The sequence below is a fragment of the Euleptes europaea genome, chromosome 3 (assembly GCF_029931775.1).
Source record: "Euleptes europaea isolate rEulEur1 chromosome 3, rEulEur1.hap1, whole genome shotgun sequence".
Classification (NCBI taxonomy): Eukaryota; Metazoa; Chordata; class Lepidosauria; order Squamata; family Sphaerodactylidae; genus Euleptes; species Euleptes europaea.
The window spans coordinates 28,121,254-28,193,139 of record NC_079314.1 but is presented as its reverse complement, the minus strand read 5'-3'; the positions used below and the strand labels follow the sequence as shown (position 1 = coordinate 28,193,139).

The window sequence follows — 71,886 nt, the reverse complement described above, 5'->3', positions numbered from 1 at the left end:
CCTCCAGGTACTAGCTGGAGATCTCCTGCTATTACAACTGATCTCCAACCGATAAAGATCAGTTCCCCTGGAGGAAATGGCCGCTTTGGCAGTTGGACTCTATGGCATTGAAGTCCCTCCCCTCCCCAAACCCCACCCTCCTCAGGCACCGCCCCAAAAACCTCCCGCCGGTGGCAAAGAGGGACCTGGCAACCTTACCTCCAGTACCTGGTGACACACCTCATGTACTTGGTTGGGAGCTAGGGTTGCCAGATCCAGCTTGGGAAATTCTATGGCACTGAAGTCCCTCCCCTCCCCAATCCTGCCCTCCTCAGGCTCTGCCCCAAAAACCTTTCACCGGTAGTGAAGAGGGACCTGGCAACCCTAACCCAAATGGAACACCATCTTGGCCACTCAATTTTAGAACATAAGAAAGGCCCTGCTGGATCAGACCAAGGCCCATCAAGTCCAGCAGTCTGTTCACACAGTGGCCAACCAGGTGCCTCTAGGAAGCCCACAAAACAAGACCACTGCAGCAGCAGCATTCTACCTGTGTTCCACAGCACCTAATGTAATAAGCATACTCCTCTGATACTAGAGAGAATAGGTATGAAGCATGACTAGTATCCATTTTAACTAATAGCCATTAATAGCCCTCTCCTCCATGAACATGTCCACTCCCCTCTTAAAGCCTTCCAAATTGGCAGCCATCACCACATCCTGGGGCAGGGAGTTCCACAATTTAACTATGCGTTGTGTGAAAAAATACTTCCTTTTATCTGTTTTGAATCTCTCACCCTCCAGCTTCAACAGATGACCTCACGTTCTAGTATTGTGGGAGAGGGAGAACAACTTCTCCCTGTCCACTCTCTCCAAACCATGCATAATTTTATAGACCTCTATCATGTCTCCCCTTAGCCGCCTTTGGTGTGAGTCATTTCATCAATGATGTGCATCCAACAGGTAACAAGCCAGATGATTTTGCTTAAGTTGACCCACTTGAAAGAGTTCATGCTGCAGCCTCAGGTATGCCTAGGGGAAGAATGGAAGGAGCAGGATCGGACCGACCCTTTCACTTACTGGGAAATTTCCCGTTGGGCCAGGAATATATGAAGGCAAGCAGTCCCAGGGCGATTGTGATAAGAGCCAACTTGTCCCGAGGCTATGACAGCTTCCAAAACCGGCCCAAGGAAGGAAAGAAGGCCTTTAGAAGGGATAGAGTGTCTTTCTGATCAAGGACAAGAATTCGGGAGCGTAACAGCAAAGGAAGCTAGGGATTTGATAAACATATCAAAGGTTCCTAGACAGAATATGGCTGACAGATGACGCATAAACAAGGTAGGCAAATAAAAGACTCAGGGAAAAGACAGAAGCAGCAGCCAGAAAAAGACCGGAGAAAGAGCTCTCTCTACTCTGCCAAATCAAAATTAATTTGAAGCAGGACGAAGGGTCACTGCTTCCAGAGTTGGGATTCCTGTGAACTTGTCATTCGGCACAGAAAAAAATAAAACCGTATTGGGGATCACTAATAAGTAGGGTTGCCAACCTCCAGGTACTAATCAAGAACGGCTACAAGTGCTAATTGGAAGTTTTAGCAATTCAAAACAAAAGCACCAGTTAATATTGTGCAATAAAGATGACAACAATGTTATTGCTATTAGAAAATATATATTCAAAAGTAGTTCTAATAAGCACAACTTTGTTTGCAATGATTTTAATGGCAACGAATGGGCATCATTCAGTCATGCATTTTTCTTCACAGCAATGAAGGACTTATGAAGCTTGAGAAAGTATTGCATGAAATGGAATTATACCGGATTTCCATCGCACTACATCCAGTCTTTGCTGCCTAAATTATTGCATTTGCACTTTATGGTCTCCTAAAAACTGAGCAACTGTGCCTGATATTTACTCATTTGTAACGCCTTTGCGTCTTCACATTGGGTCTTCTTCAGACCATTTGTAAATGATTATTGTGGTGTTCTGCTCAACTTGGGTTGTGCTTATTAGAACTACTTTTGAATATATATTTTCTAATAGCAATAACATTGTTGTCATCTTTATTGCACAATATTAACTGGTGCTTTTGTTTTGAATTGCTAAAACCTCCAGGTACTAGCTGGAGATCTCCTGCTATTACAACTGATCTCCAGCCGACAGAAATCAGTTCCCCTGGAGAAAACGGCCGCTTTGGCAATTGGACTCTATGGCATTGAAGTCCCTCCCCTCCCCAAAGCCCGCCCTCTTCAGGCTCTGCCCCCGAAACCTCCCATTGGTGGCGAAGAGGGCCCTGGCAACCCTACTAATAAGCAATTTTCAATACCCTCTCCAGGAAAGTTCCTAGGTTTTTTTAGGGAAAGCTAAGCCTGGTTTCAAGCTGTTTTAAACTGGTTTCGACCCTGTTTTCAACCTGTTTAAATGTGTAGCTCATTGATTTAATTAATTTGCTTAAGAAATGTGTTCCAAATAAACTGCTCAAGGCAGGAAGAGCAATGCAAGTTCCCATAATAACAATTCCAAAGGCCCTTGCAATACAATGCCAGCCCGAACCACTAAAAACATTAATCAGAAACTGTAAGAAAAAGCAGTACAGCCTGCGGGGGAAAGCCTAACATCTGTCAGGGAAATTACAAGAAAATAAAATCACTTTTTACTTGGCATTTAGCCCAAAAAGAGCAGGCGCCTGGCACACCTCCTTGGGACGAGGGGTCCAGGTTGGAGAAATGATATAGGCTCCCTGAACAAAGATGGCAGGTCACTCAGGACTGTCCAGTCATCATCTGTAACATGGAGCTTTTGACTCCAACCTCTAAAATGGAAAGGATGGCCATCGTCTTGACATAGAGCAGCTCCAGACATAAACCCCATTTCATCACTCCCACCCTTTACCCCTGGCTTCCCCCAAAGAGCCAAACTGCCAATCCAAGAGGCTTCAGTATTTTATTAAGTTACCCTTATCCAGGCTTATGGGTTGCATCCTGGCTGACAGGGAGGTGTTAAGAGTGGTGGTTTGGAGCGGTGGACTCTGATCTGGAGAACCGGGAGGGGTGGTGGCTCAGTGGTACAGCATCTGCTTGGCATGCAGAAGGTCCCAGGTTCAATCCTCGGCACCTCCAGTTAAAGGGCAAGCAGGTGATGTGAAAGACCCCTGCCTGAGACCCTGGAGAGCCGCTGCCGGTCTGAGTAGACAATATGGACTTTGATGGAGCAAGGGTCTGGTTCAGTATGAGGCAGCTTCATGTGTTCCCCACTCCTCCATGTGAGCAGCGGAGGCTAATCTGGTGAACTGGTTTGGTTTCCCATGCCTCCACATGAAGCCAGCTGGGTGACCTTGGGCTAGTCACAGTTCTCTCCGAGCTCTCTCAGCCTCACCTACCTCACCGGGTGTCTGTTGTGGGGAGGGGAAGGAGAGGTGATTGTAAGCCGGTTTGATTCTTAAGTGGTAGAGCAAGCCGGCATATAAAAATCAACTCTTCTTCTTCTACTCTCTTTCTTTAAAGGAGTCCTGCAAGAACCTCTCAGGTTGTCTGATTCTCCCTCCCTATTGGGGGGGATGTCTCTCTCTTTCTCTTCCCCTCCAAGTCAGAGGTTAATCCTTGGAATTGCACAGGCTCCCTAGCAGTTGGCAGGGCAATGCACCTGTGCGTGTATGTAAAAGCCGGGCCGACCAAAAGAAACAGGCGGGGTCACAGAGAGGAACCAGCCCCATGTTCCCCAACGCCCGTCATGACACCTGGCGCACGACAAGCAGTGAGTGGGAGTAAAACAAGAGAAATAGCTGCAGATGCCTCAGATACCCAAGCCAGCATCGATTGCAGAAGGCAAACATTTGCGTTGTGAACTCACAAGGGCCGGAACTAGGGCTTTCTTTACATAAGCACATAGGAAGAGCCCTGCTGGATCAGACCTGTGGTCCATCTACCCTGGCATCCTGTCTCACACAGTGGCCAACTGGTTGCCCTGGAGGGCCAACGAAAGGGCAGAGGCCGGGACCTTCCCCTAATGTTGCCTTCTGGCACAGGTATTACTGCCTCTGAACATGGAAGTTCCCTTTAGTCACCATGGCTAGCAACCACTGATAGACCTGTACACCATAGATCAGTCTTCCTTTCCCTCTTTCCTTTCCTCCCTTCTCTCCTTCATTTTCCTTTTCATGCCTTTCTTTTCTGAGAGCCAGCGTGGTGTAGTGGTTAAGAGCGGTGGTTAATTCCCTACTCCTCCGCATCAGCGGCGGAGGCTAATCTGGTGAACTGCATTTGTTTCCCCACTCCTACGCAGGAAGCCAGCTAGGTGACCTTGAGCTAGTGACAGCTCTCTCAGCCCCACCTACCTCACTAGGTGTCTGTTGTGGGGAGGGGGAGGGGAGGTGATTGTAAGCCAGTTTGAATTTTTCTTAAGTGGTGGAGAAAGTCAGCATATAAAACCCAATTCTTCTTCTTTTTTCTTCCTTTTTTCTCTTTCATTCCTTTTTTTTATTTTCCTTCCCATTTTCCTGCCTTCCCTTTTTTTCTTCTTTCCTTTCCCCCCCCCTCCCCAGTACTTTGCAAATTGTCATGTACATTGATGGTGCTATATAAACACATTTCCCCAAAGAATAATGGCTGGAAACCTGTGAACAAGTTCCATGTAAGCTAGACAGTCTCTGCTGCAGAGTACGCTTCCGCTAGCTCTGGCGCTTCCATTGATGCAAGAGCAAGTGTTTTCTATGAGCCCTTGTGCCAATGAAGTACTGTAGTAGGGTTGCCGGATCCCTCTTCGCTACCGGCAGGAGGTGTTTGGGGTGGAGCCTGAGGACAGCAGGGTTTGGGGAGGGGAGGGACTTCAATACCATAGAGCCCAATTGCCAAAGTGGCCATTTTCTCCAGGGGAACTGATCTCTATCGGCTGGAGATCAGTTGTAATAGCAGGAGACCTCCAGCTAGTACCTGGAGGTTGGCAACAAAAAAAGCAAAGCAACTCAGGCAATTGCAACACTAACTAGACTTTCATAAAGAGAAAGGATCCGTATGCATCACGATTAGGAAGCGTGGTTTTCCATGACAGTGCCATGAAGGAACAATGCTCAGTTAAACAAGTTTAGTTTGGTACAGCGTCCACGGGAATCTTCTGATGAAGACGAATTCTTGAAACAGGATAAATTCTACCGGAGACCTGTTAAGGAGCATAAAGAATATATTAGACATGGACATGTACTTATAAGGTGTTAAATAACTGGATGCTTACCTTTTATCAGATTGAACAGGTTCTTTTCTGTGTGAACATGCCCTAAGTGGTTGCATATGGAGATATTTGTACTTGTGTGTCACATGTGACCGTTGGTATATTTATGTTTGTGGAAACACTGTAGGAGCTTGATGAATTTCTCTTTATGAAAGTCTAGTTACTGTTGCAATTGCCTGAGTTGCTTTGCTTTTTTGTTGATAGCATATATTAAGCCGCTGGAGTTCCACCCCTTTTAGGTTAGTACCTGGAGGTTGGCAACCCTAAGTACTAGTGCAAGAGGAATTGTGCTCCACAGCAGAGACTGCCCATACCTAGTACATGGGGATCCAAGCCAAAAATCCCAACCGCAGAGCAGCTATCCACCCAGAAATCTAATGCAATTATTGCATGAACGAATGCACTGATTCAGGGCTCTCAGATGTTTCCTTTCCACTTTAAGAAACGTGTGCGAGGCAGTTTACACATCCCTAAAGTACAAGTCCAGCCACAACGGTACCATTCCAAAAGCATTTAAAGCACTAAGAATCATTTAACAGAGTTTAAAAACCAGAAGCAGAACTCAATTTGAAAACGCATTCCAGTATAAAGATAGCCTTTAGCTGATGTTGGAGGACCAGCTGCAAAGGGGGGGAAAGTGAGTCCAGTGGGGGCAGGGAGTTCCCAAGATTAGGAATTCGGGTAGGTGAAGCTTGTCAGGCAGGGGAGAGAAAAGCTGGGCCTTCAAAAACTCACTCTTCTGCCCAACTTTCAAGGGTAAGAGAATCTTACATAAACACACACACACACCGTCTTTCACCTTTGCACTGAGTTAATCTGGTGTTAATCTGAAGAGCCAGAGTGGTTAAGAGCGGTGGTTTGGAGCAGTGGACTCTGATCTGGAGAACTGGGTTTGATTCCCCACTCCTCCACGTGAGCGGCAGATGCTAATCTGGTGAATGGGGTTGGTTTCCCCACTCCTACACATTAAGCCTGCTGGGTGACCCTGGACTAGTCACAGCTCTCTTACAGCTCTCTCAGCCCCACCTACCTCATAGGGTGTCTATTGTGGGGAGGGGAAGGGAAGGTGATTGTAAGCCGGTTTGATTCTTCCTTAAGTGGTAGAGAAAGTTGACATATAAAAACCAACTCTTCTTCTTCTTAATTAAGCCACAAGCTGAAAAGATCATTTACGTGAGAGGTAGAAAGGGCTTATAGACATGACATTTGGGAATGTGGGGAGACAGCATGTGTGGTTTCAGACCAAAGCAGTTGATACCTCAGGAGGTGCAATGCTTCTTCCACTTTATCATCACAACAACCCTGTGAAGTAGACTGTGCTGAGAGGTACTGGCCCAAGATCAAGCTTCCATGGCAGAATGGGAATGTGAACCTTAGATTCCCAGATCCTGATCCAACGCTCGAACCACTGCACCACAATGGCAGCTCCATCCTCAGCCCTAGCTTGAAAAGGTTTAGGGTGACCATCTGCTGAAGCTCAAGGGTGGGTAATTCAAAACAGATAAAAGGAAGTATTTCTTCACACAACGGATAAATTGTGGAACTTCCTGCCCAGGATGTAGTAATGGCTGCCAACTTGGAAGGCTTTAAGAGGGCAGCGGACATGTTCATGGAGGAGAGGGCTATCCATGGCTACTAGTCAAAAATGGATACTAGTCATAATGCATACTTACTCTCTCCAGAATCAGACAAACATGCCTATTCTATGAGGTGCTTTGGAAAACAGGCAGGATAATGCTGCTGCAGTTGTCTTGTTTGTAGGCTTTCTAGAGGCACCTGATTGGCCATTGTGTGGACAGACTGCTGGACTTGATGGGTCTTGGTTTGATCGATCATGGCTTTCCTTATGTTCTTATGACCACTAAGCCCTATGCTGGCACATCTGTGAGTTATGCTGGTGGCAGGTTTTGCTGGCTCCATCAAAGTCTTGGGATGCATCTGTGTCTTTCACCCACATGCTCCCTTAGATGTTACATTTAGAACCTCCCTCCCCCAACACACAGACACATGAACAAGACACAGCACATCAATAGATAGGCATGGCACAGTCACATATTGTACATACCTACGACACAAAAGCACGCTCATTTTGTTTTATTTGGGTTGTTTTTTTACTATTGACTGTCTTACAGCACCCGGTCGTTATTTTGAGGGACACAAAAGTAACCATAACTGATGCTCTTAAACTACACCTGTCCGTTGCTGATCTTCTCCACCACCCACACACACAAAAGTTTTTTTTTAAATTAAGCCCCTAAGGAAGGTATTTCTATCTTCCATTCTCTGCCACCTCCACCCCCAATTGCTTTCCTATTAGCAGAACTTTGTATCACAAAATAGCCAGAGCTAAGCAGAAAGACGTGGGGAGAGGATATGAATCAGCATGGTGGGGGGGGGTGCGAGGACATCTGCTAACAAAGGCATGCTGCCCACCCACGGAACCCTGTAAGGTTTAAAGCTGGAGAACAGTGATGTGGGTATCAAACAAAGGCAGTTCCTTTTAGCCCCCCCCCCAAATCCCAGTAAGAAAGATTAATTTAGCATTCTCTGGTCCCAGAAAACCTTAGTGCAGAAATCTGTTTCCCCTACCCACACACACCACATTAGCTGCTTCCAATATTTGAGAAGGATCGCTCAAATCTGTTGAGTAGGTGCCGTGTCTCATTAGGAGAGCTTTATGCCAGGTTTAAAACATTAGGCAGTATGTGATGATTAGGGGAAAAATACATATGTATTTGCTTCATTTATACCCTTTCTCCCCAATGGGGACCCAAAGCCGCCTACATCATTTGTCTCTCCTCCATTTTATCCGCATAACAGCCCTGTGAGGTATTCATGGCTACTAGTAAAAATGGATACTAGTCATGATGCATACCTATTCTCTCCAGGAACAGAGGAGCATGCCTAATATATTAAGTGCTGTGGAACACAGGCAGGATGATGCTGCTGCCGTCGTCTTGTTTGTGGGCTTCCTAGAGGCACCTGGTTGGCCACTGTGTGAACAACAGACTGCTGGACTTGATGGACCTTGGTCTCATCCGGCATGGTCTTTCTTATGTTCTTATGTGAGGTAGGTTAGGCTGAGCTTGTGACTGGCCAAAAGTCACCTGTGGCAGAGTGGGGATTCGAACCAGGGATTCCCAGATCATAGCCTGATTCTCTAACCACTACGCCACATTGGCTCTCATTTATGACTTTCAGGTGATCACCCCTTCCTCCACAGAAAAGTTGTTTGAAGGTTCTTTCCTTCATTTGATCCTTGAATTTCATCTTTATGTCTATGAGAAGGTTGTGTTGCAGTGGTTCAAGTGTTGGATGAGGATCTGGGATACCCAGGTTTGAATTCCAACTCTGCCATTGAAGTTCACTGGGTGACAATTGGACCAATCACATTCTCAGCCTCACCTACATCTCAGGATTGCTGTGACGATAAAATGGAAGTGGGGGAGTGATACATGCAATCTTGAGTTCCTCAATGGAGGGCGGAATAAAAATGTACTAAACAAAACAGTAATGTATAACAATGTCTCAAAACAAAGGAATGAATTTCTTCACCTCTATGCAATGATGCAGGATAGCAACATAAACCTTTACCTACCAAATCTCCAATTACCTGAGATAATCCTATGTATCTGCTGTTCTTTGTAGTAAGTTGTTGAGTGCTAAATTGGCAACTACCTTTTCTATTAAAGGTAAAGGTCCCCTGTACAAGCACTGGGTCATTCCTGACCCATGGGGTGACGTCACATCCTGACTTTTACTAGGCAGACTTTGTTTGCAGGGTGGTTTGCCAGTGCCTTCCCTAGTCATCTCCCCTTTACCTCCAGCAAGCTGGGTACTCATTTGACCGACCTCAGAAGGATGGAAGGCTGAGTCAACCTTGAGCCGGCTACCTGAAACCGACTTCCGTCGGGATCGAACTCAGATCGTGAGCAGAGCTTGGACTGCAGTACTGCAGCCTACCACTCTGCGCCACGGGGCTCCTAGACCTTTTCCATTAGCACCCTAATATTGAAACAATTGGCAGATACATGCCAAAGAGCAAGCCGTTAACTCTGAGGGCACCTATTCTAGAAAGATCTATAATTGGAAAAGTGGTCGGATCAATGGATTGGAGAGACCTGTGTTCAAATCCCCAATCAGCTGTGCAACTCAGACTGACTTTCATCTAAGCACCCGTTCTCCCTCAGCCTAACCTCCCTCACAGGTTGTTGTGAACATGAAACAGAGCCATCACCACGCCCTGGGACATTCGGGATGAACCAGCACAGAGTCTCCATTAACACCAGCCGCCACCAGGCAGAAGCGCTGGCATGGCGCCTCTCTGGACAGTTGCAACTATCTCCAAATTAAGACGCTTTCAAGCCACCGCAGCATTTTGACTAGGTACTAGTTGGTACCCGCCTTGGGCCATGAAGGATCCGGAGAAAGGCGGGTTTACAAATATTTTGCAGAAATAAATTCCTATGAACTTCAACTAGTTTCAGAAAATTCAGTGGAAAATTGGGGGGAAATGCCCAAAAAAGTATCTATTTATCGAGTGCCATTTATTAACTTAATTTATACCCCCACTTTTCTCACCCATGGCGTCCCAAAGCAGCGTACATTCTCCTCTCCTCTATTTTATCCTCACAACTCTGAAAGGTAGGTTAGGCTGAGAGTGTACAATGGGCCCATGGTCAGCCAACAAACACCCATGACAAGAGTGGGGATTTGAACCTGGGTCTAAATCCTAGCCCGAAACTCTAATCACTACATCACACTAGCTTTCATGAAGAGGATGCTGCAGAAAAGGTACATAATACACCTGTAACTTTATTATAATCACAAGGCTACCTCAGAAGGCATCCGTAAATAGAGCCAGCGTGGAATAGTGGTTAAGAGCAGTGGTTTGGAGCAGTGGAGTCGGATCTGGAGAACCGGGTTTGATTTCCCCACTCCTCCATGTGAGCGGCGGAGGCTAATCTGGTGAACCGGGTTGGTTTCCCCACTCCGACCCATGAAGCCAGCTGGGTGACCTCGGGCTAGTCACACTCTCTCAGCCCCACCTCCCTCACAACGTGTCTGTTGTGGGGAGGGGAAGGGAAGGTGATTGCAAGCCGGTTTGATTCTTCCTTAATTGGTAGAGGAAGTCGGCATATAAAAACCAGCTCCTCCTCCTCTTCTTCAGCTGAACCAGCTGCTACCAAGAGCCCAAACGGGACTGTAAAGTGCCAAGAGGCTGAACTCCAGGGTTTCCTAGCGCAGCAAGGCTTAAGGGCCAATGCAGCCTTCCTGAGGCTGGGAGCCATTTGGGAATTTGGAGAACGGGAAGTGGGCACCACCATAAAAATGGCTGCCATGGGGGGACAGGGCCAATCATAAAAATGGCTGCCAGGGAGCACTGGGGCTAATCACCGAACGAGGGGAGGTTGTTTGCCAAGCATCTTCCCCTGGTGGAAGCAGCTGTTTGAGAGATTATGCTCTCCTCAGGCACAAAAGCGACACCTCCTCGGCTCTTCTGAAGCGTTTCCTGATCTGCTGGGTTGGAAGAAAGCCCAGGCTGGATAAAAAGGAGATTCTGGGTGCCAGGAAGCCCATTAGTTGGTGCCCCAATGGGGATTCCTGGTGTACACTGCACGTGTCTATCCCCTTTTTTATCCTGCCCACCCGCCAAGGATCTCGAGGCAGCACACGTGGCTTATTTAGTTATTATTTCAACTTGCTACCCCGCTCTCCCCGGCCAAGACCGGCCTTGCCAGTGCAGGAATCCTACCTGGTGCGGAAAGCACCGAGTCAACTCAGGGATCGGTAGGGTTGCCAATCTCCAGGTGGCGGCTGGAGATTGACTATTACAGGTGATCTCCAGCCGATACAGATCAGTTCACCTGGAGAAAATGGATGCTTTGGCCATTGGACTCTATGGCATTGAAGTCCCTCCGCTCCTCAAACCTCACCCTTCTCAGGACCCACCCTAAAAACTTCCCACTGGTGGCAAAGAGGGACCTGGCAACCCTAGGGATCGGGGGGGGGGCGCTAAGAGAAAACTTTGCAGTTTGACCCTTTGTCTTCCTGTTCTTCCCAACACACCCATCAAAGGAATCCGAGAGGACCTTAATTTTTCAAGGGCAGTGGCTGTGAAAAGAAGGGAACAAGGAGACAAAAGAGAAAGATCAAAGATTAGAGTCCTGGGAATCTCAAAGAGAAGTTAAAACTCCACCGGATCAAAAGGAACTGGCAAGGCTGAATGATACTTGTGATTATAAAAAGCTCCGTCTTTGGCGAGCCCCAGTTTGCAACATGTGACAGAGATTCAGGAGCGAGTTAAGAACAAACACATTCAGACTCCATGCCAGGCAATCTGTAAAAAGCTCTTCTGCAAATCGTCAACCTCGGAATCAGGTTTGGCAGTTTGGCTGCCATTATCCTCGGGCCAACCATTTTAAAAAAAGTCTCCACAAAACAAATCCATGTTATTCAGCCAGGATGAGATGCTCATGCATCAGAAGCATGCTAATTTTTGTACTACCCTATTTCCAAGACTCAGGCTTTCAAATCAACTACAGTTTGAGACCAACAACTGGGAGAATGGATAGTAGGAAAAGTATGTCAGGTTCTGTTCGTACCTCACCTGAAGTATCCCTGCTGAAATTGGGATGGGGAGTCGCTAACACTCCCCTCTTCCGGCCCTCAAAGTAATGCCTGAAGCATGCACAGTACATTTGTGAGCTTCCACCCTACACCTCTGGGGCAAGGATCTTGTGAGACAAAAGCTCCTCTTCCTCTCTACTACACCAGCCAACCGATCAGCCAGAGCGGATCACTGCAATATCAGGGCAATGGTTGTTGGCCTAGGGCCCAGATCCATAGGGGGATTCAGATTTGAGGATCAGGTTCAGAAGCTTCACCGCACATACAAAATGGAGGAAAGCTACCCACGAGGATTTCACCCTGTCCCAAATTAATGTGTCCGCAGGCCCTTGGTGAAGTTGGTCTTAGATGTAGAGACTAGCCACTTGTTTTGGTTTAGGAAAGAATTCTTGGCATTATGCAACACAAAAGCATTTTCAAACCTCAGTGACCTTTACAACAACCCTGTACGTTGGTGGCTTGGCTAAAGCCAGCTAGTGACCCTAAAGCCTGAGAGCAGCGTGGCGTAGCGGTCATAGTGTTAGACTGAACTCTGGGAGACTCAGGGTTGAATCCCCCACTCTGCCATGGAAGCTTGCTGGGTGACCACACTCTCAGCCTAACCTTTGTTGTTGTGAGGATAAAATAGAGAGGAGAAGGATGTCAGTTGCTTTGGGTCTCTGTGTTGGAGAATGAAGGGGTATAAATGAAGTAAATAAATAAAAGCAGAGGGAAGGACTGCATTGGCAACTGCCTGGTTTGAGACATTGAGCTACATTGGGGCAACTGTGGGATTCTTGACAAGGAAACTGCCTCTGGGGAAATACAGAACAGGCAGAGGGTCAGTTCTGTGACCCATGAAATAAGCCGTGAACGTGGGACTAGCACAAGAAACTGGGAGCTCCTTTCATGAGGGAAGAATCAAGTTAGTTGGTCAGAAAAGGAAACCATTACCAAAGGCAAGGTTCCTTACTGACACAGGAAGAAAATCTCCTCGGTTGAAGGGCGAGGCAAGGGGAACGTGAGGTGCGACCCACAAAGGTGCCTCTGCCCAGGACAATCCTTCTCACCCAACTGTCAGATGAACAGAGGGGGGGGGCTTGTCTTGGATGGACCAAACCCCACCTGTTGCAGACGTTCAGAGAAAAGCCTTTTCTCTCAGGTGGTGGGCCACCTGGAGGGGGAGTGTGATGCTCGAGACAGAAAATGTGCCCATCAATGTAGGCCTCCCAGGGCATCCAGTTTCTGTGGGAAATAGGATGCTGGAGTAGATGGACCACTAGCCTAATCCAGAAGAGCTCTTGGATATTCTTCTCCAAAAGGCACAACACACACAGTTAACCCTCAGGGAAGTTCTCCCACTAGGATTGTCAGCTAGCCAGTTCTCCCCTGGTGGCAGAAGTGCCACTGTTTAATCCATTATTTTTTCTCTTCAGCAAAACAATTGCTGTACAGTTCCCAGCCAATTCACACAAGCTACTAGCTTTCTGATGAGCATGCCTTGCCCCACTGACATCTTCACTCTTCACCAGCCCGATGTCAAATTACCATTGAAAGACCCCAAAATTCCTCGTTTTCCATCCAGGAGAAAATACAGATAATAGACTGCAGTCAATTCTTCTTTCCTCTCAGCAAGAAGTTGGGTGCAGCAGCTGTTTTCCAGTCAGAGGAGAGATCCAAATGGAACGCAGAGCTCTGCGTTACTCACAATTCTGTGGAAGTACTCCATGTGGCACCGGGTGCGTAATTCAGCTGCCTGGGACTCTCCATTTCCACTTGTTTGCAAAAAAAAAAAAGTTTCTAACCACTGTGGCTGTGAAGATATGCATGTAACATATAGACATTAAATTAGCATTGATTTATATAAGTCAAAGAATTCCATCGGTCTTAGAAGAATTTTGTTTATTTTGTGCAAAGTACACATAGTTCAGGGCTTAATCCTCACAAATATGACAAAGTACTCCAGCAAATTTAATCCAAAGGGGTTTTAGCCATATGTAAGGACCCATTTCTTCACAGATTATGGTGTGGCTGCATTTCCTTTCTTTTCTGTGGATCACAAATCATGACTATGCTAGTGGTTAGACATTCATTTGTCCCAGCAAGAATGTAAAGGACCCCTAATTACCCACAGGCTGCTTTTCTCACTTCTACATTGCTTCCTCCTCAAATGAACCTCTTCAAAGCATACAAGCCTCGGAAGCTACAGTTAGGGAGTCACCACAAAGAATTTTAACTGTAAAGCTAAGTAAAATAAGATTCCTAGTGGTGGGGCAAAGGCATCTGGGTAGAAAACTGTGGCCACTTTGCATTTTTTTGTAAGGCTGAATAGACTGGAAGGTTGTGTGTCCACATAATTAGGTACATATTTCCTAGAATACACTATTAGCCAAATGCCAAAAATTCTAGTATTTTGAGAGGTAGATTTGTATAACATATTGGAAAAACACTCACTCTATCTACTTCACTGACATTAAACTACTTTGATAATAGCTGAATTGTTATAACTTCCTTCAAGGGGAGAGGCTGTGGTTGAATGGCAGAGGGCCTGTTTTATAAGTAGAAGATCCCAGGTTCAGTCCCTGGCAGCTCCACTTAAAACAGAGATCGTACATCTGGAAAAGAATCACGCCTGGAGAGCCACTGCAACTCAATGCAGAAAGTACTAAACTACACAGACCTCAGTAAGACTTAAACGCAGATCTGCCTCAGAAGAAGATAGGGTTGCCACGCCATGCCCGGACACTGGTAGGATGGTTTGGAGGTGGGAACATAGGGGGGGGGGGGTTTGACATCAGCTGCATTGCTACATCACTTCCAGGGAAAACCCAGAAGTGACATGGGGTTGCTCTAGGAATTGCCAGAAACTCTATGGTAAAACTGCAGTTTCTTGCAATTCCTAGAGCAACTCCATGTCAGTTTCGGGTTTCTGCCATAAGCAACATTGACGAAACCTTCATCAGCTGGGTTGATTCTGCCATGGCCTTGTAGAGCAATGGCCAGTCGGAGCTCTCATCTAGACAAGAGCCAACAGTCTATAGGATAGCTTCACCTGTAAAACTGTGAAGCTAAGGAACGTTCTCTACTGCACTGGACTTGTGGTGCAATCATCCTGCCTATGCTCCCCTGCAACTGATTTAAAGAGGAATACTGCCTCTGGTACTGGAGGGAACAGATATCCATCATGATGAGTAGCCACTGATAGCCCGGTCCTCCAAAAATTTGTCCACTCCCTTTTTAAAGCCTTCCAAGTTGTCGACCATGACCACACCGTGGCAGCGTGTTCCATAAATTAACTACACACTGTGTGAATAAATACTTCCTTTTGTCTGTCCTGAATCTCCTTCAGCTTCAGTGGATCACCCTGGGTTCCAGCATCATGAGAGAGAGAGAAGGGTTTATCCATGTCCATTCTCTCCAAGCCATGAACAATTTTAAAGACCTATATCATGTCACCCTGAATTCATCTTTTTTCTAGGCTAAACAGCCCTAAGCGTTTTAACCAATATTCATAGGGCACCTACTCCGGCCCCTCCACAGCAATGCTCCACAGAATAATCTGCTAGCTAACACTGTCAAACCTTTGAGAGTAGCAGATACAACACACTGGAATAAAAGATTATGCACATTTGTAATAAATGGCATACATAAAATTACTTTGAACCACCAAAACTTCCTACAAGGAATTTTGGGGATTGTAGGCAAGCCTGTTCTTCTGGAGTCATTCCGGTTACACTAGGGATGGCCAGCAGCCTGAACTTGGAGACGGGAACAGTGAAGCCCTTTGCCAACCAAGCCAGACAATCCCTGGGCATGTCCTCATTGCTAGCCTTTGCACACAACAAAGGATGATGCACGGGAAGAGATGCCTCCTTGTCTTTCTCTTCCATTCGGCTTCAGCAAGGGCAGAAGTATTACACAGTCCCAGAGTTAGAAGGGGGCATCTGGGCTAAACCTCCTGCCCCACGCAGGAAATTTCAAGTGTGTGTGTTAAGTGCCGTCAAGTCGCTTCCGACTCATGGCGACCCTATGAATCAATGTCCTCCAAAACATCCTATCTTTGACAGCCTTGCTCAGGTCTTGCAAACTGAGGGCTGTGGCTTCCTTTATGGAGTCAATCCATCTCTTGTTGGGTCTTCCTCTTTTCCTGCTGCCTTCACCTTTTCCTAGCATGACTGTCTTTTCCAATTTCAAGAGCCTCCTTTTTTATCCTTGTACTCAAAGCTCCGCTTTTATGCACATCTGGAGTACAGAAGAGAAGTTATGGGATCTTTGCCTTCCCTTGGAAGGTTTCAAGGACTAGAGAAAATTCGCAGGACATCAGTTGGCTTATACCAGCACAGTGACCTCCAAACATGGCACTCGCCTATGCTTTTCCTGGCGCCCACCCAGATGTATCATGAAAATAAAATCCAGGTAGAACAGGTAAAAAAAGGGTCACTCCCTAGCAATCCCAAACTACACATGAGCTTAAGCCCCCACTGACCCTGCTAGTTTGCTGGCTCACTTCAGTTTCTCTTTGTGTACACAAACCAGAGTCTGAAATGAATTTGGAAGGGATTAACCTGGGAGAAATGATTGTGTAAAACCCAAGCCCTTAAAGAACTGTAGTCCTCTGACAAATTAGTTTTTGTTGAGTAAGGCTACAACTGTTTTAAGAGCAATTCACATTTGCCCTATTAGACACAGCCTCCAAATGTTTTATGTATATATTTCCCTTTCAGCTGAGAAACTATGAAATGATAGGTTTCCAGAATTCTTGAGCACAATGCAGCAAACCCTCACAGAAATGGCTTGTTTTAGGCTTCAGAAAGGCACAACCGTCTTCCACAGAATTAAAAAAAGGATTTTCATCAGACAAATGTTGCAAGATTTGATTATTTTCCCTTTCCTCTCCTCTAAACGGCGAAATCCATCAGACTGGATCAGCGTGGTCCATGATGCCTCCCATGGGAATAGGAAGGGAACTACCAGAGAGAACTGGGAAAGGCCTTACCACCGGAAATCTCAAATTCACAAAGTCCTTCCAGATAATTCATCGTTGGGGTGCAACTTATCTCATTAGCATGTTTAAGCGAATTAGGCCACAGCAGGGAAAACAGGACGACAGAAACACAATTATGCCACCAAAGACCCCTGGCAGAATTGTTCGCAATCCCTCCATCCCTTTCCTCCTGGCCGACTTCCCCTCACTCAAACTTGGACTTGGCACTTTTCCCCCTTCCCCGGATGTTCAGGAGAAGCAGGAGGCCCAGGCAAAGAGTGGCAGGGGCGCACATGGCGATGGGTTCTTTCAAAACCAAGAGGGTGTAGATGGCACCTGCAAAGAGAAGAAGAGTCCGTTTTTATATGCAGATTTTCTCTATCTTTTAAGGAGAATCAAACAGGCTTACGATTGCCTTCCCTTCCCCTCCCCACAACAGACAACTTGTGAGGTAGGTGGGGCTGAGAGAGTTCAGATAGACTGAACTAGCCCAAGGGCACCCAGCTGGCTTCATGTGTAGGAGCGGGGAAACCAACCTGGTTCATCAGATTAGAGTCCGCCACTCACGTGGAGGAGTGGGGAATGAAAGCTAGTTCTCCGGATTAGAGTCCGCCGCTCTTAACCACTACACCACGCTGAAGACATTTGTATCCAAAAGGCCAGATCTCCTCCCCTCTTATTCATCACCCTAGAAATCTCATCCACATTCTCCCTGCAGCGTCAGCAACATTAGCACACCAGCCGCCCAGGCTATGGATCTCTGGCATGTTAGGTCGCAATGCCCCCTGCTGGAAATCACAATCTTGTTCCCCGCCACCCATTTCCTTAGGAAGTGGGAAGTTTCAGGGGCAGCCTTTTACCCAAACCATTTCCCTCAGAGGAGAGCATATGGTACCTTTCGTAAAAAAAAGAACTGTTTCGTAACAAGGGCACAGGTTGAGCAGATGGGAACCAAGTGCACACACACAGTCATGAAGAAGAGTTGGTTTTTTATATGCAGACTTTCTCTACCACTTAAGGAAGAATCAAACCGGCTTACAATCACCTTCCCCTCCCCACAACAGACACCCTGTGAAGTAGGTGGGGCTGAGAGAGTGAGTAGCTCAAGGTCACCCAGCCGGCTTCGTGCATAGGAGTGGGGAAACAAATCCAGTTCACCAGATTAGCCTCTGCCGCTCATGTGGAGGAGTGGGGAATCAAACCAGGTTCTCCAGATCAGAGTCCACAGCTCCAAACCACTATGCCACGCTGGCTCCCAAGCAACCACAAAGAGTTCCCAAGCAACATCGGCCCAGTTCCATTACCTCTTAAGAAAACCTCTTTGCTGCTTTCTGCATCCAGCCCCAAAGCTCAATCAGTTGCAACTTGATTGCAGAGGAGATAAGAAAGTTCCCGCTATGCTTGTGCGGGATAAAGAGAGGCACCCCGAAGCCAGCCTTGAGCGCCAGGCCTGTGTTTTCATAAATTAACTGCCAGACAACCCTTACCTATCATGATGATAGTGAGGACGAAATTGCTAAGCTCTTGCAGCAGCTGCGGCCCGAAGGCTAAGAGTAAGCCAGCCACTACTTCTGTCCAGCCCACCACTTCAAGGTACCGACCCGGCTCTGGCTTGTAGCCAAACTCTTTCAAGGGGAAAACATCAGCAAACTGCACAAACTGGGATTTCTGGAAAAGAAGGAGGCATTTGGATAGGTGAGTCAATCTGAAGAGCAGCCTTTGATGCCAGCAGAAAGTTCCAGGAAATTCATTAGCCAAATAATCAAAAAGGTATTTGTATTTCAAAAGATGTGCTTGATTGAAAAAAAAAAAGGAATATAATTTCAGCATTATTTTAGCCACACATACTGCCCGTGCCACAAAAACGGGCATACCAATCATCCACTTTCAGGAAAAAGGGTTCTAGCCCTTATGGAAGCTGGAAAATGAGGGGCCGTGGCTCAGAGGTAGAGCATCTACTTGGCATGCAGAAGGTCCCCGGTTCAATCCCCAGCGTGTCCAGTTGAAAGGACAGTAGGTGATGTGAAAGACCTCAGCCTGAGACCCTGGAAAGCCGTTGCCGGTCAGAGTAGACAATACTGAACTTGATGTACCAAGGGTCTGATTCAGTATACGGCAGCTTCATGAGTTCAAAATTCTAGAATTTGGCTGCACTATGAAAGATCCAATTGCTTCCAGCATTATTCAGCTACTACATATAAATCATCCAGACCAACTTGGATTTTTTTTTAAAAACCAAACTGTACTGTGGTGTTTTGCCCCCATCAATACTGTGTCTGTTTTATTTCTACGTTTTAATGTGGAGTTTTAAACGTATCTTGCTGTGACCTAAAATGTAGGCCAGTGGATTTCTGTGTGGAGGTTATTAGCCCAAGTGGCAAGTGAAGAAAATAAGTCTGTATGGAAGTTATTAGCCTGGGTGACAAGTGAAGCTTTGTGGAAGTTATTGGTCTAAGTGGCCAAGTGAGAAAATAAGCCTGTGTGCTTAAGGTCTATTGAAGGGACCATTTCACCTATGTACCATTTCACCTATCTGAATCCATTACGCTTACAGAAACCACTACACCATTTTACTCATAAATAAACTCTATTCATGTTTAAGATACAGCTGTTTGTTTTAGAGTAAAGGATCCTCTTCTACCATATACAACTAAGCCATCCTGGTCTTTGGGTCCAACTAAGAATCCCAAGGCAAGAGCCTTTGGTGGCAGTGAACTTAAGAAAGGCAAGGAGGCAGCATAACACAAGTCACCTCAGAACACTTAAGAGAGGTGCCCTTATACAGAAATTCACGTACAGGGGTCGCATAGACTGGCAGTGCATTCACACATGCCAAATAATGCACTTTCAATCCACTTCCAAAGCACTTTGCAGCTGGATTTTACTGCGTGGAATGACAAAATCCACTTGCAAACAATCACTAAAGTAGATTGAAAGTGCATTATTTAGCATGTGTGAACACATGAAGCTGCCTTATACTGAATCAGACCCTCGGTCCATCAAAGTCAGTATTGTCTACTCAGGCCGGCAGCGGCTCTCCAGGGTCTCAGGCAGAGGTCTTTCACATCACCTCCTTGCCTAGTCCCTTTAACTGGAGGTGCCAGAGACTGAACCTGGGACCTTCTGCATGCCAAGCACATGCTCCACCACTGAGCCACGGCCCCTCCCTTAAAAAGTGTCCTGGAATGGAAAACATTAGATGCACCATTGGAGAAAACTAAACACCCTGTTACAATAGCCTTAGGTAAAGTTCTAAAACCTGTAACTTTTTGTATACATGTTATTTTTTTGTTAAAAAAAGAAGTAATTTCTCCTTATAACAAAGCAAAGGAACAGCAAGATCTTCACTGGAGCACACAAGTTAGTTCACATAAACAAAAACACTTGCCAATTTAACTGAAACATGTTTACAAACAATAGACCCGTGATATTATCCATCAGAGCTAACTAATGCCACAGACTATTTTGGGATCAACATAATTAAAAAAATAATTTGTGTTTGCTGAATTAGTTCAATGCATACTCAGATTTTACGTATTAAATAAAATATTCATGCCATCTGTCCTGTATTCAAGGCAGCTAATGGTAAACAAGCAATACATGAATCAGAAAGACCTGTTTAAACCTGCTGTTTGAAAAATCCTCTGTAGATAACCACTTAATCATTTTTGGTATCTGTTCAGAACAGAGGTTTCGACAGTGCAATATTAAGATTTCACTGGTATGCAACTGTATTTTTGATTTCACAGCCTGAATCAATCAGGTAAAGGGGAAAGAGACTAAAAAGAAATTTAAAAAACAACAACCTTGAATCAGCTGTTGGCTTGCATTTTAAGAACAGCCTTTGGTTCAAGTAGTTTTCATTTTGTTTTCCCATTTCCATCCCCAAGCATTTCTAATGCAATCATGAATAAGAAAGGGAAGGGTTTCATAGGAAACTAAAGGCCACTGCACTTCAGAATTGCCCATATTTACAGGGCTCCGCTATAATTCCAGGACAGCCCCCTGTCCTTCTCTAGGTGCAGGAGGGAAGCTTCAATACTTCCGATATTTTGGAGGTTCTGTACAACTTCGAGAAGACCCAACCCAATCGGGAGCAGCACACATTTTGAATGGCTATCAAAACCACCCACTGCTGTTTCTCCAACTGCACAGGAACCTCCAAATGTTTACCCAGGAATTCCCGACATGGGAGGCATGGGACCCCTCCAATGTGTTTCCATGTGTCCTCATCCCTGGCTTCTCTTCACCACATTGCAGCACCGGGTGCCGCCTTCGCATCTGTAGCCTTTCAGCCTCCACTGTAGAAGCACTCTTGGCCTAGAACAGGGGCGGGGAACCTTTTTTCTGCCAAGGGCCATTCGGATATTTATAACATCATTCGCGGGCCATACAAAATTATCAACTTAAAAATTAGCCTGCTATATTCGGTCAAACATTTAGCCAAGAGGCACGACTGGAGACAGCTCCGAGTGTCTGCCACACAGAGCTACTCGCTTTTGAGCTCTGCTGTCCCCAGCTGGGCCCAAGAGATTCAGGCAGGGCAGCATCCTTCTGAGCCAGAGATCTGCCAGGAAGGGCCAGACCAAATGATTTTGCGGGCCTTATACGGCCCCCGGGCCTGACGTTCCCCACCCCTGGCCTAGAACCTCCCAACATCTTATGACTGGCCAAAGTGTTCTGTGGCAACCATTTTGTGGCGATGCCCACTTCCCAGTCCAAAAATTCCACCAGCACTCACAACAAATTTGGGGGCCCTTTGCATATGACATGGGTGTAACATGGCAGAGAGGTCCATGGTTCAAATCTCATCTCATCAGGCTAGAATTTGAATGTTAGAAAGCTTGTCAGGCTAGAACTGTGGATCAGTCTGATGGGGCACCCCTTGAGACTCAAGAAAGGTTGGGAAAGAAGGCTGCCCACCCCCACCCACCCCCAAAGCTTCAGGGTGAAAGACCTCCATGTAGACACCCAACTAAGAGAAGAAGAGTTGGTTTTTATATGTCAACTTTCTCTACCACTTAAGGGAGAATCCAACTGGCTTACAATCGCTTTACAATGGCTTCCCTTCCCCTCCCCACAACAGACACCCTGTGATGTAGGTGGGGCTGAGAGAGCTCTAGGAGAGCTGTGACTAACCCAAGGTCACCCAGTTGGCTTAATGCGTAGGAGTGAGGAAACAAATCCAGTTCACCAGATTAGCCTCCACCGCTCATGTGGAAGAGTGGGGAATCAAACCCGGTTCTCCAGGTTAGAGTCCTCCGCTCCAAACTACTGCTGTTAACCACTACACCACACTGGCTCTCGAGTCATGCTGTAGGGCCAACATTTCCCACTAGGCCCCAGAAATTTTAAAATGACTCAGAGACCTAAAGGGAATATCTCTCTTCCATATTCTGGGCTGGACTGCTTGAGGTTTGAAAGGCAAACAATGCACAGATTTATATCAGTGCACTAAGGGTGCTCTTGTACATATTTACGATGTTGTGCAAGCTCATGTGTGCAGCTCACTAATAAAGGACTTGCAACAACCCATGTGTGAGCTTCAGAAACTGTTTTAATTATTAATCTACGTGTCAGTTACCAGTAGCCTTAAGCTATGTATTTTCAGTTCTACCATTGGGCTTTCTTATAGTGGCTCTCTGCTGATCTCTTGTCCCAACTTTTGACAGCAGTTGGCTCTTTAATTATAAAAAATTGCCAACCGCTACCAGAAAACAATGGCAAAATCTCCAGGAATTTTCAGATACCGCCTCTGCATGTCATTGTTTTTTCCCCCGACTTAAAACTTCAAGAGATTGAGCCCTTTCCCACGTGTCAATGAAAAATTTGTGTTTGGGAAAAGCAGTTTAGGAAGGCTTGTGAGTGGGGGAAAGCAAGTACCTTCCAGCTTCCAGGGCTGCAGAGGCCCGCCCTTCCTTCCTTCCAACAACCACCCAAAGAAATATGTCGATGCAAGAGAGGAAGCTTTTTCTGCCTTTATGTTTGCAGCAAGTGCTAACTTGGGGACACTTCAGGTTGTCTGCTTGATGGCTGCACAGGAAATTCTCAGCAGCGGGGCAAATGCCAATCGTCTTTACGCACGGGAGGTTTTGCCTTGGATTTGCTGCTCTCTAGATGTACAGTTTCCCCAGCTGAATTCCCAGAACTCAAAAATAAGCCCCCCTGCAAGGTTTTGACAATCCGGATGGGGAAAATGTGCGTCTGGAAAGCGGCAAATCCAAGGCGAAACCTCTCGTGCGTCAAATGAGAGAGAGAAAGTTTATTACAGGGTTGTCATACTTGCAAGACAGCCCGTTCTCGGGATACTTTCTATATCAGCTTTACCCAACTATGGCCATTTATGCATGGGAGGTTTTTGCCTTGGATTTGCCATTCTCTAGATGCACGCTTTCCCCATCCGAATTCTCCAAACTCTGCATGGGGGCTTATGGTTGAGTTCTGAGAATTTGGATGGGGAAAACGTGCATCTAAAGAGCAGCAAATCCAAGGCAAAACCTCCTGTGCATTAACGGCCAAAGACATTCAACCCTGCATAAAGCTTCTGAATTGTGCGTGCCTTTTTGTCGCAGACAGATAACTACAGAATGTCCGAGACAGAGAAGAACTACCAACTCTTCCAATTAAAACACTGTGTCATGCAAGTGTTGTGACCCAATTATCCGTAGAGTCCAATGAAAGACAATTGGGAGGAGGTTGGATAAAACTAACAGGCTCTTTTATTTGGCCAAAGAACAGAAGCTGGATGCACAGGCTCGAGTTTTACAACTGCCATGCTGCAGAGAGCGATCCACAGTCCCAACCAGCAAAGCCTCTCCAATTCCAATCGGATTCGCGCCAAAACAGTTTGGAAGGCGGAGGTCAGGGCGCCAGGTCCAGGCAGACAGCCAGATCCACACAACCGAGGGCTCTTCGCTGAAGATGAGATCTGTGGCTCACGAAAGCTCACACCCTGCCAGAAATTTAGTGACCCCCTTAAGGTGCTGCTGGGCTCTTGCCCTTTTACACAACTGACAGTGCCAGAGAGCCACAGGACGCTGGCCTCTGCGGTGGGCGGCAAGCAACTTTTTAAATATATATAAAATAATAAATTTATCTTTTAAAAATAATATATATATTATTTTCTTGATTTAAAATGTCACCATATAATACACTTACCCAATGTTAAAAAATACTAATAATACTAAAAAGTCAAATAATATTGCTAAATCAATCACGAATGGACTTCCCCCTCTCCCTCTTCCATCTAAAAATAAATTGTATAAACTTTTGCTAACGGGACCAATCCCACTACAATTCTAATTAATATATTCTTATCCTAGCTAACATTATTAAATCACCACCTAATATAAAATTGAAAAAAAAGTGTAGATAGGGGATTAGATCAAAGAGGATCCTTTAAATGGTCCCATTAAGAATTAATTTTTTCCCCCAAAAATATTAAATACATAGTTTAACAATCAACAAAAACAATATATATATATATTTTTTTTTTAAAGGAACTTCTCCCGCAACTGTTGCCCGCCCTGTTGAACTCGCACCCCGCCGCGCACACGGGGCGGAAGGTTCGCACGAGCGTGGCGCGCTCGGGAGAGGCCTGCAGAAACCAGAAGCGGGGAAACCGCTCCGAAAGGCCCGGCGCTGCCTTCCGCAGCCCGAAGGACGCCCGCGGTCCTGACCTTGCACCACGGGCGCTTGCTTCCGAGGAAGCCTCCCTCTAACGATCCGGCTGCGGGGGGGGGGGGGACTCGGAAACAAGCCCCGTGTCGGTCCGTAGGCTTGCTCATTTGCAAAAAAAAAAACCAAAACCCACAACTAAACCAAGAAACAACGATGCACTGATAGAACACAATGCGTTTTGAGAATTTTGGCTGGGGGGGGGGAAATGTGCATTTGGAGTGGCAGATCCAAGGCAAAGCCTTGGATCTGCCGCTTTCCAAATGCACATTCCCCCCCCCCAGCCAAAATTCTCAAAACGCAAAAATAACCCCCCCTTGCAGAGTTTTGAGGATTCAGACGGGGGGGGGGGAAACGTGCATTTCGAGAGCGGCCGATCCCAGGCCAAACCTCCCCATGATCTTTCCCCCCGGGGGCAGCACGGTCTGCCTCGGTGCACGCCCGCTCGGGAGCGCGCGCCGAGCCAAACCCGGCTGCCCTTTGTCTTCTGGACGTGCATCATTTTTTAATTCTTATTATTATCATTTTTTTTTTTTTTTTGCAAATGAGCAACCCTCCTCCTCCTCCAGGTCTTGCTTGTTTTCATATCTGTTTTTGCGCGCTTCCTCCAACTGCCCGCTGCAAAACGAGCCCGGCCGGATCCCTTTGCGCGCTTCCTCCCCCTCGCCCCCCGCCGCCGCCGCCGCCGCTCACCATCTGCCGGTAAACTTCGCCGGAGATCTGCTCGGTCAGCTTGACGGCCCCGCTGACCACGAAGAAGAGGCCCAAGACCACGCGGAGGGCGGCGAAGAGCAGCGCCATGGCTCTCCGGCTCGCTTTCTTGCTCGGAGGAGGGGGGAAAAGGGAACTGGGGGGGAAAGGGGGAGGAGAGAGAAAACACCGCCGGCCAAAAGGGGAGTTTCTCCCTGCAGGCCGGGGGCGAAGCTCGGGAGTCAACGCCCCACCCAGGCAAGGGGTTCAGAGTCAGATCTATTAGTACGGCATGTGCCAGTAAAACATTCGTGTCATCTATGCGAGTGTGTGTGTTTTTATATAATAAGTTTTTTTATTATTTTCTCATTTTATGTGTGTTCAGTGCCGTCAAGTCGCCTCCGACTCATGGCGACCCTATGAATGAAAGTCCTCCAAAATGTCCTATCTTTGACAGCCTTGCTCAGATCTTGCAAAAAAGCCTTTCTCAGATCTTGCAAAAAAGCCTTGCTCAGATCTTGCAAAAAAGCCTTGCTCAGATCTTGCAAAAAAGCCTTGCTCAGATCTTGCTGTGGCTTCTTTTATTGAGTCCATCCATCTCTTGTTGGGTCTTCCTCTTCCTCTTTTCCTGCTGCCCTCAACTTTTCCTATCGTGACGGTCTTTTGTGACTCTTGTCTCGTGACGTGACCAAAATACGACAGCCTCAGTTTAGCCATTTTAGCTTCTAGGGTCAGTTCAGGCTTGATTTGATCTAGAACCCACTGGTTTGTTTTTTTGGCAGTCCACGGAATCTGTAACACTCTCCTCTCATTTTATACATCATATAAATCATTTTCCAATAATACTTAACAATATAAAATTGAATCCATAAAGATTTCTAATCTAAAAAAAAAATAACAAAGCATAATTGACTTCCCCTTTACTCTCTTCTGTCCATGCGTGTGTGTGTGTGTGTGTGTATAAAGTGCCTTCAAGTCGCAGCCGAGACCCCTTGATGGAGTTTACATCCTCCCCCTATTGCCATCCTTTCCTGGGAGAATGGGAGAAGCTACCGTTTCCCTTCTCTTAGCAGACTCCTCTCGGGAGATAACCATTCAAGTAGCCAAATTCCGCCTCCGGTCTAGCGGGATACGTGAAAGGCTAACTGAAAACCTTTCCCCGTAGAAGATCTTTCCTCCTCTTCAAATCATCCTTCCAGAATCATCAACTTTTATTATTTTATTTTATTATTTTAACCTAACTTTGATTTTTTACCTAGAGCTGATATTGTATCGAAATAAGACTTGACTTGACTAGTATAAACTTGACTTGACTTGGAGACCCCTTTATGGGGTTTTCATGGCAAGAGACTAACAGAGGTGGTTTGCTGGTGCCTTCCTCTGCACAGCAACCCTGGACTTCCTTGGTGGCCTCCCATCCAAATACTAACCAGGGCTGACCCTGCTTCGCTTCTGAGATCTGACGAGATGAGGCTAGCCTGGGCCATCTATACATGAGATAAAAGATTACGTCGATTTTTTTTAAGACCATACCTGACTAAAGTTCTTGACTAATATTTAAGAAACTAAAATTCACTAAATATTAAAAGGAGGGGGGGAATCTAGTTGCCATGACCCAGCCAATTTGGCTTTGGTTAAATTTATTGCATTGGATTATTATGCTACTTGTGGATGTTTGCATGTCAATATACTAATTAATATAGCGTATTATGTTTCCTTGAGGAATTTAAGAATATTAGTTTGTGCATAAATTGAAAAAAGTATTGGACAGTGTTCTTTCATAGGAGCCCTTCATGCTGTCATTTTCCATTAGCCAGTTCTATTACAGCATAGGTATTTGTTTGCATTATGACCCAACTTTAAGTAGCGTACTTTATATATGACTGCTAATCAGATCTGTAAATATGGCGAAACCAGTAAAATATTCATATCAATTACAAAATAGAATTAAAAGATACAATATCTAAAGCTATGGGATACAGAATTCTTAAATGGATACATAAATTAGCTAAAAACCTCAAATATAACATTTTCCGTTTCAGGATCTTGTATATTGCAGCACAGAATTTAGCTACTTGTTTCATTGTCTGGGCTGACCCTTCCCATAGGAGATTCCTCAGCCTCCCTTCCTCAGAGCTGTCCTTTGTTAGATTAAGGAGAGAGGAAATTAGTTTAGGCAAGGAGTTTGTTTGTTGGGCTTGGAGACGGAGGGGTGCATGGATTGGACTGATTCCAAGCCCTGTTCACAAGTGCCGACAAATGCAGGGATGTTAGATGCAAAAGCCAAACCCTCGCTCTATGGCACAGAACCACCAAGAACGAGGACGACTCAGGTTCTTTTTTTTGGAAGCAAGAGGTAACTTTATTTGCCGGCAGGAAGAGGCCTGTCTCAGGACAGAAAATACAACTCTTCAAAAAGCAAGCAGTACAAGTGAATATTTATACTTTTTGTGAGTCCTTTGTCTAGTTCAGGCTCTTATCTTCAGTTACCTACTACGCATGCCCATAATCTCACATACTTTGGACTTTGGCTTAATTAACCCTGGACTTTGGCTGACTTCGGCCTTTTTTTCTATCTTCTTTTGGTTCCTCATGCCAACGTCTATACCTGTGGTAAACAGATACCTTCTCTACCTTCCCCGAGTGAGATAACACATGATGTTCATCCTTGGCATACATTTGTCCAATTAGCCAGGTGTGTTATCCGACAGTCTGTAAATTACTGCATGATTTAATATGTTATTGGAGAGGCATCTAAGCTATTGTCTTATCTGGTGAACTTCTGCCTTTAGGGTGGGCAGAACAATCGGTGCTTAGAGCAGGGCATTGGGGAGATTGGGTACGCTTCTTATCTTCTGTCTCCTACAACCGCATCAGACGTTTGTGAATCCACAGCTCTTTTAATCCATTTCAGAAAGCTGCTCTCATTATTTTCATTAACCATTAGCTTCAGCCTACAGGGACATCCTGCGTATAAGGGGCCAGAGCCTGTTCATTTGACAACCTGGACCATTTACACATGGTAGGTTTTAGTTTGCCGCTCTCTAAGGTAAAGGTAAAGGTCCCCTGTGCAAGCACCAAGTCATTCCTGACCCATGGGGTGACGTCACATCCTGACTTTTCCTAGGCAGACTTTGTTTACGGGGTGGTTTGCCAGTGCCTTTTCCCAGTCATCTTCCCTTTACCCCCAGCAAGCTGGGTACTCATTTTACCGACCTGGGAAGGATGGACGGCTGAGTCAACCTTGAGCCGGCTACCTGAAACCAACTTCTGTCAAGATCGAACTCAGGTCATGAGCAGAGCTTGGACTGCAGTACTGCGGCTTACCACTCTGCACCACGGGGTTCCTTTGCCGCTCTCTAGCTGCATGTTTTTTCCCATCTGAATTCTCAAAACTCAAAAAGAAGCCCCCATGCAGAGTTTTGAGAATTTGGATGGGGAAAATGTGCATCTAGAGAGCAGCAAAATCCATGGCAAAACCTCCCATGTACAAATGGCCCTGGATAACAGGTCACAACTTACAGTCGACGCCCATGCATATTGCAAGGAAGAGTGTACATCTGTTTGTAAGAAAGAGCCAATGCACGTTCACTTTACCAAGGAAACCTGGGAAATGGATCAGTGTGGGGGTTTCACTCACAGATTCAGCTGTATGTGTCTTAAAATGTAAAGTGAGAATTACGCTATGCACATATGAAGGACAAGCAAGTGTACACCATACACAGATGGCACATGCACTCAATACAACTTGTGAAAAGGGCTCATGCCAGACTTGGAGGTTGTGCAATACAAGAGTACTTCTGAGCAAGTGCAGAATGTAATGTTAACCAAGGGCAGGTTGGTCTCCTGTTTCTCACCTTTATGGACTCTTCCTATTACAGTTCTGCCTGCAAATCTAAAAATAACATTATGGACAAAAATATTATTTTTGCAAAAAACTGACTTGTGTATGTATTGGAGGGACTATTTATTTAGCCCTGTTTGTTGGTCCTCTGGGGCGGCTTGTTGGCCATCTGTGTGAACCAGGATGCTAGAGCAGAAGGACCACAGGTCTGACACAGCAAAGTACGCCCTGTTCCATGCTTACTCCAAGGATCCAAGAACAGCATTCACAGTTTTTTGCAACTAGCGTATGGGGTACATCAGAATGATGGACAAATGACTGGCCCCAAGCCATCAAGCAAACTTTATGAAAGGGTCAGAATTTGAACCTGGGTTGCCTCAATCCTAGTCCAACACTCTAACCACAACCGCACACTGTGACAGGAAGAAAGGGCTTGAGAAAAGCAGGGAAGGTCTGGCATGATTTCATTAAGCACATGTATATGTTATACTGAATTATTTCATATACGGTATACTTTATGGTCAATGTTGTTTCATATTGAAATGTTTTGATGTTCAACACGTTAGAGACCCTATTTGGGTGGAAAGGCAGCATAGATTTTTTAAAATAATAAAACATTTTAAAACCAATTTTATGCTGCCTTTCCACCCGGCGTCCACAAGGCAGCGAACGTTTTAAAAAAATGAAAACATTTAAGTAATTTAAAATGCAGTTCAAATTATAAAATAACTCAATTAAAAACACTGGAAGGAGGGTCAGTAACCAACATTAAGGTGTGTGCCAAATGAAACAAGAGACAGCAATACAGGGTGACAGATCAACAACAATAATAACGGTGAATAAATGCCAGCTTCCCCAAAGGTTTGAGGAGTTGCTTCCTCCGCTTAACCAACTAGAGTAAAACTAACATATCACTTTTACCTTCTTGTAAATTAACTGGCTCCTGGGCAAAGAATGAGAGAGGGAGAGTTAGTTTTGATATGCCAACTTTCTCTACCACTTAAGAATCAAACCCGCTCACAATCACCTTCCCCTCCCTGCAACAGACACCCTGTGGGGGAGGTTGAGTTGAGAGCGCTCTAAGAGAGCTGTGACTAACCTAAGGTCACCCAGTTGGCTTCATGTGTAGGAGTGGGGAAGCCATCCTGGTTCACCAGATTAGCGTCCGCCATTCATGTGGAGGAGTGGGGAATCAAACCCAGTTCTCCAGATTAGAGTCTACCACTCATGTGGAGTGGGGAATCAAACCCAATTCTCCAGATTGTAGTCCACAGCTCTTAACCACTACACCACACTGGGTCACCACAGAACCAAGGATTTGCCTTCTGCTGTTGAAAAGGAACAATTAGGAAAAGAGAAAGTATAGTTATTTCAGATTAGCATCATGGCAGATACATTTGCATATGCAAAGCACCAGCAACAAAGATCCGTGGACTCAAACAGCACTTAATCAAGTTATGAGACACAGCAATTACAATACCCAAAGGAAGGCAAAGGAAAAATCCATTTGAAAGGATATGGAAATGGTTGGTAATCGATTAGAACGGCAGAGAGAATTGATAAATTGTCTCTTAAGAAACAGAAATGAAACTCCCTGAATGACAGATATGGAGAGTAAATGATGATGCCTCCTTGAAGTGGCAGCGATCTGTATTTTTTTAAAGTCTATTTTTAATCCTGCCTCTTCTGTATAGCAGAGTTCGCATAACAGGAGACACATTGCTTGTATGTTATGCAAGCTACTCATCAGGAAGAACTGCATGTAAAGTAGTCTTCCTGCATATTCAAAGCAACAAGAAGGGAACCATAGACCAAGCAGCTTCCTTGGTGCCAGAAATATTTGTAAAAGAGATCTGTGGTGATTTAAGATAAAATTATGCATAGTATGGAGAGAGTGGACAGGGAGAAGCTTTTCTCCCTCTCTCATAATACTAGAACGCGGGGTCATCTGCTGAAGCTGGAGGGTGAGAGATTCAAAACTGATAAAAGGAAGTACTTCCTCACACAACGCATAGTTAAATTGTGGAACTCCCCGCCCCAGGATGTGGTGATGGCTGCCAACTTGGAAGGCTTTAAGAGGGGAGTGGACATGTTCATGGAGGAGAGGGCTATCCATGGCTACTAGTCAAAATGGATACTAGCCATGATGCATACCTATTCTCTCCAGGATCAGAGGAGCATGCCCATTGTATTAGGGGCATTGGAACATAAGGCAAGACAACGCTGCTGCAGTCGTCTTGTTTGTGGGCTTTCTAGAGGCACCTGGTTGGCCACTGTGTGAACAGACTGCTGGACTTGATGGGCCTTGGTCTGATCCAGCATGGCTTTCTTATGATCCACAACAGTAACTTTCCAACTTTATTAAATGGGCGATCGCTCTTTCCCTATGCAGTCTTACCAGCCACTGTAGAGATAGCTGGATGTTGCCCCAGCACTTATTTTCAACACTTATACCCCACTTTCCCTTGTGGCTCCAGGCAGCTTACAAGTCAAAGTTCAAAAAATATTTTAAAAAACAACAACGGGAAACCCCTTCTCTCCAAAAGATATCCCATTAAAAGCCCAGGCAAACAAAATGGCCTGGCAGCTCCTCCTGAAGATTTCTTAGTGACTCTCCCTTCACCTCCTCAGGTTCCACAGGGTGGGGTGCTACAGTGGAAAAGGAATGGACTCTGGTTGATGCCAGGCTTTGTCCATTCCCCCCACTTTAAGTGGGGGAATGGACAATAGGTGGCAGTCTGAAGACTGTAGCTGGCATCAGGGACATATTGGAGAGAGTCTCCTTCAGCTATGTGGGTTCTACTCCAGGCTTTAAAGGTTGGCCAGCACTTTGAACCGGGCTCAGAAACAAACTGGCAGGCAACGTAGCTGTTTTAAGATGAGCAAGGCACATTCTCCTTGGCTAGTCCCCTACAATAATCGGGCTTTCAGATTCTGAACCAGATCAACTTTCCAGGTTGTCTTCGAGGACAGTTCGATGTACAGTGCATTACAGAAATCAACCACAAGCTTACATAAGTATGGTTCAGTGTAGCCAGAGTGGCTGAGTCTAATGAGAGCGTTGGCTAGCCAGATGAAACTGATAGAAGGTACTATATCACCCCCAAATGGCCTGCCAAGAAGCCGCTCTCCAAAAACCCTTCTTGGCGTATGGGTTGGTAACTGAAGACCAGGCAATGTACATTCCAGGAGGGGGTGGGGTGGAATTTGACCTTGGGAACTCTACATGCTTACCCTAATCTAGGCCAATGGCTATAGCTGCATAGAGGTTGGATCCTTTAGGTTTCAAGAGCCAGCGTGGTGTAGTGGTTAAGAGCGGTGGTTTGGAGCAGTGGACTCTGTTCTGGAGAACCGGGTTTGATTCCCTCTTCCTCCACATGAGTGGTGGAGGCTTATCTGGTGAACTAGATTTGTTTCCCCACTCCTACACACGAAGCCAGCTGGGTGACCTTGGGCAAGTTACAGCTCTGTTAGAGCTCTCTCAGTCCCACCTCCCTCACAGGTGTCTGTTGTGGGGAAGGGAAGGTGATCATAAGCAGGTTTGATTCTCTCTTAAATGGTAGAGAAAGTTGGCATATAAAAACCAACTCTTCTTCTATTTTACAGGCTTCGCAAAAGCCGATTATATATGGCTACTAGTGCTCACCAACATCTATTTAAAAAATTTCCATTAGAATATTTCTCTACACTGTTTTTGCTTTGCAAGTGCTCAAAAAAACAGGGCGGGAAGGCATTTGTTCCCCTCTTCAAACACATGTATTATCTATGGACACTTGCATAGACATGTGTCAGTGCTGCACCACAAAGACCCATAACAGCTTCAGTTGTGCCTGCATAGAACAGAAATGTGGGGCTGCACGGAAACCATGAAAAACGTTTCATCTTTTTCACCACCACTGACCATGGGAGATCACTTCTGGAACCTAACCTAGTTCAAGTTCAATTTATTACGGTCATTTGACCAGCATTATAAAAATACAGAAATGCATATCCTCAGCCTTACTAATAAAGACAAGGCAAATTTAAAAACAAACCATAGGAATTCTATAAAAAAAGAATATGACTGTTGTTAAAATAAAGTTAAAAATTACCGCTGTGCTTTCCAAGCCCTACATATTAACATGCAGTATCTAGCGACCTGGATCGAGATCTGGAGATTATTGCCTGCTAGGAACCTAACCTAAGCTTACATAATCTCCAGAGAAACTTTGTAAGCAGGTTCCTCACCACACCGCCCACCACTCCACTCCAGTGTTTTCAGAGGATGGAGTCCTCCAAGCTGAGCATGCTCAGTTTATCAGTTGCTTCCAAGAACCCTTCGTCCGTTGACTCGACATCGGCCGCCTTTTTCCCACTGGGGACGTAAACGTGGATCTCCGTCTTGCGTCTTCTGTACCGGTCTGAGCTGGCCAAGGGTACAGTCACCCCACTGATCACTAAATCCTGTGCCGTGGGATCAGCTGAGGATCCGAGATGAAGATGCTGGCGACGCCTTCGTGGGAGGCCACAACTGTCTTGATGGGGAGGCGGCTTCACTTCGAGGCGGACAGGGCTGGAAAAGTGAAGGTAGGTGTATTTTTTCCTCGAGTGACTTTGCGATCTCATATTGGAAAGGGGGTCGTTCCGATTTCCACCACCTTTCAGCCAGTGCGATGCATCTGGATGTTCTAAGACAGGCAGTCGGATGCTCTTCCAACGGCCTGGGCACACAGATTGCTTCATTTTGGTCCCAAGGGCTTTGTGCTTGTTCTGTGTTTTAAAAATAAAGGTCAATTGCTGGGAGTGACTGGTAGTATTTTGTAGAAACCAGCTTGCATTTTTTGTAACAAGGAAGTTATGCAAAGGCGTGCGGGCCTAGTCTGTCATAACACTCCTGCCTGCCTCAACCCTGGTACGTATGCTGTCTGGGATCCAGTTCAGTTGAGGAAACGCACACTTTAGACAAGCATTGTGTGTGTGTGTGTGATTCGCTCATCAAACACATCAGGTGTCTCACAGAATGTGTTAAAAAAAATTAGCCATTGCCATTTAAATCGCATACTGCAAATACCAACCTAAAAGGGAATTACTAAATTGCATTGCTAAGGCACAATCCCTATACGTCACTGAAGAGATAAGGAAACACTGCATTTAAAACTGTGCAGACACACTAACTTGTTTTGTATTAATGGCCACAGAGACCTATAGGAAGCAGTTAGACCACTGGTCCATCCACATTTGTACGGTGTGATCAGCAGTTCTTAAATATTTTTCACATGACGGCTGCCAGATTCTTTAAGAGATGGCTGGGACTGAACGCAGGATTGTGCATGTCCGTGAACGTGTGTAGCACTAAGCCCTCAAACATACATCATTGGATGTAATGTTTTGTAGGTTATTCTTACAAGGAGCTGGGCAGAAGCAGAGTGACTATCAGCGGGGGGGGGGGGCTATACTTGGTTACAGGGGAAAGTGAAGCGTATTGTTAATCAAAACAAGACTGATACAGCTGTTGGGGTCTTCTGCATATTATAGATTACTCCACATAGATAGCTCCACATTATGGATTAGACAACTTACTTTTAAGAAATCGAAGCATCTGCTTGGCATACAGAAGGTCCCAGGTTCAATCCCCGGCATCTCGTTAAAGGGACTAGGCCTCGGGTCTGATTCAATATAAGGCAGCTTCATATGTTCAACCCCCACACTTCCCTACCGTTAACAAATGGGCCATGGGAAAACCTAGCTCTTAACCGATGCATGTTTTTTATTTTCACTTTGTTTCCCACAGCCAATGCTTTTTAGAAAAATCCAGGCGCTGAGGGTACCACTTGCAATTACAAAGTACTGAAAATAGTTACAAGTTGCTTGCAGTTCAGTTTATCTTATCTTCTTTGGGATTCTGAAGTCTAAGAAAAACAAGGGAGAACATGGGACTTTGATCTCAATACGTAAGGTATTTATGGCACTTCACCAGCTGAACAGCGCTTCAAGAAGTTCAACTGTTCCTAGGCTTTCCAGCACTCTTTTGCAGGCCTTAGATCTAGAAATCTTTTGGTTTTAATCACGTTTAATAGGCCCTGAAGCATCACATCAACTGTAAGAACATATTACATTATCTCCCCCCAGGGCTTCTGGGAGGAATGAAGAAAGCCACACACAAGCTCACCTGGAGAAGAGTCCCACTGTGCTTTTCCAGTGATCTCCAGTTGAAGTGCTGGTAACCACCAAGATGGGAATGCTGTATAGGTGGACAGGGAGCCACGGCAGTCCTGCTGGCCCCCAGGAGAGCAATGTAGGCACTATATTCCCTCATTAGTGTAATTTCTTAACTGATCGGGACCCTAAATTATGAAACCAGCTGGAAAATTGCAGAGCTTGAAGCTTTGAGCTCAGTGCCTTCTCTAATGAGAACGTTCCCCAGATGCTTCCTTCCCCTAGTCCACTCCCCCTGCCTTAGAGGCAGTTCTTAGTTTACAGATTAATAATTCAGTCTGAATTCCACACAATATCCATTGCCAAGAGGGCTGGGGTTAATTAACAACATACAAAAGGAGTCAAACTTGCTGACAGGCTCTGTAACCCGAGGCTTTTCCTTGTAGCAAAATGGTTGCAGTACCCAGCTTACTGGGGGTAAAGGGAAGATGACTGGGGAAGGCACTGGCCAACCACCCAGTAAACAAAGTCTGCCTCACCCCATGGATAAGGAATGACCTGGTGCTTGCACAGGGGGCTTTTACCTTTATTAACCCAAGAGCCGCAGGGTGGGAAAGCGCCTGAATTTAGTTAGTTGAAGATGCAAGACACTAGGCAAGAGGATTGCCACCATTCGATTCTTACACAGTGCAGGAGCACAAGGCTTTTGTTTGAAACAGGAAGGGGATATGGCTGGCTAATCTTTACAACCCTCATCCTTCTGTCTGTTCTCCAAGAGAACCATCAGTTCAGCTTGCAATTTATTTTGAAAAATAATGATTCATAACGATATTTCAAACGTGACTCTTTATAGTTCTCTAGCCCCTCCCAGCAAGCTTTAGTGCATTATGGAAGAACACATGCAACGCATTATTTTTAAAAACGCTCTTGCTGAAGGTTGTGTATATAGCAACAATTCAGTTTGCAAGCAGACCAAAGCCATATATGCATGAAAGGTTTTGCCACTCTGCAGATACACAATTTTCCCAGCCGAATTCTCAGAACTCTGCATGGGGGCTTATTTTTGAGTTTTGAGAACTTGGATGGGAAAAATGTGCATCTACAGCGCAGCAAATCCAAGGCAAAACCTCCCATGCATAAATGGCCCAAGTTACACATACATGCATGTGTGATTTCTCATGCTGTGAAGGCAGAAAATTCATTTGTGCCATCTAATGGCTCACAGTCATTTTATTTAGGTGCAAAGCCTGCTGCCCAAAAACACCTCATCAAGGATTAGATCTAATAATTCAGAGGGCTTACAGGCCCCTCCAGGAGGAAAAAACTGCTCCGCTTCAGAACAGAGGTGGGCGAGATTGCTTCCCAGCGACAAAAGCTTCTGCCCTACTTAAAGCTGTGTACTCTTCAGTGTGCTTGACCACAACGCGCAGGGAGGTGGTTCAGTTACCAGACCAGAGAACTAAATATATAGCCTGTATTTAGGATGACATGTGAAGATTTCTTGAAGCTCAGAGGGGCATTAGTGTAGCTAATTTCTCATCCTTAATACCAATTTACTGTTAGTCCTTACAAAAAAATAAATTTTAACGTAGGATGACTCATCAATTGTCTTAGTGGCTTTCCTGAATCACAAACCGGCAAACTCCACCATCCAGCATCACGCTGCTGTTGTAAGACACCATCCCCACAACCAATTATTTGTGCAGTCAGCCAGCTCCAGTTAAGTGCGGTTAATTCAAGTGTTCACGGCACAGCATAACATATTGCAAGATGCCAATATCTGGCTCCAACCTTGTTCACAGCATACACTGGTGATCTGATTTGCTGCTAACCACTTTTTTCTACCTTCTGATTGCTATTTAGATGGAGTCACATGCCACTTGTTCAAGGCCAGCTAGGAAATCTGTGACCAAATTCCCTCACACTGGTCAATAAGGTACAAGGACTTAATGTGGCAGCGTGGAGTTAGCACAACTAAAGACCGCTTAACACAAGCAGTCCCTCTGAAGAACTCGGGACTGAAAAACGGTGTGAGGGGGAGGGTAGGAAATACACTCCCCCTCTCCAACCGAGGGCTACAACTGTCTCTACATGCCACTGAATTCTACTTACAGTAAGATCTTAAGCATGGGTTTTATTCAAGTACAGCTGAGCATACAATGGCTTAGAATTTCTGGCAGTCAGACAGCTTGCTTCAGAGCAACTGCTGGGCCCCCATTTTCCAGTTCTGGTATTTTATACCAATTTCTATTTTATTGTAGCCTTGTGAGAGCTTTTGAGAGCTTTTAAAAGAACAGAAAAGTCACAGCTTAAAGGTTTAATTTATTGATCATGTAAAGATGCTGTTTCTGCTGCTGAGTCCTCTGGACGCTTCTTCTGTACTCACGATCAGCTTCTCCCTGCAGAAGCAAATTACAAACTTTACTAAGAAAAAAATACGCATGTATCTGTTGCAACAATATGAACAACTGAATTTGCTCTCTATACATTTATGTGCAGGAAAAGGATTTCAAATTGATTTGAAACATAAGTCAGAACAATCTTTTGCTTTCTTACTATACTGGATATAAGAAACTACTAATGCATTACTAAATATTACTATTTGTGATGTCGTTCTGTATTTAAATCCGTTGAATTTTCTCCTAGCATTACGGACACTACAAAAAAAATCTCGTTTGAGCTTTGTCCAGTATTCTTGTGAATCTGCAACTTAAGTCATGCAACTAATATGAAAAGAATGGCCTACCTTTTGAATTTTTTATTAGTTATCAAATAAACTTAGGATATTGCCATTTGCAAATAGAAGTTTATTAACTTCATTCATATTACACACTTTCATTTACATTATACTTCACTTAAAGCAGGGGCCAGCAACCGTTTATAATCAAAGAGTCAAAAAAATTCAGAGCCGATGGATCAGACACACTCAAACGAAGCTCATTTCCACAACAAAAAATATACAGCTTAGCACTGATTGAGACAATTAACGATCCATAAAGTTTCCGCAACCCAAACACTAGTTATTGCATGTTATTTTTATTAGGAAGTGTCATATACAAGGTCACAATAGGTATCACACAGGCGCACCTATGCAATTGTTATAGTACACCAGAATAAATCTGTGCATGATTCACAGTTGGGATTCTGTCAACTGTTCATCTCTCTCATTTATTTCCCTTTAAAGCATCTGTTCACAATCTTGGTTATTCTAGAACTCCACCTAAACTGTTGCTAGGGAAGCAATTTGCCACACTCAACCCTAACCTAAAAACAAGTCAATTTGCTACTTACCTCCTCACCACTCTGTACAGCTATTCTCATTCACCATCATTCGACAGCTGTCATCTACTGGCTTATGTACTCCTGGGGGAAAAAATGCTTTAATTACCACCTAAAAGAAAGCATGCCTCTCCTCCCTCCTTCTGAGCACCTTTAAAAGCAAATCACTTTTAGAGTTATAACCAGTTCAATGTGTAGAACGACCATCAACGTAATTTACATAATTGACATTATATTAGGAATGCTTCATACCAAAGAAAATTCAATATTAAGCAAATTCATCTAATCAAAACCAGTCAATTAAAAAAACGTGGTCTGCCCACATAACCCATCCCATGGATAGTAATCCTGTGTAACCTAGACTGGTTTCTGCCAAAACTTTCAATTCCAACAATGCAGAGTTAGTATTTTTCAATTTTTACTACATACCTGCCTTTCAACTTCTATGGCTTTCAAGCGGTTATTAGTTACATTTCCAAGTTGTGTCAAGAGGGCATTTGTGACCTTAGGAACGCAGGTAGAGGGGGGCTAAAATCAATACCTCTGAAAAGTGTATTTCTTATTTTCCACATATGACCCAGTAAAACCACCAATGGAATTTTCCTTCAGCTAAATAAATTTACAACAGCTTCAGGCCTAAAACCAACTCAGTCTGCTGTTTCTTTCTTAGAAGCAGGACTCCACTCGAAGGCCAAGTATACAAGTTACTTTTCAATATCTGGCTGAAATTAACCAAGGATCATAGTCAGCACTGATAGCCTCATTTGCTGTGTTATTAACATGACCTTTCCACCTTGGATCCAGGAGAAATTGTGCCTTTATATGTACATGAGCTCCCTTGAATCAACAAAGACTCCATGTACGAGCCCTTAACATTCAACCAGACCACTCTTGTGCTTATCAAAAAGTGTTTCCCCTGGCATGCTGAACTACCAACTCAAATGCCACTTGATCAATACTGCAATATTAATGTTAATTAAGACTATTCATGAGAAAGGTATTTACAGCTTTGTATTAACACTATGAATTCTGCAGATCAGAAGATCCTCTCAGCAAGACCTTTTACTAAACCAATGTCTTGCCCATGTGGTACCAACATCCCTGAGGACCTGCTGCAATATTTGTTTGTCCCTTCTGCAGCATTAACATCATACTTTGGAGGATCAAGTGTGAAACCACTGCAATTTTCCATTGGTAAATCAACTGCTAAGCAAGGGTGGGCTTGCTATGCATTCAGAGCCGCAAATCTACAGGTGAAATTCTCTAAAGCTAATTTGGGGATGTTTGGGGATGCTTTTGAGTTGTTTAGTGTAAATCTCATCTAAGCTTTGCAGGGCTGTGAATCTGTGGCCAGGGGATAATGTCGTTTTTATACTTTTATACACACACACACAACATACAAATGTTGTCATGGACATGAATACCACCATACATATATAGGACATCAACAGCTCAGACTGTTAAATTCTCCCTGAACTCTAGGATTTAGGATGTGACCATATTCATCTAACACCATCTTGCCAATGTGATTCTTACCTCATGAAGCAGCACCTTGGTTTCATCCAGCAGGCATTACCTTCACCTAAAGAATAAGAAATGACGTTAGTAGTGAAATACATACAGCCGAGTTTCTGAAAATGAATACATATTTAAACAAAAAACAAACAAAATTAATCTACAGATTGGCAAACTGAGGGGAATTTACAAATTATATCAACACAAATCATTGGGAAGTATGGGGCACAAGTAGAAGCTGGGTTTTTTTCCAGAGACTGGAACACAGGAAGGTGAACAATAAAACTAGTCTTAAATTGTTTCTTAATCCTCAACTGCCAACCTAGCATAAGGATATTTGCAGCCAGAGGTATGATACCCCTTCTGTGCAGATGCAACGCCAATTGGCTGCTTCACTGTACTGCTGCTGTCCATCCATCCTCCCATCCCTTCCCCCCTCCCACGAAGCAAATCACCTTTGGTACTAGTTGAAAGCCAGTCCAAACACCCTCTGAACTCTTCACAATACAGATAGGAGTTTGAGTTTATTCAGCTTTCTACTACCTTACTTTCCACATTGCTGCCCCTCTATTTCCCATGTCCCCTTTTCTGAGAGCCTCGTTAAGGGCATACAGTGGGTGAAAAATACAACCTTTCCACTGGCAACTCTTTAACTGCCCTTAAAAAGGGGAAAGACACTACCAAGCCAGCCAATGTGCCAATTTCCTCAAGTCCACATCTTGGCTTGATTCTTTTGCAAAACAAAAAGGAACATGTTTTAGGATATAGCAACAGAAAGGTTTTTTTCCATCACTAGCTAATTCACTTGCAGCCAACCCTTCCCACATTTCAGTGCTGATGTTCAATGCCATTAGATATCAGATGGGGATTTGTATACACCATCATGAGCTTCCACAGGCATGCTAACATAGCAATCCTTATCTAATTGCAGTGACAGAGTGGGAGAATGCCAATCCTCCCATTTCTCGTCTGCCCCACCCCCTCCCCACCCCTTAACAGTATTCACTTAACCCCACCCACTGGCATAAAGACAGATCTGCAACTGACCTGTTGATTCCAACCTTGCTAGCTGTGATGGTGGAAAACAACCAATGGTCCAAACAAACCTAAAAAAGTAGTCTCTTCATGTTGAGCTTAGTTCAGAATAAGTGATCACAGGCCGCCCTGACCTCCAGGGAAACAATTGGCAGGCTTTCAGGCCCCCCTGTTGCTCAAGTGGCCTTTAACTATTGTTTGGGAGGAAAAACTACAGCCAATAGCAGCTTTGCAAACAGTGAAGTAAAGCCTCCCTCCCCCCACAAAGCAAGAAGTGCTTCTCTCCTGACAGCACCAGTTATCAGAACTGAAGGCCTAGCACATTACGCATTATGTATTCTGGCATCACCCTTCTGAGCTTCTGAAGTCAGCTTTTTGCAAGCAATCAAAATCATCGAACGAGGTGGGAAAAAGGTCAAAAATGGAACACAATGCAAGCACTTTTTATTTCTCATGCCACTTACACACAGTGGTATTTTGAGCAGACAAGGGTTCTTATTTTACTGTTTGTCCTTGCAGTTAAATATGTAGCCCCAAGGCCCGACTCACCTGCTCTAAGTGAGAGATACTAATTCCAATTACATAGAGAACAAATTTATTAATCTCACACACATTCAGTAAATCCTCTACACAGAACTAAGTAGGCAGACTTGCAACCCATTTAAATAGTACCCACACTGCCATTTTGTTTATTTTTAAAATGAGCTTAAACTAGTGGAGGTACTTTAAACTTTAGTGACAGAGGGATTTATTAGTCTGGTCCACACTGACAAGATTTTAAAGATACTTCTCAAACTTCAAGACAAAGAGGACTAGACTGGCTTATCCAGTCCGAGAACTGGTTATTGATAGAAAATTCATTGTTGAAACCTGATTATTAAGTCCTTTTTCTTAAGATACAGCACCCCACTTTGACACCAGCACTCTTTAGCCCTAAATATACGCAGTAAAATGTTACTATACAAGCAGAAGCCTTTTCCCACTGAACCAGGTTTCTTGTGCTTTGGCCAAGAACCGTATTGTATGAAAGCACTTTAAGACAGCCGACTCCGCTAACTAGCACAACAAAGCCAAGACCTGGAGGGCAATAAGCATTAGGTATGCAACCCCATCATGTATTTTCACAAACACCAATGCACCTCTTGATAACATGTATATGACAAATGAAAAGTGGGAGTTCTCCATTCTTCAGTGCATCACATGAACACAAAGCTGCGTTATACTGAATCAGACCATTGGTCCCTGAAGATCAATGTTGTCTACTCAGATTGGCAGCTGCTTTCTATGTTCTCAGGCAGAGGTGGTCTCTCACATCACCTGCTACCTGATTGTTTAATGGGAGATGTCAGGGATTGAGCCCAGGACCTTCTGCATGCCAAGCAGACGCTGTTCCGCTGAGCCACAGCCCCTTCCCCTATCATTCGACACAACGTAACAGCCGGCATCCCACCACCCAAACGTATTACGTAACTAATCACTAAAGTTACAAGTTCTACCTCCTAACTTTCAAGTACAGCCACCATTTATTGCCAGGAAATATTTGCCAATGCCTAGCCAAGAAAGGGCTGCAATTGACTTTGTCATAAGAACCTAGTAATGCATCAGAGTTCTTCTTGTATAACCAAACAGCACCTTTGGATTAACTGAAATGATTCACAGACTCCCTTCCCTTCCCACAAAGCTCTAACCAAATGTCTTTGGCACACAGCAGTGATGGAAAACAAGCCATATACACGAAGGAATCACGGGTCTGAGGCATTCATCTGAGCATCACAGTTAGCTTGCCTACTGCTGACTGCAGGTTATGCCTCAAATCTAAGTATCGTAATATCACACAGTACAAGCAGTGCTGCACTGAAATTCCATGGTCAGAAGAGTGATGCCAGAGTACCCCCACAGCAAGGTTACACAGAAAGTCACCAAGTTAATTATAGTGCTTTTTACCTACCTGTAATGCAGGCGATAATGAGAATCTTGCAGCAAGCAGGAATACTACATCCGGGTCCTAATGTCCACTGCCACTTGTGGTACTACGTTCCTCACAGTTATGCACTGCGGAAATGCTGTCTAAGTGCCGTTACGTAGCAGGCCACTACTTTTAAAGAGTGTCAAATTGCAGTCTCAAGACTCCAGCAAAAATGCCGCCACAAGTGGTTGCCAAGGAGATGCCAAGAACTTTTTAAACAAAGATACCACAAAATACGCACAGAAACAGAAATTCATCTTTTCGTTATCAATGGTAAGGATGTGTTCATAGCATGCTAATGGTTTTCCAGGTAACAGAGATGTGGAAACATGGGAAGACCCTGGGATCTGTTAGTGAGTCCCTTTTAGGATGGGACTAGAGCAGCTTAAAGGGCAGGCGGATATGGAATACTGCTCAAATTTTAGACCTAGAGGCCTAAACTCTTAAAATATGAATGGGAGGAGAGCTTCTAACTAAGCAGAACATGCAATTCAGTGAACTCACACTGAAGCATCAGGATCAGAAAACGTGTTACCCACCCTGATTTTAACGTGTACCCCAAAAATCAGTCTACAAGTATTTTCAAGGGGTGGAGATGGTAACAGCACTGATCAGATACAGTCTGCATCTGCTGAAACTCTCACGATTTCTTCCTGCTTCGAGGTCAATTTTTAGGAATAATATAACAAGAGATGAACCTTAGGAAGGTAATGGGACCATCAGCCTCCTTCACTCTTCAAGGTTACAATACTACAAAAGAGCATAGTTTAGGATATGTGCCAGCATCCTAAGGAAAAATGGCATGTAATCTGAAAAATAAACTGAAAATTAGTGCCCATACCCAGATGCCCCACCCAGTCAGTCTCAGAATGCCCAATGCTGGGTGTCCCAAGAACACCACTTAGAAAATGATCTGAAAGTGTATGTCCCTAAACACCATGCAACTCAACTTCCAATTTCACTGAATTGCATATGAGTTTCTCTACATTGGTATCCAGTGCCAAGAACCGTGTTCTTCCTACAGTTCAACTAGCAGCTGGTTTTGTGTCTAACCTAAATGGTTCAGGGTAATGTACCTCAAGTCCAACCACAACACTAAATTAAGAGACTATTATCCGGCAACCTTGTCCATCAACAACAGCATTCTTGCATTTAAAAGTTTCACTTTGCACATAGCTTCATGCCAGTATGTTTGCATGGCCAACATGCTTGGTAGATGATGGCACCAAGGCTTTTTCCACACAAGTTGAGTAGTTCAGATAGTCCGTTCTTCCCAAAAACAGAAAGGAACATGTGAGTGATTAAAAGCTATAATACTCAGAAGTGTTGAAAGAAAATACACCCAGAATTCAACGCACAGAGCTGTCTCCAAGCAGGTTGATCTTCCTTTCATCAACCTATAGTGCATTGTTATCCTGGGAAACTGTGCTCCCAGCATTCTCAGGTGCCATCAGTGTACGGCATCAAGGATACTTTACATTCCTTTTTTTAAAAAACAAATTATGGACGAAAGATTCAAACCCTCCACCAGATTCAATGCAAGTTTATTTGCAATATAGTCCTGCCAACCAAGTTCCAATTTGAGTTGTAGCCTGGCTCCCAAGAGGCACGTTCACCTAGTAAGCTATTGCTACAGTGCAAGACACTACATTACTTTTCTCATAACCCTGTAGTTTCAAAAGGATACTTTAAATTTTGCACTCCAGCTTCCAAACGATACCGGTTATAAAATACGAGTACCCTCCCATACTCAGCATTTCTGCCAAGCCACTTTGGTTACATTTTAAACACTGAGCCATGTTAAGGGAACCTCACTCTGAACAATCCATTACATGACCACTCAATAGAACCCATGCATTGATTTATGGAACATGGAATGGAGAGGCTATTAAGACCCGACCCCCCCACACCAGGGAATCCTATGAGTAACCCACCAACACATTCTCCTCCTCCCACCTTTCTTTAACTGCAGGGCTGAATTCTAACTCATTGTGAGACTTAATCATTTGACAGTTAGCTCTATGTGCCATTTCACAATGCAAGCACCACACCACCCCTGGCTTCTTTACTGCAGGGCAATTGAAGCCCTAAGTGCCTAAAAATCAAGATCAAATACTGGTTCTGTTTCAACTTCTGGACAACTCATGCCACAGGCATATCTGTAAGAGTGAGACTACACCTGCATGGTTCCCCTCAGCCATGAAGTCTAAATCAGGTCTCAATATTTCATGTTAGCAAGTCAAGACATCTTACAGCGCAGTGGCTTCTGACTATAGAGCATGCCAGAAACCTGGTTTCTGTTCCAACCACCGCACTTTTATGTTGGAGAGTAAGAGCATCTTTGCCTTGCATTCCTGGAACTGTGAATGGCAAGTTTACGATTAAAAAACCATTGCTACATTTAGTCTATTTATTTTAAGCACAGTAAAAAAAGTTTACACGTGGGAATTCAAATGGCACACAATACACTGCCATCAAGGTAGGGATGTTATACATCAAAAAGCTAAGTTTTGAACACTGCATTACATAATTATTTTTCTTGCCCAGATCACTTACAAATTCTAGGTCATAAGTTTCTAACATCCATAAAAACGTAGCTTTCTTACTAAAATGCAAGAATTTAAAAAAAAAGTAGTGTCTAAACAAGACCAACAAAACAAACTGGAATGAAAATCTACAGGTTACATCTAAAATCGGGGCTTTTTGTTTGGGCCTTCATATTCTTCTCTCCCTCTCCCATAAGCTGCTGGAGTTCCAGGCCCCATTCCTCTAGGGCCCTGGCCACCTACAGGCCCTGCACCACCCTGCCCAAATCGCTCAGGGCGCTATTGGAACAGTATTATAACAGTTCATTATGTGTAGTTGATGTCCATGTGTGTTAAGTATATATTTTAGAAGGTTCCGTAGTCAACGTTCGTCGATACAATCACCATTGAGACGATCCACAGGTACCGGGAACATAGAAAGGAAAAAAGGGTAATTTAATAATTAGTTGATTTTAATACATGCCTTGAGGTATGTTCCCAACTTGATCCATTCTCAAATACCTGTTTCAGCAAACAGATATTCCCTGAAGTGCTAAAAATGCAAGCATTAGTTTAGGCTTGAACCAAGAATCCTCTCAAAAGGAATTCTATTGCTCTGCCACAATTACTTTTTCTCTGTACTACAGTGCAAAGTTTTCTAACAAGGCCCAAGTAAGCCTAGCTAAGCCTAAGCCTTGGAAGGCCAGGTTCAGCTTACTGAAACACAAGTATATCTTGGTTAAAACAGATGCCTACTCACCAGTTAAATGCACAAGACTGTCTCATTTTGTGAGGACTCAAGATTATGATCTGCTCATTTAAAAGGCAAATTTTTTCAGAGCAAAGACAAAGTAATAAAGTAATAAAATGAGTCTAATCACAGATTTACCTATCCCAGACAAAACAAACATGAAGTGCTTGCACAAAGTTGTGCTTTTTAAATATCTCCATTTCACTAAAGAGCCCTTTGGGGGGCCCCTCAACAGGATTATGAGCTTTTGCAAGAAGTCCCCTACGACTTTGCAGTTGCCACATTATTTCAGCTAATTGCCACACTCATAAAAACTGAACAAGATTGCAATAGAGCACACTTCTGTTAAGCTTGCCATTTTATCTGCTGTACCTTCTGTTACTGAGCTATTAGGCACGAAGTAGAGTAATGGCAGGGAAATTTTTGATGTTATATCAGTGCTCCGAGGTCAGCTTAAAACTACAGTTTTATACCAAGAGGCTTTCAAATTCACAACAGCTTACTACAAAGCCAATTCACTCAGTATGGATTTAGTAACAGGTAGGCTACGTGTTTGAATGAGTCCCTGAACCAGATACACATACAGATTTACTATGCAAATGGCTCACACCCTCAATTTTCTCCACACTGATCCTAGGAATCAAAATCTAAATTCTGAAGGGTTGCAATCATGAAATCACTGATGATCCAGCTGCATGCCTGAGCCACCCATTTGCAAAGGTATCCAATTCTGGGAGTCAACAGAAGTATGTGATTTCCCTACTGTGTGAGCAAGCATCATGGTCACAGTTCCTCTAACAACTGGCTACAGTTAAGACTGCCAATTTAAACTCCCAAACCTTCTTAACAGAAGATTTAACACTATTTTAGTAGTGAACGCATCCTACTGCATGCAAAGCACTTTCTCCTGGAACTTCAAGGGACTGAGTTTCAGCAGCACAAATTCCAGGCAATGATGGTTTTCAAAAGTGTTCTGTGTGTACTGTGAGTTTTAAAAACATACATTTGGGATTTACCACGCTACCCATTTCATTAATGATCTATGACTAAATTACAGGGTCGTTCAGCCAAGAGCAACATCTCGAAAATTAGTACCCAGAAGGCATTGTATTTGCTGCTATGAAATAAATAGTGCTTGTGAGCTATAAGTAGCTCACTTTAATAGGAAAGGCTCAATGCACCATTAGCCTTACCACCCCAAGCCTGGCCATGATTTGGATCTATGTTAAGTGTACCCATTCAGCAGGCTGAATTCCTACAACCACCAGACCACCACAAATTACATCTGGATTGCAGAAGAGATTTGCCAGTTATCAGCACTGCTGCAGTGCCACTGCATTACTCCAAGCAGGCCCAGAGACCATGCCACACACCTGTAGCGTTGATACAGGTATCTCTCCAAATCCTACAAATACAGGGATTAGGAAATATGGTAATTTTAAACAGCACCTAAACATTGTGACCAACAAATTATGTAGTTAGTCCTTTGACAGTCAAGTGACTTAATCAAGGAGTACAGAACATTAAGAACCTGCCTAAGAGTGAAAACTACTTCTTTAATCTTCACAGGCAAACACCAACGTATACAATATGGTACACTGGCTTGCCGCTGACATACTCACAACTATCTACCTCTGATTAAATTCACTGCATTACCACCAAGTACAGGTACAAGTTCAGAAGGTACCTTGATCTAATAACCAGGCTGTAAGGAGTGCTTCCATCTATTTTAACAGTTAACTCAAGGCTCAGAAAGTAGAAAGTGACAATAAAAAAAAACACTTCATCTCATTTAGCTAACTACAAAGCTTGTGTGTTTCCCAAACACGTGATCTTTCCCCAAAAAACATCGCAAGGTTTGGGAGAGTTCCTTCCAAGCTTAACTGAAGAACTCTAATCCCAGCTGGCCACAGAAAAGATTACTAATATCCATAGCAGAAGTGTTTGAGCAAACCCGTTAACCATCGTGGCAAAGACTAGGCTCCCTTTTAACACTGCCCAATAAGCCCAAGCTATTGCATTAGGTATAATGATGGCTGAGAGGGAAGCCTAACTCAGAGAGTGTAGATCATCTGGGATCCAAACCAGAAAGAGGAGTTTTACAGTTGCAAAATTTGTTGGGTTATTGAAGTAAGGCTGCTACTGGATACATTACCATGTCACTTCCCATCATGGAGCCACTCATAGATGCTTGTCCAACTCCGGGACTGGTTTCGTAGCTGAGGCCAGTGCCACCTCCTAAAGGTGGGAATTTCTGAGCTGCTGTACCATAGGGATCTACAAAAACAAACCCAAGTGATTACGCAGATAATGAATACCACCGCTCAAGTGCAAAAAGGTGTACAGAACACATACCTCCCATGTTCATTGTGCTGGTGCCACCCATTCTCATGTCTCTCTCCCTCTGGAAAAAAAAAAAAAAGCAAAGGTGCAGTTTTAAAACAAGCAAATCACTTAAAGTTCACTTTTATTGATATACTAAATCAGCATAAGCGACAGGAAACAGTATTAAAAAATTGCCCACAGGATCGTTTACATATGGAAAACTTGGGGAGGGGGGAGAGAATACAGAATTGCAACACAGAGGTCAAGGAAATATTCTGAATTCCTAGTGATCAGCATTAAATGCAGGCACCTGAGTAACTAGACTATTGGGATTCTTCCATTCCTGACTTACAGGGTCCATATAACCCATTCTACTGTAACTTTCTTCCCTCTGTCTTCTCATTTGCTCTTCCATCTCACGCTGGCGGAGCATCATTTCCTCTTCTCGCCTACGGCGCTCTTCTTCCTGCCTGAGAAATTCATATTGCCAATTAGATTTCAAACCACCACGGACCTTTGAAGATTATATGTGCTTGTTAGCATTCCAGAAGACCAGTTTTCTGTTGAGGTCTTCAACTGACTAAACCACAGTAAGTATACAAGACCCAAGATGGTCAAGACCATTATTAGATAAACATGGGCTAAAGCCACACACAACAGGGAGTCTGGGCATACTATTAAGCTGTTACCTCAGCTGTATTTCTTTCCGTTTCTGCATCTCTTGATTGTGAAGTTCTTCCATGCGCCTCAATTCTTCCTGTCGCCTCATCAGATCTGAAAAAATGAAACACCACTCATTCAAACTTCTTCAGTCATAATTTAAGATCCAAGGTTGAAGCCATAGGAGTTATATGAATTACCCAGAACCAAGCTCAAGACCATTCCTGAAGTTTTGTAGCTACAATTTTAAAAAGGTTTCCTCATGACAGTTCTCAAGAGGTTAGTTATCAGCAGTGAAATCCTGTATGTACACTAAGGCAATGGAGTTGTTGACTGCCACAATCCTTATGCCTAAACATCCACCACTGCATCAGCATTTGATAATCATTCTGCTTAGACATGACAAATCAGCAACAGTTTGCAACCACTTGTGGGCAGAGTGACTGAAGAGTGGTTAGCACTGGAGAACAACATTAAGTTAGCAATTCAATTTAAATAAGTAACGTGAAAATATTCTATGCAGCACAATCTAGCATATTTGAGACTGAAAGACACTGGCAAGAGAAGAATAGAAATATGGAAACTTTGGTACAGGTTGGGAGGGGGGAATGGCATAAAGAATAACCAGCTAAAAATCTGTGCCATTACCTTGACGCAAGAGGTTTGCCTGATGCTCATGATAGGCATCTTCCATTTCACTTTCTAGCTTGTCCTTTGCATCTTTCATGTTTTTCTCCACCTGGTCTCTCTGCTGTTTCTCCATTTCATCCAATGACTTCCACCGCTGAGAATATTCATACTCAAAACTTCCAGGTTGTGCAAAGCGCGGAGGAGTCTCCCGCTCCCTAGAAATCCAGCATTAAAAAAAACAACCCCAAAATCATTAAGCACAAACATTGTGCCAAAACATCCCAGCAACATTAACCAAAGAATGTATGAAGCCTGACAATTTATGTAGCATACAACTGTATAATGGGCAGACTACAACACAAAAGTAGACTCCAAAATCTGCAGAATGCTACTACTAAACACTTTAAGAGTTGGTTTTTATACACCGACTTTCTCTACCACTTAAGAATCAAACCAGTTTACAATCACCTTCCCTTCCCCTCCCCACAACAGACACCCTGTGTGGTAGGTGTGACTAGTCCAAGGTCACCCAGCTGGCTTCATGTGTAGGAGTGGGGAAACAAATCTAGTTCACTCTCATTAAGAAGTGTTAATATGTCAATTACATTATGTTTATCTGTATTTGTGGTTGATGTGTACCATTATTATTTTTAATAATGTTTCCATTTTTTGTATTTTTGCTGTATTTGCTGGTCGTGGACCGTAATAAATACCTTTGAGCTTTTAGTCCAGTTCACCAGATTAGCGTCCACTGCTCATGTGGAGAAGTGGGGAAACAAAGCCGGTTCTCCAGATCAGAGACCACCCCACCAAACCACCGCTCTTAACCACACCACCACGCTGGCTTTACTTGAGGACCACTAATTTATCTTTCTTTATTACACTGGGATGTATGATCGCTGCTCCTATTTTAACATATCCACAATGTAAAGTGTAATACATGACATATGTAAATTCCATAGAAGTTGAAGTGTGGCACACTTTAATTACCAAGGTGATTCACTTAAAACAATAAAACTTAAGCAAAAGTAGCCATGTCCTTACTTTTGATACATTGGATTCTTCTGAGCCAGTTTTTCTGGAAGCCCATCTTCATCATCCAGTTGCTCTAGTGGCTCCACAATAACTGGCCTGGGAGTACTAAAAAGCAAAATAAATAAATAAAAAAATTGCACTCACTTCAAATAATGGCTTACAAACTCAATATTTTCCCACTTAAAACTTCCTCTTTCTCATGTGTTAACTACCAAGAGAACATGACTAAATGGTTAATCTACTCACGTTGTCAACAGAAACACTCCTTCAGAACAGCGTTCAAAAGCCTTCCGTGCTGCGGGCTTGGATGCAAATTCAACAATCCCTTTTCCGATTGATCTGCCACGATCATCAACAATTACAATGGCTCTTTCGATTGGGCCAAACTGAGAGAACGCTTCCTCCAGAAGTTCGTTGGATACGTATGGGGAAAGATTACGTATGGAGAGTGCAGCAGCATGTGTGGCAAAACGCACACGAAGCTGTCTTCCTCTCATAGGGGTGTCATCAAGTTCAGCTTTTGCAATTTCAGCCAGAGCTCGGGATTCCTGCAGAAAGTTTCCCAACGAAACTGTTAAGTGTTTACGCTTGAAGTTTTACACATGTCTAAGCACCAATAATAATTAGTATGGATGCTTACCAGTTTAATAAATCCAAAGCCTTTTCCCTTGTTGATGAAGACTTCACCAGGTTCACCATATTTAGCAAATAACCTCTTAAACTCCTCCTCAGAGATATCAGCAGGCAAATTCCCAACAAAAAGACGACAACGCTGAGTGTAGGTCTTCTCTCCAGGCCGCCTCAAAAGTGACAAATTGGCTTTAAAACCCTAAAACAAATTAAAGATAGACATAAATTCCTAGAATTGACAGCTGTGAGCTATGTAGAAAGAAAAGAGAAGGAATTCACCAATTAGAAACAAATGCTGCAGGCTAATACAAACCTGAACTAATTTTACTTGCCTCCGCCCATATACCATATTTATACCTACAAATTGTTAAAACTATCAGTCTCTCTTGTAGAAAAGACCCAATTCAAGAAGCTACACAAGTTAGCCTGTCTTTCCACTACCTCCAGTTCACTTACACCATAAATCATGTCTAGACACTACTTGGAAGCTACTCTACAAGTGCCTCTCTTGAGAGAATGGAAAAGTATTTGCCAGCTATGAATATGTGTTTCCACAGCCAATACAGTGCTATCTTTCAGAAAACAGCTATTGTTTGTATGTTTAGCTTTTCAAGCCCCATAACCCCTCTACAACCATTCCCAAATCTTTCTTCACTGTGGGGAATAAAAAGCATATTTTCACAACTTGAAATGACCTTTTCAGCTCACCCACCAATAACTACATACAAAAAAACACACACATACATTTGTTTCCTTAACATATGACTTGCACAATCGCTTGTACCTGCATATTCCACAAATCAAGTTTTCCACTCCTACTAAGTAGCATGCTTAGAAGTTTTAATACAACTTTTTATATACAACACTACCAGCTATAATTTGCAATCTACAGCAGCATCAACTTCATCACTAACCTGCATCCAATGAATACATTCATGTATTGCAAGATGGCTGAATGGCACAAAAGCTACATCCTGCCTATCCTTCCCCCTCTCTTTATAACATTGTTTTTGGCTTTTCTACAATTCCAACCACAAAGGGACTCCATGACAGCTGGCCTGGGGGTACTAAAAATAAAAAAAAGGTTCCACTGACTCCAAATACTGGCTTATTAGATCAAGTTACCCATTTTAAAGCTTTCTAGCAGCCCCATACTACTATAGTGCCATTTAAAATTTACAAGGTTGGGTTTCTTGCTGTATTTTACATCCAAAAAGCCTAATAACTCTATTCCAAGTTCAGGAACACATAAATATGATAGTTAACTACTTAAAGCCAATCGCTAAAGCATTGTCCAAGCAGCACAAAAAACACTGCTAATCTTCTACTGCATTCTCGCTAATATCGACTATTCACCTGGGCCAACTGCTCCCAAATGGATTAAACCATAATTACTGAAAAATGATGAACAGCACATAAACAACTCCAGTATGACTCCTCTTTAATCTGTTGACATGCCATTTCTCACATACACACTTTATATATTGCAAACTTTGCAGCCTCTTTATTGCTAAGCTCCAATAAGATTCTATGCCTTCCTGCCAGTCTCCAGAACTTGTTCAAAAAGACTGAAAAACTATCCTCCCACCAACACCACTTCCACCTGTTTTTAACTTCACAAACGCCAGTGAATCATTTTAAAAGACTAAGCTTTCCCAGTCTAACGGCACTATGGATTAGCCGCATCAGAAAATGTGGCCTCTAGTCTTTTTTAGTTAAGTCACAGCTGACTTATAGCGACACTGTGGCATTTTCAAGTCCCATCACATTTCAATTTGCCATTTCCTGTCTCCCTATCACAACCTTGGTATTCCTTGATGGTCTCCCATCCAAATACCGTATAGGGCCGTATGAGCTAGCTTGGGCTATTCAAGTCAGGGCTAATCAACAAAGAGGTGTCTCTTAAACATCATTAAGGTACTATAATCCAGTTTTTATTAACTCCGAAGTTATGATTTATATGACCACAATATGGCCACAAAAATTACAGGCGCAAAGCAATTTTGGAAATCCCACTTAACCACTGACCCCCTCCAATTTTATGAACTCTCGGGGAGTTGAATACGCTCCTTCTCCTTTCTTCCTTCTCCATCTTGCAGCTCCTAGACTATATTCAGTAGAGTGTAGGAGGAAGAGATGCATATGGACAGAGAAGACTTATCTTTTGGTTTGTAGCATTAACTATTCTGGAAGTTGAGAGGTTCCCCCCCCCCTTTTGGTTATCTTAAGAGTTATTCATCCTTATGAACACTTGTGAGAAGCAGAGATCACACTCTTTTGATTAGCTTACTGAGAGCCATGCAAACATTAAGAGCCCTGCTGGTTCAGACCAGAGTTGCATCTAGTCCTGCCTCACATGGAGAACCAACAGGCCACGGAGGCCAAGATCTTCCGATTTTACATCTCAGCACTGATGGACCCGTCCTCCATGAATCTGCCTAATCCCCTTTCAAAACCATGTGTGCCATCACCACATCCTCTGGCAAGGAGCTTTATTCTATGTGGACATACTCTTCTGCATACCCAAGCAGAAAAAACACTCTACTTCTGGCTGTGGCTAGCCTGTTTTTACTGCTTTGGTAATCAAAGGGGGGGGGACGAAAAATAAGAGTTGGTTTTTATATGCCGACTTTCTAGGCCACTTGAGAATCAAACCGGCTTACAATCACCTTCCCTCCCCCTCCCCACAACGGACACCCTGTGAGGTAGGTGAGGCTGAGAGAGCTCTAGGAGAGTTGTGACTAGTCCAAGGTCACCCAGCTGGCTTCATGTGGAGGAGTGGGGGAATCAAACCCGTTTCACCAGACTCCACCGCTCTTAACCACTACAACCACAATGGCTCTCCGTTCAAAACCATGTTCCTCTGGCAAGGAACTTTATTCTATGTGGACATACTCTTCTACATACCTAAGCCCACCCAAGCAGGAAAAAACACTACTTCGGTCTGTGGCCAGCCTGGTTTCACTGCTATGGTAATCACAACGGTTGAAAATGACGGGGGGGGGGGAAACGAAGAATCGAGGCCTGGATTTTAGGCACCATCATAAATTATCATGCTATAATAATTAAAAAGGAGCCCCGTGGCGCAGAGTGGTGAGCTGCAGTACTGCAGTCCAAAGCTCTGTTCACAACCTGAGTTCGATCCCAACGCAAGTCGGTTTCAGGTAACCGGCTCAAGGTTGACTCAGCCTTCCATACTTCCGAGGTCGGTCAAACGAGTACCCAGCTTGCTGGGGGTAAAGTATAGATGACTGGGGAGGGCACCGGCAAACCAAGTGTGCCTCGGAAACGTCAGGATGTGACGCCACCCCATAAGTCAGGAATGACCCGGTGCTTGCACAGGGGACCTTTCCCTTTAATAACTGAACCGCGCGACTCCTGACGGCTCCTTCCCCTCTCACCTGCGACAGTAAGCCTAAACCCGGCCCTCCCCTCGCACATGCGCATCCCGCCCCACCAAGATGGCGCCGCCGCCCGCGCAGAAAGCCACGAGCCCGGCCGCCATCTTGTCCCGCGCGCGTGGCGAGGACCTTCGGGCCCGCTCTTCCCCCCCCCCACTCACCTCGGCATCCGACATTTTCTCCCCTCCGGAGCCTTGTTGTGGTTGCTGTTGTTGCTGATGATGATGCTGTTGTTGCTGCTGCTGCGACGGGTGCTGATGCGGGCCTTGGCCTCCCCGCCTCTCGCCGCCGCCGCGGTGCTGCCCGGAGCCTCCGCCCTTGGGGCCTCCTCCTCCGCCTGGCTGGGGTCCGCCGGGGCCTCCCTTCAGGCCGCCGGGGCCGCCTCCTCCTCCTCCAGGAGACTGTCCGGGCCCTTTCTTCAAGCCGCCCTGGCTGGGGCTTTGGGTCGGAGGCTGCGGCGGCGGCTGCGGCGGGTCCCCGCCTCGCCCGCCGCTCTGGAGCCCCGAAGAGGCGGCGGGGGCCGAGGAGGAGCTGGGCGCCGTGACGGCGGCGGGCGGCGGCTGCGAGGCGGCCTGGGCCTGGGCCGGCGCCCCCACGGAAGGCGACGAGCCGGCTTGGACGCTGGCGACCGACGAGGGCGCCGAGGAGGAGGAGGAGGAAGGCGGCGTGGAGGCCGAGGTGGGCGGCTTGGGCGGCTCCGGCTTCGGGGGGCCGCCGAGGCCGGCGCCTCCTCCGCCGCCCAGGTGGTGGTGGCCGCCGCGGGGCTGGCCGAGGCCGCCCCCCATGCCCGGCGGCGGGGAACGAAAGTCGTGGTTCCCCGGGAGGCCTCCGCGGCCGCCGCCGCCCCCGCGCCGGTGAAAGCCGCCTCCGCCGCCGCCTCGGCTCCGGAAGCGGTCTCTCGACATGGTAAAAATGGTGGCGGTTGGGAGGAGGCCGGCGCTAGGCAGCTGGGTTTCTGGCCTCCCTCAGAGCGCGACCAGGCACAAAATGGCGACGAGCGATGCGGGGGGAGGAAAAAAAACGGCCTCGGCGCCGCCTTTGTCTCCCCTTTATATAGCCTCGTCCCTGAGGCGCAAAGCCCGCCCCCTTTTCCTTTTGCTGCAATAGGGAACCGCTCCGCCCGGATTGATAGCAACGCTAGCCAATCGGCTTCCAACGTTGCGTCGCGCACACACGTTCTGCTCGACGTTATACCAATATGACGGAGAGAGGCGGGTAACTTAGCCAATAGGCACTCGGGCTGTGTGGCGAGCAGGCTGTCAGAGGGCCGTTCCCGTATCTCCGTCGTGATTGGATTGTTTGATCAGCAGAAGGCGTGGCTTGTTTTTGGAGCCGGCTAATCGAAGATTATGCGCATAGGAGTGAGAAGGCTCGCTGCATAGTGGCTCGTGGGTGTAGTTGCCACGTGGTTTTCAATGGCTGTGCTCTACTTTCTTTTACTATGGGTGTTGTACAGCTCTGCTAAACCCCTGAGGGGGTTACCGCATTATGTATATTCCCAGCGATATTAAGAGTTTGAAAATGTTGTAAAAAACATTGCTTTAAAAGGGTTTTTGGATGCCATGGAGGCTTATCGCACCAACAATTTACAGCAGTGGTTCCCAACCTTTTTTTGTCCAGGGACCACGAGGACTTTTTTGTTCGGTGCAGGGACCCCAAGGTTCAAAATAAAAATTCCAAGAATTTGAAAATAAACTTTAATAATAACTGTTAGTAAAACATTAAACTTAGAATAATATTTGAATATATTTTTATAATAGAGAACTTTTAATTGAAAATATTAATTTATAATGGGTTTATAACTTTGTTTCGCGGACCTTAATTTAGTTCTCGTGGACCCCTGGTTGGGAACCAGTGATTTACAGCATATTATCATCGTGCTCGGTGTATGTGTTTTGGATGCGAATTCTTCATTTCTGATCACGCCGTGCCTGGTAAGACTGCTCCCAAGACAGCATATCGTCATATCGAAGCTCCCTGGAGGCACTGGGGGGGGGAACAGATCTGCGCCTTCCAGCTGGAAGGCGCAGATATTTTTAAAGGGGCCGAATTTGCCGAATTTATTCGGGAACACCCCGAACTCGGCGAATTCGGCTCCCCGGTTTCCCCCCCTTTTTGAGTTCGGTTCGTCCGAACTGAAAAACCGCCGAATGGCGGGAAATTCGGCTGTTTTTCGGTTCGGACCGAACCGAATCAACAGCCCTAGTCTGGCGCTTCCAAAGCATTTCCAAGCCGAAATGGGAGGTCTGATGTGCGATCTAACCTGGATAACACGTTTTTTTAAACATAGTATATACTGAGTGCGTTAGGACCCACGGCTAAAAAATGGTTGGAAGATGTCTTCACATCTAAAGGGGTCAAACAAACGAACAGTATTTTTTATAACAGTTTCAAACTCTTAATACATCGGTGGGAATACATAGAAAGTGCAAACAGTATTTTTAATAATATTTTCAAACTCTTAATACATTGCTGGGAATACATAATGCGGTAACCCCCTCAGTATCATAGCGATCCCTTTCCTTTTCTTTTATTCCATTCTTTATGCTTGTGGACCAACTGGTCATAAGCAGAACAAATTCAATACATTCCATAATACATAAATAACTATACGTACAAAAATATAATATCTAAACAGTACAGTTAAAAAGTGGTGTCATTAAAAACCATAGATAAAAAATTTGCCACAGTGAGGGTTACATTTGGGTCAGTATCAGCCAATAACTTTGCAACTATATCTTGCTTTAGGGCAGGTCCCCACCTCTGAATGTATATTGTGATCAATTTGTCTCTAGCGAGATCATGAACAGTGAAACTCCTTGATCCACAATCACAAAGTTGCTCGGAAAAGAGGACCCCTGAAAATCTGCCTGCTAACTCCCCCAATGGCAGTGCATTTAATCTGGCCTTGGAGAAAAGCACTCTGTACTTTGAAACCAGGGACATGTAAGAAATGTATTCATTTCTTTCTACTCTTTCTTTGGCTAGCCGGGAGGGTGTTTCCATAAAAATAACAACTAAATATAAATAAATAAACGGTAAAACAAAAGAAAAAAATCTCAACCACAATATGAAGTTTCCATAGTTTCAAGATACTGGAAAAGAACAGTCTACTTAAACAACAGATGTCTGAGGTACAACTGAGTCAATCAGATGTCATAAAAACATAAGAAAGGCCATGCTGGATCAGACCAAGGTCCATCGATTCCAGCAGTCAGTTCACACAGTGGCCAACCAGAACAAGAGTTTGGTGCACTCCCTCCCTCCCCAAGATTGATAATTTTTTTATGGAACAGGACAGTTCATTCCCTTTTGACACGTAAGAGTTTTAATTTACAAAAGCATAAAAGTAGGGTTACATTTTGACCTAAAAGATGCTTGTAATAGTCAATACTTGATTATCAATTTTCTAGTTATTCAATAGGTAACTTAGAAGATCTATAAATTAATATAGGGTTTTAGTAGTGCAAGTCTTAAGTTAAAGTTCATGTATGTATTGAAGCTTGGACATCGACACACTGTTTTTGTATTTGATTTTGCCCCTTCTTTTTTCTCTTTTCTTTCTCTGTATCCTATTATATAACCCCCCCCCCAAAAAAACCCTAAAAAATGCTGCATTTGGCCGGGCAGATTCACTGCCTGTCGATATGGAGGCGCGGCTACCCAGTGGCAAGGCAAACGCACCCAGCATAACAATACTAGGATCTCTTTCACATGCACTGTGAATGAGAGTTGGTATTTGACAGGCGCTGGAACTCAACACATCCATTCCAGAGATGAATCTAAGGTTGCCAACCTCCCAGTACTAGCTGGAGATCTCCTGCTATACAACTGATCCAGTTCACCTGGAGAAAATGGCCACTTCGACAATTGGACTCTATGGCATTGAGGTCCCTCCCCAAACCCCGGCCTACTCAGGCTCCACCCCAAAAATCTCCCACCGGTGGCAAAGAGGGATCTGGCAACCCTAGATGAATCCCAGGCAGCTTTAGCTCACATCAAGCCCTGCAGAAAAGCACAAGCTTTATGTCTCCCCCCACCCCGTGTTTTTATTTTATAGCCTTCTGCTGCATTGTGTCTTATGGGGGGGGGGGGCAAGACTTCCAGATGGAGGCATCAGCCTGTGCCAAGCATCCTGAATCAGAGCAGCTGATACTTGCAAAGTATGCAAAGGGAACCTGGCCAGTCCCTAGGCTGACTGCTGCTACTCCAAACAACCAAGTCAGATAGACGTGGGTGGCACAGTAACTGTGGCACTCCCAACAGTGACAATTATGTCAACCTCTTGGGCTAATTGGTATCTCCTTTCCAGAAGGCACCTCTTCCTGCCTCCTTCCCTCTCTCTCTCTCTCTCTCTCTCTCTCTCTCTCTCTCTCTCTCTCTCTCTCTCTCTCTCTCTCTCATACACACACACACAAAATGAAGCAACTGTCATGGAGGCAAGCAGCTTTCTGAGACCAGTAGGGTTGCCAACCTCCAGGTAGTAGCTCGAGATCTCCTGCTGATACAACTGATCTCCAGCCAATAGAGATCAGTTCCCCTGGAGAAAATAACTGCTTTGGCAATTGGACTCTATGGCATTGACATCCCTCCCCAAACCCTGCCCTCCTCAAGCTCCACCCCAAAAACCTCCCGCCAGTGGTGAAGAGGGACCTGGCAACCCTTGCTAGGACTTACCTTTTAAAATAGGGTTGCTATTACAACTGATCTCGGTTCACATGATTTTACAACTGATCTCGGTTCACCTGGAGAAAATGGCCGCTTTGGCAACTGGACTCTATGGCATTGAAGTCCCTCCCCTCCCCCAAGCCCTGCTCTCCTCAGGCTCCGCCCCAAAAATCTCCAGGTATTTCCCAACCCAGTGCTGGCAACCCTAACTTGGAGGTTGCCGACCTTACATAGTGTCTAGGTGCAATGTAATTCCTAGAGTGACATCACATCCCCACAGAGCACCCTCTTCAGGCACTGCCCCCAAATCTCCAGGAACTTTCCAAGCTGGAGTTGGCAACCGTACACCCGCCTCACCCTATTTCTCAGATGTAATCAGCAAGCACCAAGATACTAAATCACCAACAGGCCATTCCCTCTCTCCAAAAGCATGCAAGCCTTTCAAGATGGCCCAGGTGGGAATTTTGCCCTGCCACAGAAGGGGTTTCAGCTCATACCAGGAAGAGTTCGAAGGCCCTATTTAAACAAAATGGATGCTCTTTCCTGGGGAGGAGGCCCTTGCATTTGATGGATGCTCTTTCCTGGGGAGGAGGCCCTTGCATTTGCCAATCACTGTACACATATCCGCCACTAGGTGTCTCAAAGCACAGGAGCAGGATCTGCTCACCAACTAATTCTATTCAAACCCAAAATATGTAAGGAAGTGACATGTTCAGCTGGGGTGGGCGGTTTGTGTGTGTGTTTGTCGCTGATGGGTACAGGAGGCAAAGCCAAAATATGCAGCAGGCGGAAGTGGTTTCTCCTCCTTTCCCCTTGTAGGCCAAAATTATTTGCAGATGATCCAGCTAGACTCTCAGAACGAAGACGGGCTGTCCTTTAGGGCAATGGTTTTCAACATTTCTTCCCCCACGGAACCTTTTCGCCCTGGCTGCTTTGCCAAGGGGCCCCTGTACCCTGCGAGGGATAAAGGGGCGCCTTCTAAGCTGCAGCCAGTGCCCTTGGTAGACGCTTATAAAATAAAATCCTCTCCAGGGTTCTGATCCAAACCAAGCCATCCCGCACCTGAAAAATATTTATTTACTTAATTTATACCCCATCTTTCTCTCCAATGGGGACCCAAAGCTACTTACATCCTTCCTCTCTCCATTTTATCCTGATAACCTGTGAGAGGGAATAATTGGCCCAAGGTTACTCAGGTAGCTTCTGTGGCAGAGTGGTGATTCATACCTGGGCCTCCTGGATTCTGTGTGTGTGTGTAAAGTGCCGTCAAGTCGCAGCCGACTTATGGCGACCCCTTTTTGGGGTCTTCATGGCAAGAGACTAACAGGTGGTTTGCCAGTGTTTTCCTCTGCACAGCAACCCTGGTATTCCTTGGTGGTCTCCCACCCAAATATTAACCCAGGCGGACCCTACTTAGCTTCTGAGATCTGACGAGATCAGGCTAGCCTGGGCCATCCAGATCAGGGCATCCTAGATTCTAGTCCAGCTTAAAAAATGAAGTTGGGGAACGGGGAAATCACAGCACTTTTCAAATAGGGAATTCCAGGCACAAGCCTAGTTTGGCCCTGAGGGTACACATAAGGACACAGAGAATTTCTCTGTGGCTGCACACTACAGGGGAAGATGGGCCCTCGGTTGCCAAGGTTTTTTTGGAAGTTTCAGAGTTTTACCTTCCTCCAGGTAAAGGAAGAAGAAGAAGAGTTGGTGTTTGTATGCCGAATTTCTCTACCACTTAAGGGAGACTCAAACCGGCTTACAATCACCTTCCCTTCCCCTCCCCACAACAGACACCCTGTGAGATAGGTGAGGCTGAGAGAATGTGACTAGCCCAAGGTCACGCAGCTGGCTTTGTGTGAAGGAGTGGGAAAACAAATCCACCAGATTAGCCTCCACTGCTCATGTGGAAGAGTGGAGAATCAAACCCGGCTCTCCAGATCAGAATCCACTGCTCCAAGGAGGAGAACTATTTCCTGCTTGACCTAAAGAGAAGTCAGCTTGAGTTCTGCCTGTCCCTGTATCTATCAGACTATAACTGGGCTAGGGTTGCCAGCCTCCAAGTAGAGCCTGGGGATCTCCTAGAATTACAACTGATCCGCAGGCAACAGAGATTAGTTCCCCTGGAGAAAATGGCTGCTTTGGAGGGTAGACTCTACCCTGCTGTGATTCCTCCCCTCCGCAAACAGCGCCTTCCACAGGTTCTGACCCCAAGTCTTCAGGAATTTCCCAACCCGGAGGTGGCAAACCAATTGTGAACCACCAGGCAAAGCCCTGATCCAGCCTACAGGGCACTGTCTCCTGTCACCACCGGGCTGAGCACCATCCATGAGTCTCTCCCGCTGTTACCCTTGGCACCTGCCTAGGCACCTTGGTATGCCTTGAGAGAAATATAGGACTGGAGCTAGTGCACAAGAAGCAGGGCTCCACTGTGAAACCAGAGACAAAAGGGAAGTTCTCTGGCATCCATCTGGTGACCACCTTGGATGCTGACAGGCGGGAATGGGTCTCATTTGCATTTCCCCGCATATGTGATAACACTCTCCTTGCAGGCCACCGGGAAACCAATAGCAAAACCCCTTCATTGCTTCAGTAATTACAAGTCCGTTTCTGGGTATAAATATGCCCCCAAATGGCATCCATGTTGTGTGTTGGACCCCTTGTGTGCCCCCCCCACTTGCTTGCGGGCCCCCTTCTCCTTCCCTTCTTGCAGCTGCCATCTTGGACTTCACCCCTCTGATAGGGTGTCTGTTGTGAGGAGGGGAAGGGAAGGTGATTGTAAGCCAGTTTGATTCTGCCTTAAGTGTGGTGTAGTGGAGCCAGCGTGGTGTAGTGGTTAAGAGCGGTGGTTTGGAGCGGTGTAGTCTGATCTGGAGAACCCGGTTCAATTCCCCACTCCTCCACGTGAGCGGCGGAAGATAATCTGATGAACTGGGTTTGTTTCCCCACTCCTACACATGAAGCCAGCTGGGTGACCTTGGGCTAGTCACACTCTCTCAGCCCCACCAACCTCACAGGGTGTCTGTTGTTGTGGGGAGGGAAAGGGAAGGTGATTGTAAGCCAGTTTGAGTCTCCCTTAAGTGGTAGAGAAAGTTGGCATATAAAAGCCAACTCTTCTTCTTCTCCTCCTCCTCCTCCTCAATTTTCAAGACTATAGGTATAGAGTCCAATTGCCAAAGGGGCCATTTTCTCTAGGTGATCTGATGACTATTGGCTGGAGATCAGTTGTAATAGCAGGAAATCTCCAGCTATCACCTGGAGGTTGGAAACCCTAACTATAGGTCAACATGTAATGGGTGTGTGCGTGCCAAAAAAAAAGTCTATTCTGCATAGTTTCAGCACAGAAATAGATGGGGGAGCCAACTGGCAGAAACCCTCATAGAAATTTCAGTGGGCACAGATAGCTAAATAAATAACGTGCAAACTGGCTAAAACCATTGCTTTAAAAATATCTTTGTCCATAACTTCCAGAACGGACACATTCACTTATCTTGCTCTTAATAGTGGCTTTCTGCAAAGATGGAAGGTGGAAAAGATACTCAAGTACTGCTTCGCTCAATAAGTTACGAAATCGAGCATTTCCTACAAGTGGATTATATTGCTGGCCACCATAGATCTCTTTCCAATGATATTAGACAGATTACTCTGTGACTAAGGGGAACCTCCATGTCCAGAGACAGTAAATACCAACGCTAGGAGGCAACATCAAAATGCTTGATTACTGGTCTGATTCAGGAGGGCTCTTCTTATGTCATCCCACCCTGCTCTTTTCAAAAGGAGGGGAGGTGCCCTTGCAGTTTGGGGCATGACTTCATGAAAGGACCTGTTCCTTAAAACAGGACACTAACAGGACACTAACAGCAATGTGCAAAGGTTTCAGTATCAAAGCGAATGGCTCTAGGGTTGCCAGGTCCCTCTTTGCCACCGGCAGGAAGGACTTCGACGCCATAGAGTCCAGTTGCCAAAGCGGCCATTTTCTCCAGGACAACTGACCTCTATCGGCTGGAGATCAGTTGTAATAGCGGGAAATCTCCAGCAAGTACCTGGAGGATGGCAACCCTAAGTGGCTCCCATTTATCAGTGGGTCCCACCCTCCATAGTTAACACTGAAATGGGAAGGTGGTAAGGTTGCCAAGTCCAGGTTGGCAGCATATAAATTATCTAAACAAATGGTTACCTATACCAATTATATAATTACATAAATAAGTCTTCAGGCAGGTTACAAAAAAGATGTTTCACGTTCTTCTGGTGGATCGTGCCTATAGAATCTATAGAGTTTCTAATTGCCCCAACACATGCAAACCAAGATGGGGGGGAGAACAATTCTCTCCCCCCCCCCTTAACTTCCTGGATTGTGCAACAAATTGACAGCTGCTCTCTCCATCCCTCTCTCCTCCCACATTCCCAGCTGAAGAAAAAAAAACCCCAGAAAATGTCAACTGATGGGTGGGAGGGACAAAAGGAGGAAGCTGAACTCAGAAAAAAGGGTTAGTGTTTCATCCACTTTTCTCCTCTGCAGTTCAGTTTGCCGCTAACAAAAGGCAGTGCAACCGCCAGTGATTTCTCTGCAGATGAAGTCTGAGTCTGACACAGCAAGAAAAAAATTGATTCCTTCTCAAATGACCTACTTAATAGCTCAATAATACTATATTTTCCAGGCACAGCCCTCTTTTCACTGTTTAAAGATAGGCATATATACATAAATACACATACATGTTATTGATGGTGTATAATTAGGGTTGCCAACCTCCATGTATTAGCTGGAGATCTCCAGCTATTACAACTGATCTCCAGCCGATAGAGATCAGTTCACCTGGAGAAAATGGCCGCTTTGGCAATTGGACTCTATGGCATTGAAGACCCTGCACTCCCCAAACCCCGCCCTCCTCAGGGTCTGCCCCAAAAATCTCCCACCGGTGGTGAAGAGGGACCTGGCAACCCTATGTATAACAACTATACATTTTGTAATCCTTCGTATAACATTTATACACTAACACATTTATATTTATGATCATTTACATTGTAGATAAATTATAAATAAATGGTGCCCCTTTCTTCAAGAAAGCATCCAGTTCATCTTTCATCTTTGCTAGCACATATGTAATTTTATGCATGTGGATATTAAGAGTGCAAGGGCATTGGCGGAATCTTGCTGGATCTCATCAAAGGTCCAGGTAATCCTCCTTCCCACCTTGGTCCAGCTAGTTCTCCCCAGGAAGCCCCCACACACACACTGTTGCCTCCCCAACAATTGGTATTCGATGATGTATTACCTCTTAGCATGAATGGCCCATTAAAATATTTTGGCCCTGATCCAACAGCTTTGCAGAGGCTGCAGCTGTGTGCAGATGATACTTTTTAATTAGATGCCACTCCCAACTATTTCCTGGTACACACAGGAGGGGAGTGAGTTGGATCCAGTGCACCTGTTTCTGGACAGCTTATCTCAGTGTAGGGTTGCCAGGTCCCTCTTCACCACCAACAGAAGGTTTTTGGGGTGGAGCCTGAGAAGGGCAGGGTTTGGGGAGGGGAGGGACTTCAATGCCATAGAGTCCAATTGTCAAAGCGGCCATTTTCTCCAGGGAAACTGATCTTTATCGGCTGGAGATCAGTTGTAATAGCAGATCTCCAGCTCGTACCTGGAGGTTGGCAACCCTATCTCCGTGGAATTTCAGCTTTTTTCCAAAAGACCGATGCAGACCAGCTGAATTTTGTAACTCAACAATGTTTTAGTAACATGATATTTGACAAATAGGCCAGTTCCACATGGGGTTTTTGCTGCAGCTCAGATTCATAACTGCAGTTTCCCCCAAACTTCCATACAGGATTGCTGGCCTGTCTTTGATTTTCAGCAGTTTGTTCAAGTTTCTTCCCTTCTCACATGGACACATTTCTGACACGTCAATGTGTTGTCATGGTTGCAGTTAATACTTCGCATTTTGTAGTTAGCACTGGAAATCTTCTCTTCTTGCATGCGTAACTGCATTGCGGTAAACCTAGAAATGCCATGGTGGTGAGGTTGCCAGCCTCCAGGTAAGGCCTGGAGTTTCCCCAGAATTACAACTGATCTCCAGACTACACAGATCATTTCCCCTGAAAGAAGCAGCAAATTTGGATGGTGGGCTCTATAGCATCACATCCCAGCTGACCTCCCTCTCCTCCCTTAATTCCACTCCGCCAGACACTGATCCCAAATCTCCAGGAATTGTCCAGCCTGGAGTTGGCAACCCTACTTGGATGGCAAAGCAGAATTAAAAGACTGCACCCTCCCAGCCACTGTTGAACGCTGATCCAAATATGAACCCAACATGTATGATTCTTAAAACTCACCAGGAACTCACCTTTTACTCAACATGTGAACATGAGCCAGTGTAGGGTAGTAATCACAGTGTCTCTGACTGGGACCAGGAGACCCGGGTTCAAATCCCCACTCTGCCATGGAAGCTCACTGGGTAACATTGGATTAGTCTCACACTCTCAGCCTAATCCACCTAACAACTAGGGTTGCCAACCTCCAGGTACTGGAAGGATAAATAGGCACCACTGTACCAGTATCACAAAGATTAGAAAATCAGTACAAGAGCGAAAATTGTTAACTAAGTGCAACAAAAGTTATCTTGAAAGCTACAAAATTGACACAACAACAAAAATATGTACCTTTATATGTTGTACATGTTTTTGTTGTTGTGTCAATTTTGTAGCTTTCAAGATAAATTTTGTTGCACTTTGTTAACAATTTTCGCTCTTGTACTGATTTTCTAACCTCCAGGTACTAGTTGGAGATCTCCTGCTATTACAACTGATCTCCAGCTGATAGAGATCGGTTCACCTGGAGAAAATGGCCACTTTGGCAATTGGACTCTATGGCATTGAAGTCCCTCCCCTCCCCAAACCCCGCCCTGCTCAGGCTCCGCCCCCAAAATCTCCAAGTATGGAGCTGGCAACCCTACTCACAACCTGGAGCTGGCAACCCTACTCACAACTCTGCTGTTCAGAGATCAATTTTAATTGCAGATCTCCAGGTTGCACCTGGAGGTTGGCAACTCTAGGTCTCACAGAAGAGTGGGACATAAAATAGAACATATTTTTAAAAAATGCTTCGGCATCTCTTTTTTGGACTCATGTGGGAAACATCTGGTGTTTGTGCATGCCCTGATTCCAGTCAAACCTTTTGCCTAGAATGGGTGGGGAACCTTTTTTCCGCCAAGGGCCATTTGGATATTTATAACATCATTCGCGGGCTATACAAAATTATCAACTTAAAAATTAGCCGACCAAGCCCCAAGCTGGCAGCTGCCCCAGATGCTCCCCCTCCGGCGTGGGCAAGTGGGCAGGCATCCAACCAGTGGCGCACTCACCCACCTGGTGGCACAAGATGGTCTGTTGCACCAGCTGGGCATAGCCATCCAGCCACATGCTGGAGTTGCTCCTGCTCCGCATGGTCGGGGCCGGATTCTACAGCCGGCTCCTGCTACCTCCGCCTGCAGGGGTGAAATGAGGACACACTGGCTAAGAACTCCCACCCCGCGCATTCTGGCCCTGCCTCCTTTAACCCCTCCATTGTCGCCACTTCCGCCCCCAGCCCTCTTGTAGTACAGAGGGAATATTTTTCTCCATGGCCCGGGTGGGAAAGGGTTAACACAGTTTCTTGGGCGGTCCTAGCAGCTCCAAAGCTAACGACTCTTCTGCAAGGGGGGATTTGCCAGGACCCACAAAGGGCCAGACCAAATGATTTTGAGGGCCTTAAACGGCCCCCGGGCCTGACGTTCCCCACCCCTGGCCTAGAAGTACCATAACCCTCCAATTTAGGATAGTTAGCAGCCCTCCAGCCCAGGGGACATGCATGTGCTATGGAGGCTGCCAAATGTACATTTTGGTGGTGTATGGGACACGGCATTATTTCACAGTTATGTGTGCATGATAAAAGCCATCTGAATTTATTGTTTAGTTAATTGATTTATGTATTTCTTTACTTCATGCCTTTCTTGCTGAGGCTCGAGGTGGATTACAAAGTTATAAAAGCGATAGAAAGAGGACCACCAGATACATAGAAATACAATAAATCTGGATCACATCATGAAATAACAATGAAATAAAAGCGGCACTCTACATCCAGTAAACTGGATTTCACAGTCAGAGAACAGGGATCCTATCCTGTGTGGATTTCACAACTGGAACCTTTCAAGAAAGACAGGATCATATATATCCAATAAACAGGGCCGTCTAAAGGAGGATGAAAGGAAAATGGCCTAACATTTCCACAGGCAATTTAAATCAGAACCCTATTATCTTTATAGAAAGGGCCCTTCTGGCCGAATTCCCGATCCCTCCTCCACAACTCTTTCCTTATCAAAGGGATCAGTTGTGAAAACAAGAAGATGTAACGGAAGCACAGATTCAGAATAAGGAAGGCTCTTATTATCGCAAAACCAGGGCACCATTTCAGCTTCCTGCCGGGCTTTTGTGCTCCGTGGCTGCCTCGGTCGTTTTCCCCTGCAGAGTCCACCCCCCATGACATCACCAATGCCATGGCAATGTGAAGTCCCCCCCACACACACACTGCAGCCAGAATTCCTGCCACCCCCTGGCTCCTCAGCCACTCCTCATTCTCCTCCTCCCTGTGGGGCTGGGCCTCGCACAGAGAAACAGAAGGATGAAATGAAAAGGGGAGAAGCCGGCAAACAGTCTTCTCTCTGCCCCTTCCTAAGCAATCAGGAGTGTGTGTTAGTGGTTGCCAGCTACAAATTGGGAAACTTTTGGAGATTTGGTAGGCAACCTGGGGAGGGTGGGGTTTGGGGATAGGAGTAGGGTTGCCAACCTCCAGGTACCAGCTGGAGATCTCCTGCTGTTACAACCGATCTCCATCTGATAGAGATCAGTTCACTTGGAGAAAATGGCCACTTTGGCATCAAAGTCCCTCCCCTCCCCAAACCCCGCCCTCCTCAGGCTCCGCCCCAAAAACCTCCCGCCGCTGGTGAAGAGGGACCTGGCGACCCTAGATAGGAGGGACCTCCATGGGGAAGGGTCGTAGCTCAGTGGTAGAGAATCTGCTTGGCACGCAGAAGATCCTGGGTTCAGTCCTCGGCATCTCCAGTTAAATGACCAGGCAAGTAGGTGATGTGAAAGACCTCTGCCTGAGACCCTGGAGAGCCGCTGCCGGTCTGAGCAGACAATACTGACTTTGATGGACCAAGGTTCTGATTCAGTATAAGGCAGCTTCATGTGTTCATGCGTATGTGAGTATAATGCCACCCCCCTTGAGTAGCCATTTTCCCCACAGGAATTTATCTCTGTAGTCTGGAGATCAGTCGTCATTTCAGGAGATCTCCAGGTCCCATCTGGAAGTTGGCAGCCCTATCCATAGGCACTGTCCTTATCATGGATGCTTGAGGGGCTTGGCTGGAAATCCGACCCTGAAGCATTGCCACAGTCTTAGGTTGGGCTTTTTTCTCTGCAAAAAGTGAGTGAAAGAATGACAGCCGTTTTATACTAAAAGGCTCCTGTGGATAGGGTTGTAATCAGTTGTAACAGCAGGAGATCTCCAGCTAGTACCTGGAGGTTTAGCTGAAGAGTGAACGTGAAAGAAATCTAAGGTAACTGGTAAGGGAGTCACAGACTGTGTAGTGTAGAAGTCACATCATTTTATTGCAAGTATAATATGAATGACAGACTCCCAGTATGGATAGGGTTGCCATCCTCCAGGAACTGGAGGTAAGCAAAAATCAGCACAAAATGCGATCGTGCTATGTAAGCAAGTATAGCTGAAGAAAACAGCACTGTGACCCCAGGTCATATAAATAAATCACACAAGGTACTGGAAGCTAAACCAATATATTGTGAAGCCAAAATACCACTCTAAAAAATACATTTACGACATTGGGAGCACTGCCCCTTTAAATTTTGGAAGCTGCGGCAGCAAAGAGGGAACGATATATCGCATCTTCAGACGGGACTATCCTATGATATATCTATGGACATTGGATTGAACTGTCATTGTAAATATGCCAAGTGGAGTCCCAATTTCTATGTTCCAGTCTTATGCATATAAGAATGTACTGATCATGTTATATATGTATGTTGTTATAGTTTCATAGCTTATAGGTTTTCATAGGTTATAGTTTAGTAGTACTGTAGTGTATTTTTAGAGTGGTATTTTGGCTTCACAATATATTGGTTTAGCATCCATTACCTTGTGTGCTTTCTTTATATGACCTGGGGTCATAGTGCTGTTTCCGTCAGCTATACTTGCTTACACAGCATGATCGCATTTTGTGCGGATTTTTGCTTACCTCCAGTACCTGGAGGTTGGCAACCCTATCCATACTGGGAGTCTGTCATTCATATTATACCTGCAATAAAATGATGTGACCTCTACACTACACAGTCTGTGACTCCCTTACCAGTTACCTTAGATTTCTTTCACCTTCTGATTTTTCTCCTTAAACTGCCCTGGTTTCTCATCAGCTTTGCAAATATCTTGTCATGTCAGAATAGAACACTGACCCTTCCTCAATAAAGAGAAGTCACCTAACTTGAAGGGAGTTTAGGGCAGGGGTCTTCAACCTATGGCTCTAGAGCCAATTGTGGTTCAGCGTGGAACCAAATGTGGTTCTTTAAAGAAGATCATAAAACATTTAAGTTAAGGTGTACTTGGTCTTTTATGCATGGCTGTTTCACTTGCCGTCACACACACACCCCGATGACTTCGGATCTTTGTGTTGATTATGCATGCTGTTTCCAACTGTCAGAGGTCGCCTTGCTCTCCCCCTGCATTTTCCTGTGTTTTGCCCACGTTTTCAGAGACCAGTTTTATCTCGAATTTGAAAATAGGGACAAAATGCAGGGAAATGCAGGGGGAGAGTGAGGTGACCCTTGACGGACGGAAACGTCATGCATAATCAACACAAAGACCCGAAGTCGTGGGAGGGGTGAGGGCGAGTGAAACAGCCACGGATAAAAGACCATTCTCTGCTTCACAGTATGTTAAAAATAGTTTCTGAAGTTTTTTTAAACCCTGAAACATGTTAAATTTGAAAGACTGAATGACTGAGAGGGTCTTATATTTTCTCGGCCGTCAAACCCTATTCCTAATCCTATGGTTCGAATGTAGTTTATAGACTCTTTACAGTTTAGTGGACTTCGTTGCGGATGGGTATGCTGTTAATTCTTCTTTGGTTCCTTTGGTCCTGGGGAAAGAAAAAGGCAACTGTTTTGGTCCCTTGGGTGTACAGGGAAAGCCTACACCCTATGCATTTTTTTACACTGTTGTATATGTTTGACATCCTTCAGTGTTGAAATTTCTGTTCATGTTAATATCTGTGAACAATTTGGGCAGTTTTTCATTGTGCTGTTCATTGCATGTTTTTCACTATTTTACTGAATTGCTCTCCAGCCTTATAATTCTCTTGTACAGCATACATTGTATTTGTATTGTTCTGTTTTTAGTGTGCTGTTCTCCATTTCTGTAATGGCATTTTATTGCATTGTTTGTTGCATGTGTTATACTGTTCTCATTGCAATTGATTCATCTGCCTTGAGTCTCAGTCAGAAAGATGAACTATAAACGCACTTCCGGTAGAGACGCTGATCTGAGCACCACGTTCCTCGGAGGCTCCTGGGGGACCCAAGAAACGTTCGGATTTGGGGTGCACCCAGCACCTCCTCCCAGATTCCTAAATAGTGGACTGGGAAGCAGGAACACCCCTGCAGCTGTGAAGAGCGGTTAGACCCCCATTTTTTCTGAGAGAAGGAAGTATCTTGGGAACATTGGGTGTGGTTCCGCCGGCATAGGGGAAATACATCGCTGCAAATGTTTTTCTTGAATTAGGCTCACATCTGCTCTATCTATTACCATCTAAGCAACTACATGGAAGCAAGAATACCTACTCTTCTAAAATCTGAGTAAGTCACAAGAACTCTTTCGTTTTACCTGGATTTGGAAGCGCTGAAGGATTGTTAAATACATCTATTAAATCCGCGTCTCCCCTCCTAATGTAAAAATGACTCTTTGAAAACAAGAAAATATCAGATAAACTGGCAGGAACCTTATCAATTTGATCGGTGGGTAGACATAATAAACAGGATCTTTTGAAAGATGCTACAATTACCAATCAGATACCATGACACAGAAAGGGGAGGGGGAGGGAGGAGGAGATACCCCCACCCCAGCGGTGACGTCTTTCCGACTTAAGTAGGTCCTCCAGCCACGTTTTCCCTGGAAGCGACTTGTCTTGGAGAACCGGAAGACAGTAAACTTGTTGTTTCTTAAGGCGTTTAATATCATCGTAACATTATTGATCGTAGGACCGGAAGTGTGTCTCCCTTGTGCAACTGG

At 45.0% G+C, this 71,886-nt stretch overlaps 2 protein-coding genes across 2 annotated transcripts; both read right to left on the bottom strand.

The window, feature by feature from the left end:
* Nucleotides 1-16,977: 16,977 nt before the first annotated feature.
* Nucleotides 16,978-25,271, bottom strand: TMEM35B (transmembrane protein 35B). Its single transcript, XM_056847644.1, has 3 exons — nucleotides 25,163-25,271; nucleotides 18,280-18,460; nucleotides 16,978-17,128 (listed from the first exon to the last, which is right to left on the bottom strand). Exons 1-3 carry the CDS (start codon nucleotides 25,268-25,270, stop codon nucleotides 16,998-17,000), a joined length of 420 nt encoding a protein of 139 aa, XP_056703622.1. The 5' UTR covers nucleotide 25,271; the 3' UTR covers nucleotides 16,978-16,997.
* A 20,058-nt stretch (nucleotides 25,272-45,329) lies between these two features.
* On the bottom strand, nucleotides 45,330-55,839 carry SFPQ (splicing factor proline and glutamine rich). The gene is made up of 10 exons (XM_056847643.1): nucleotides 55,052-55,839; nucleotides 51,500-51,688; nucleotides 51,106-51,407; nucleotides 50,869-50,964; nucleotides 49,843-50,039; nucleotides 49,224-49,308; nucleotides 48,845-49,004; nucleotides 48,565-48,613; nucleotides 48,365-48,486; nucleotides 45,330-45,758 (listed from the first exon to the last, which is right to left on the bottom strand). Exons 1-10 carry the CDS (start codon nucleotides 55,793-55,795, stop codon nucleotides 45,621-45,623), a joined length of 2,082 nt encoding a protein of 693 aa, XP_056703621.1. The 5' UTR covers nucleotides 55,796-55,839; the 3' UTR covers nucleotides 45,330-45,620.
* Between the last annotated feature and the right edge of the window lie 16,047 nt (nucleotides 55,840-71,886).

Excerpts from the sequence above, each read along its gene's own strand:
- TMEM35B (XM_056847644.1), bottom strand. The coding sequence starts at position 25,270 with ATGGCGCTGCTCTTCGCCGCCCTCCGCGTGGTCTTGGGCCTCTTCTTC. Across the intron at positions 18,461-25,162 it reads GCGAAGTTTACCGGCAGATG|AAATCCCAGTTTGTGCAGTT; the intron begins GTGAGCGGCGGC and ends CTTCTTTTCCAG. Across the intron at positions 17,129-18,279 it reads CCTCACTATCATCATGATAG|GTGCCATCTACACCCTCTTG; the intron begins GTAAGGGTTGTC and ends TTCTCTTTGCAG.
- SFPQ (XM_056847643.1), bottom strand. The coding sequence starts at position 55,795 with ATGTCGAGAGACCGCTTCCGGAGCCGAGGCGGCGGCGGAGGCGGCTTT. Across the intron at positions 51,408-51,499 it reads GCTTTGGATTTATTAAACTG|GAATCCCGAGCTCTGGCTGA; the intron begins GTAAGCATCCAT and ends AACTTTCTGCAG. Across the intron at positions 50,965-51,105 it reads GGAGTGTTTCTGTTGACAAC|TACTCCCAGGCCAGTTATTG; the intron begins GTGAGTAGATTA and ends TTTGCTTTTTAG.